Below are 72,089 nucleotides of genomic sequence, written 5' to 3'. Positions count from 1 at the left end.
CGATGAGAACAAGAGCTTCACTCCAAACTTCGCCATGAGCGACTTCCATAGGTAACTCATAAACTTGACGTCTCGATCCGACACAATGCTTGCCGGTATTCCATGTAGGCGAACTACTTCCCTGAAAAACAATGAAGCAATGTGTGAAGCATCGTCGCTCTTATGACATGGTATGAAATGAGCCATTTTAGAGAACCTATCCACTACCACAAATATTGAGTCATGACCATGTTTTGTGCGTGGTAAGCCAAGTACAAAGTCCATGCTTATGTCCGACCAAGGTGCATATGGAATGGGTAAAGGTATGTAAAGACCATAGGGATTGGAAGTAGACTTAACTTGTAAGCATGTTGTGCACCGGCGGCAAAGGCGTTCCACGTCGCGGTACATTCTTGGCCAATAGTAGTGGGTTGAGAGCATGGCATATGTCTTCTCTCGTCCAAAGTGACCCATGAGACCACCTCCATGTGACTCTTGCAAAAGCAACTTACGAAGAGAAGACTCGGGAATGCAAATCTTGTTAGCTTTAAACAAGTAGCCATCATGCAAATAGAAATCATCAAATCCGCGGTCAACGGAACACTTGGCAAAGATTGGTCCAAAGAAAGCGTCGGAAGGGTAAAGTTCTTTGATCTCCTCAAGACCCAAAATGTGAAACTCCAAGCGGGTGAGTAGAAGAGTAATCTTGCGGGAAAGTGCATCCGCAACCACATTTTCCTTGCCCTTTTTGTATTTGATTACATAAGGGAAGGACTCTATGAACTCAACCCACTTAGCATGTCTCTTGTTCAAATTGTGTTGACTTTTCAAATACTTCAAGGATTCATGATCCGAGTGGATAACAAACTCTTTTGGCCAAAGGTAATGTTGCCAAACTTCAAGAACACGAACCAAAGCATAAAGCTCCTTGTCATATATAGGATAGTTGAGGCATGCGCCATCCAACTTCTCGCTATAGTATGCCACGGGTTTTCCATTTTGCATGAGAACACCACCGATTCCAAGGCCACTCGCATCGCATTCTATCTCAAATGTTTTTGTAAAATCGGGAAGAGCAAGTAGTGGTGCCTCGGTGAGTCTCTTTTTCAATTCATCAAAAGCTTTTTGTTGTGCTTTGCCCCAAACGAACGGAACATTCTTTTTTGTAAGCTCGTTTAAAGGGCAAGCAATGGTGCTGAAATCTTTCACAAAGCGGCGGTAAAATCCGGCAAGTCCATGGAAGCTTCTAACTTGACCAACATTTGTGGGAGTGGGCCAATTGTGGATGGCCTCAACCTTGGAAGAATCAACTTCAATCCCGTTGGCGGAAACCACAAAACCAAGAAAAACCAATTTGTTTTGAGCGAAATGGCATTTTGGTAGGTTGGCAAAGAGCTTCTCGTGGCGCAAGATGCATAAGACTTCTCTCACATGTTGAACATGGTCCTCGAGATTTTTGCTATAGATGAGGATATCATCAAAGTAAACAACCACGCTCTTGCCAATGAGAGGTCGCAAAATGTGATTCATAAGACGCATGAAGGTCGAAGGAGCATTGGAAAGACCAAATGGCATGACGAGCCATTCATAGAGACCAAGCTTGGTCTTGAATGCCGTCTTCCATTCATCACCAATTGCCATGCGAATTTGGTGGTAGCCACTACGCAAATCAATCTTAGAGAAAATGGTGGCACCACTCAATTCATCAAGCATGTCATCTAAACGCGGAATGGGATGTCGATAAAGGACGGTAATGGCATTGATAGGGCGGCAATCCATACACATCCGTTGCGTCTCATCCGGTTTAGGCACAGGAATGACGGGAACGGCACAAGGGCTAAGGCTTTCTCGGACATACCCTTTAGCGAGGAGGTCTTGTATTTGTCGTTGTATCTCCTTGGTATCTTCGGGGTTGGTGCGGTAGGCGGCGCGGTTTGGTAGGGGAGTGCCGGGTATGAGGTCGATGCGATGCTCGATGCCCCGAAGCGGTGGTAGTCCATGAGGTAGCTCGTCGGGGAAGACGTCTTGGAACTCCTTAGAAAGAGACAACAAAGACGAAGGAATGTTGGTTAAGTCGTTAGTCTCCGACGAGAGGCCCTTGCAAATGAGCACGTAGTGTATGGTGGTGGATGGGTTCTCTTTCACTTCTCTCCACTCGCTTTTGGTGGTTAGGAGGACACTCTTTCTCTCACTCATATGTGGGTGGTGGCGCTCACTCTCTTTTTGGTGGGTAGCTCCCTCTCCTCTCAACTCACTATGGTGGATGTGGTGTTGTGCCCTCGCTAAAACCTTCGCATTGTCGGCGATGATTTGGCTAGGAGTCATTGGGCGAAGCTCGAACTTCTTGTCCTTGACCTTGAAGGTGTATGCATTGGAGAAACCATCATGTATGGCCTTCTTGTCAAATTGCCATGGGCGGCCAAGCAACATGTGGCACACGGTCATAGGCACCACGTCACACTCGACGGTGTCTTCATAGGGTCCTATCTTGAAGTTGACGGTGACGGTGTGTTGAATCTTGACATTGCCCTTGTCACTCAACCACTGGACATGGTATGGATGAGGATGTTTGCGAAGCGTGAGGTTGAGCTTCTCACATAGCTCGGTGCTTGCCAAGTTGTGGCAACTCCCACCATCGATGATGACCTTGATTGACTTGCCACCAATGCCGGCACGCGTTTGGAAGATGTTGCATCTTCGGTCTTCCATAGCTTGGGGTTGAGTGGTGAGCACTCGAGTGACCACAAGAGAAGGGCTTGGATCATGTGTGCATAAGAGAGGGTCTTCTCCACTTTCTTCATCATACTCTTCCTCATTAGCAACGGCGGCTTGCACTAGGGCTTCATATTCACCTTCACTTAGAGTCTCTATGTCACCATTCTCCATAGTGATCATGACCTTGGTGTTCTTGCACTCAAAGGACTTGTGGCCTTGGGTGCCACACTTGAAACAAGTGACATTGGAGGGTCCCGTAGAGGCCTTAGAGGAGGCGGTGGAGGATACCGTTTGCTTCATGCGACTTTGTATGGAAGGTTGCTTGGAAGGTGTAGAGGATGCGGTTGGCTTGACACTTGTTGTAGGAGTTGATGTGGCAAGCTTGGAAGCGAAGTATTGCTTGGACTTCGAGTACTTGATGTCCTCATTCACTTGACGCTCGGCCTTGGAAGCTTGGTGATGCAGCCCCACCCAAGGTCGACACTACATCAAGACCGACAAGCCCTCCTCGTGGTCCAATGACACGAGCTCGAGCCCAAGCACTACGCCAAGAGGTGAATTCGCTCCTCTCTACCTATGACTTTGACACCCCCTTGGATGGCTTGCTACTTCATGCGAATACCCTATGCTCAATCAGGTACATCGGCCAAGACACAAGCCATGGAGACCAAGACGTTGGAGAGAGAGCTGGAAACGATGAAGATGGAGCTACAGCGCCCAGGCCGGAACTTCCGCCCCCCAGGACCGGAACTTCCGGCCAGATTCCTCCAAGATGCTCCCAAGATGCCCTCCAGCGCGCAGGAAAAAGCATCAGACCGGAACTTCCGCCCCGAGGGACCGGAACTTCTGCCCGGTCGGAACTTCCGCCCAAGTTCCGCCCAAGTTCCGAAAGTCCGTCAAATCGCCCCTGGATGTTACTGCAAGGAAACGGGCTAATTTCGGAACTTGGCCGGAACTTGGCCGGAACTTCCGGCCAGGCCGGAACTTCCGGCCCCCAGGACCGGAACTTCGGCCCCTGACCGGAACTTCCGCCCAAGATGACCGGAACTTCCGCCACCGCGAACTTCAGCACAACATCACTTTTCAGCATGTAACTTAACTCTTCGCCCCCTACCTATAAATAGCCTAGTTGGCTCAGATCTGAGATTAGACTTGATTTGAAAGAAAACCTGAGCTTAGCTCACCCTTGTGGGAACCTTACCTAGATCTATGATCTTGTATCGCCACCCGGGCTCCTATCGACTCGTGAAGATCTCTTTGGTGACTTCTACCGTTTGTTTGATCTTTTGCTTGCACTTCTACCTATTTGGTCTTTTGCTTGCACTTCCATCAAACCTTCCGGTCTTTTCACCATTCTAGATCTCCCGAGCTTCGATTAGTCGATCTCTTTGCGGGACTTCTACCGGAAGGTCTTTTCCTGCAATCTCTATCGAGTTGGTGTTTCGAGCCAACGAGGGAAAACTCGAATTGTGTGCGTGTGTGTGTTGTATCCCCGCGTTTCCCCCACGTGTTCATCGCGTTCATCCACCATCCCCCACGAACCCCTTCAAATCCGTGAAGATCGGGCACATCCCTGGGCTTAGCCCTTATCATATGGTATCAAGAGCTCCTTGGTTGCCACGGATTTGACCCCCACACCCACCAATTCCACCAATTTCGCCCAAAAATTTTCCAAAAAAAATTTCCCAAAAAATAAATAGCCCCAAATTGGCCTTGGTTGGATCTCGCGATTTGTTGAGTTTTTGGTGGTTTTGGTCCAATAGAAACTTGTCTTTGGTGTTGATCTGCAATTCCCCCACCTTCCCACCGCTCTTAGTGCCAAATTTTCCACGAATTCGAAGATTTTCGGCCCGGATTTCCGCCCAAATCGAAGAACAGCCCGCAGATCTGATTGCGACCGGAAGTTCCGCCCCTCAGGACCGGAAGTTCCGCCTGGCCGAAATTTTGACAGCTTTCTTCGTTTTTCGTTTTGGCACTAACCCCTTGTGTTTGGACTTCGTTGTGTGTGCCATTTCAGCTACCACTAAGCTTCCGCAACATCAACTACGACGACGGCACCCCGAGGATCCAAGCGGTTCATTTGACACCTTCCACCATAGCAAGTTCAACATCGTCGGCCACCGTCATCAAGTGGTATAACTTGCCCCCTAACTTGTAACCTAAGCTTCCTTTGCGTACCTTTCCTATCGAGAGTGGCTTTCTAGTGTTGCGAAGCATTGCGCAAGCGTCCCGACCGTGAGGGTGTGCGTGTGTTGAGCAAAGCTACGAAGCAAGCTCGTGTGAAAAGATAGGCAAAAGAAGTGTGACATACTTACATAGATAGTGAGAAAAAGAAAGCTTCTAAGCATACAAAAAAAAAGGAGAAAAAGAAAAAGAAAAAGAGTGTGAGTGACACCTATACACAAAAGAGTCCAAAGCTTATAAGCAAAAGAGAGAAAAGAGAAGAGAGGCGTCTTGCGCAAATCTTGTTGCTTCTCAAATTTGCAACCAAGCCACGGTCTCTCTTGTGTTGGCGTGACACCGAGCTAATAGTCTTCGTTAGGACCAATTTTGTTCGTGCTCATTTTTCCCGTCGCGCAAACCCCATTTTGTCCCACGTGTGTGTTCCACCTTGTGTATGCCTTTTGCGATCACCACTTTTGACTTGTGACTTTTGGATCTTACCCACTTTTGACAATAGACTCTTCGTTTGGTTCTTCCATTTGGCTTTCCACATCCATACCTAACACCATATAGAGTTTTTGTTTTGTGTGTGTGCATACATATCGGTTGTTCCTCGACTTGAAACACTTTTTCGATTTTGGTTTGCAAGTTTTGACACTCTTGGTAGTCTTTCCTAACCACCCACCACATAGTTCTTGTTTTAGTTGTAACCATGTCTAGTGGAGAAGGGAACCAACTACCGATGACGCGGCACCAACATTGGATAGCTACTCAAGCCGTCCACGCCAAGCTCAATCAATTTGAAGCCATGCTCAAGGATACCAACGTCCGCTATGAAGAAAGAGCTCAAGTGCAAAGGATTGACCTCAACAATCAAGTTCAAGAACTCAATGAGAAGATTGAAACTCAAGGCAATGAGTTGAAGGCAACACTCGCCATGCAAGGTCAAGAAACAAGAGAAATGAAGACGGCGTTGGACAACATCCTCCACACACTCAACCGTCAAGAAGATAGAAGACACGATTCAAGGTCTTCGCGCTCTCATAGCTCAAGGTCACGAGCTCCTACATCGTCGCATCATGATTCCAATCAAGACCCACGCCACCATAATGTGGATGCTCAAGTGCTTCAACAACAAGCTCAAGAAGCGGAGCAAGCACGACTTCGACTTGTCCAAGAACGTCTACGCGTTGAAGAAGAACGCCTTCAACAAGAACATCTCCATGCTCAATTCCAAGAGGAACAACAACGTCTTCGTCATGATCAAGATCTCCTTCATGCACGTGAGCAAGAAAGGCTCCGCCAAGAGCAAGAGGCACATCATCATCAAGGGCAACCTCGCACATCTCAAGTGGCCAATGCTCAAAGGCAACACCATAATGCCGAACAAGAAGTGAACCAAGACCGCCGCATCATCAATGTTGATCAACCTCCTCGTGATAGGGCACCACGCCGTCAAGGTCAAGACAACCGTCGTCATCATGATGATCGCCCTCATGGTAGAAGACCACCTCATCAAGCACGAGATGTTGAGATGGAGGAAGAATCAAATCATCACCAAGCATCAAGTGAAGAAAGTGTGAGGCCTCCTCAACGCCACAACAATGATGATCAAGATGAAGGTCATGGAAGACCACCTCCTCCTCAACAACAAAGAAACAACAATGAAGATGCTCAAGGTCCACAACCTCAACCTCAACAACGTCAAGCTCATGGTGAAGAAAGACCACCTCCTAGACGCAATGATCGCAATGAGGAAGAAATCTTTGGGAAGCTAAAATTCACCATGCCCAAGTTCCAAGGAGAGGAAGATCCCGACGCATACTTGTCTTGGGTACTCAAGGTTGACAAGATATTCCGCATCCACAACTTCTCCGAAGCAAAGAAAGTTGCCATGGCATCACTTGAGTTTGAAGGATATGCAAATGTTTGGTGGGAAGAGGTAAACAAGAAGCGTGAGAAGGAAGACTTAGCACCCATTGACACATGGGAAGAGATGCAAGAAGTCATGCACACCCGCTTTGTACCAACTCACCACAAGCGTGACCTCTTCAACAAGCTCACTCAACTCAAGCAAATCTACAAGTCCGTTGAGGAATATTACAAGGAGATGCACATGACCATGATGAGTGCAAATGTGGATGAGCGAGAAGAGCAAACTATGGCAAGATTCTTGAATGGCTTGAACATCCCCGTCAAGAGAATAGTGGAATTCTTGCCTTACAAAAACAAGGTTGAATTACTCCACCAAGCAACAAGGGCCGAGCGCCAAGTGCGAGAAGACCTAGCAAGTGCAAAGACAAAGACCTTCTTCGCCGCAAGAAATGCTATGAATGCCTCCTCAAGCATCAAGAACACAAGTCCACTTGCCTCCAAGGATCCTCCAAAGCAAGCAAGAAGTGCCATCAAGACAACAAGCTTCAAGCCGGAGCAATCAACCATGTCCTCCAAAGCTTCCACCGGATCTAGTAACATCACTTGCTTCAAGTGTGGTGCTCAAGGACATAAATCCTTTGAATGCAAGAACACAAGAGTTATGATCACTCGAGATGATGGAGATGTGGAGTACTTGAGTGAAGGTGAATATGAAGCCTTGGTACAAGCCGCAACCTCTCATGAAGATGATGACTTGGAAGACCAAGAGCAAGTCCTATGTGTGCATGATGCAAGCCCTTCTCTTGTGGTGACCAAAGTGTTGACAACCCATACACTTCCCAATGAAGACCAAAGGTGCAATATCTTCCAAACAAGAGCCGGAATCAATGGCAAGTCAATAAAGGTTATCATCGATGGAGGGAGTTGCCACAATCTTGCAAGCACCGAACTATGCACCAAGCTCAACCTCCCGCTCCGGAAACACCCCCATCCCTACCATGTGCAATGGCTAAGCGACAATGGAAATGTGAAGATCCAACACACCGTCACGATATCCTTCAAGATTGGCGCTTATGAAGACACCATTGATTGTGACGTCGTGCCTATGACGGTGTGCCACATGTTACTTGGTCGCCCTTGGCAATATGACAAGAAAGCCAACCATGATGGCTACACAAATGCCTATAGCTTCAAGGTCAACGACAAGACCTACATCCTACGCCCAATGACTCCTAGCCAAGTAATTGCGGACAATGCAAAGGCTTTAGCGAGGGCTAAGGAAGCCACTATCACTAGTGAGTTGAGAGGTGAGAGAGTGATCCACCAAAAAGAGAGTGAGCGCCACAAACCATATGTGAGTGAGATGAAAAGTGTCCTCCTAGCTACCAAGAGTGAGATGAGAGAAGTGCACCACAACCCATCCACCACCCTACACTACGTGCTCATTTGCAAGGGCCGCTCGGAGGAGACTAATGACTTAACCAACATTCCTTCGTCTTTGTTGTCTCTTTTGAAGGAATTCCAAGACGTCTTCCCCGACGAGCTACCTCATGGACTACCACCGCTTCGGGGCATCGAGCACCGCATCGACCTCATACCCGGCGCTCCCCTTCCAAACCGAGCCGCCTACCGCACCAACCCCGAAGACACAAAGGAGATTCAACGACAAATACAAGACCTCCTCGCCAAAGGGTACGTTCGAGAAAGCCTTAGCCCTTGCGCCGTTCCCGTGATTCTTGTGCCTAAACCGGATGAGACGCAACGGATGTGTATGGATTGTCGCCCCATCAATGCCATTACCGTCCGTTATCGCCATCCCATTCCGTGTTTAGACAACATGCTTGATGAATTGAGTGGTGCCACCATTTTCTCTAAGATTGATTTGCGTAGTGGCTACCACCAAATTCGCATGGCAATTGGTGATGAATGGAAGACGGCATTCAAGACCAAGCTTGGTCTATATGAATGGCTTGTCATGCCATTTGGTCTTTCTAATGCTCCTTCGACTTTCATGCGTCTTATGAATCACATTTTGAGACCACTCATTGGCAAGAGCGTGGTTGTTTACTTTGATGACATTCTCGTCTATAGCAAAAATCTCGAGGACCATGTTCACCATGTGAGAGAAGTCTTATGCATACTACGCCACGAGAAGCTCTATGCCAACCTCCCAAAATGCACCTTTGCTCAAAACAAATTGGTTTTTCTTGGTTTTGTGGTTTCCGCCAACAGGATTGAAGTTGATTCTTCCAAAGTTGAGGCCATCCACAATTGGCCCACTCCCACAAATGTTGGTCAAGTTCGAAGCTTCCATGGACTCGCCGGATTTTACCGCCGCTTTGTGAAAGATTTTAGCACCATCGCTTGCCCTTTAAACGAGCTTACAAAAAAGAATGTTCCGTTTGTTTGGGGCAAAGCACAACAAAAAGCTTTTGATGAATTGAAAAAGAGACTCACCGAGGCACCACTACTTGTTCTTCCCGATTTTGCTAAGACATTTGAGATAGAATGTGACGCGAGTGGCCTTGGAATCGGTGGTGTCCTCATGCAAAATGGAAAACCCGTGGCATATTATAGTGAGAAGTTGGACGGCGCACGCCTCAACTATCCTATATATGACAAGGAACTTTACGCTTTGGTTCGTGTTCTTGAAGTTTGGCAACACTATCTTTGGCCAAGAGAGTTCATTATTCACTCCGACCATGAATCTTTGAAGTATTTGAAAAGTCAACACACTTTGAACAAAAGACATGCAAAATGGGTTGAGTTCATTGAGTCCTTTCCATATGTAATCAAATACAAGAAGGGCAAGGACAATGTCGTGGCGGATGCCCTTTCCCGCAAGCTCACCCTTTTACTCACTCGTTTGGATTTCCATGTGTTGGGTCTTGATGAAATCAAAGAACAATATGCCTCCGATACCTTCTTTGGCCCAATTTTTGCAAAGTGTTCCATTGAAAAGGGCATCGATGATTTCTATTTGCACCAAGGATTCTTGTTTAAGGGCAACAAACTTTGTGTTCCAATGTCCTCGCTTCGCCTTTTGCTCTTACAAGAATCGCATGGTGGTGGTCTCATGGGTCACTTTGGGCGTGACAAGACACTCTCTATGCTCTCCACCCATTACTATTGGCCACGAATGAAGCGTGATGTGGAGCGCCTATGCAACCGTTGCACGACATGTTTACAAGCTAAGTCCACCTCCAACTCTTATGGTCTTTATACACCGTTGCCTATTCCCTATGCTCCTTGGTCCGATATAAGCATGGACTTTGTACTAGGATTACCTCGAACTAAATATGGTCATGATTCCATCTTTGTGGTAGTGGATAGATTCTCAAAAATGGCTCATTTTATACCATGCTCCCGAACGGATGATGCTTCACACATTGCCTCCTTGTTTTTTAGGGAAATTGTGAGACTCCACGGTGTACCAAGAAGCATTGTCTCCGACCGAGATGTCAAGTTCACGAGCTATCTTTGGAAGACACTAATGGCCAAGTTCAACGTCAAGCTTTTGTTCTCATCATCCTCGCACCCCCAAACCGATGGGCAAACCGAAGTGGTGAACCGAAGCCTCTCCACGCTACTACGAGTCCTTGTCAAGAAGAATTTGAAAGCATGGGAAGATTGCATCCCACATGCGGAGTTTGCCTACAACCGCGCCAAGCACTCTACAACATCGAGAAGCCCATTCATGGTCGTCTATGGATTTGAACCACCTACGGCGATCGACCTTCTTCCTCTTCCGCTACATGAGCAAGTGAACATGGACATCGACAAGCGAGCACAATACATGAAGAAACTACATGAAGACACAAGGGCAACGATCGAGCAACAAGTTCTCCGTCAAGCCACAAGACTAAACTTGAAGAAAAAAGCACGGATCTTCAATGAAGGCGACCTAGTGTGGATACACCTTCGCAAGGACCGCTTCCCTCAAGAAAGAAACTCCAAGCTCAAGCCCCGAGGTGATGGTCCCTTCAAGGTCCTCAAGCGCATCAACGACAACGCCTACGTCGTCGACATACCAACATCCAAGTACTTGGTGAGCAACACATTCAATGTGTCCGACCTATCACCATACCATGGAGATGAGGAGAACATCGAGTCGAGGACGACTCTTTCCCAAGGGGGGGGAGATGATGCAGCCCCACCCAAGGTCGACACTACATCAAGACCGACAAGCCCTCCTCGTGGTCCAATGACACGAGCTCGAGCCCAAGCACTACGCCAAGAGGTGAATTCGCTCCTCTCTACCTATGACTTTGACACCCCCTTGGATGGCTTGCTACTTCATGCGAATACCCTGTGCTCAATCAGGTACATCGGCCAAGACACAAGCCATGGAGACCAAGACGTTGGAGAGAGAGCTGGAAACGATGAAGATGGAGCTACAGCGCCCAGGCCGGAACTTCCGCCCCCCAGGACCGGAACTTCCGGCCAGATTCCTCCAAGATGCTCCCAAGATGCCCTCCAGCGCGCAGGAAAAAGCATCAGACCGGAACTTCCGCCCCGAGGGACCGGAACTTCCGCCCAAGTTCCGCCACAGTTCCGAAAGTCCGTCAAATCGCCCCTGGATGTTACTGCAAGGAAACGGGCTAATTTCGGAACTTGGCCGGAACTTCCGGCCAGGCCGGAACTTCCGGCCCCCAGGACCGGAACTTCCGCCCCTGACCGGAACTTCCGCCCAAGATGACCGGAACTTCCGCCACCGCGAACTTCAAGACAACAAAGACTTTTCAGCATGTAACTTAACTCTTCGCCCCTACCTATAAATAGCCTAGTTGGCTCAGATCTGAGATTAGACTTGATTTGAAAGAAAACCTGAGCTTAGCTCACCCTTGTGGGAACCTTACCTAGATCTATGATCTTGTATCGCCACCCGGGCTCCTATCGACTCGTGAAGATCTCTTTGGTGACTTCTACCGTTTGTTTGATCTTTTGCTTGCACTTCTACCTATTTGGTCTTTTGCTTGCACTTCCATCAAACCTTCCGGTCTTTTCACCCTTCTAGATCTCCCGAGCTTCGATTAGTCGATCTCTTTGCGGGACTTCTACCGGAAGGTCTTTTCCTGCAATCTCTATCGAGTTGGTGTTTCGAGCCAACGAGGGAAAACTCGAATTGTGTGTGTGTGTGTGTTGTATCCCCGCGTTTCCCCCACGTGTTCATCGCGTTCATCCACCATCCCCCACGAACCCCTTCAAATCCGTGAAGATCGGGCACATCCCTGGGCTTAGCCCTTATCACTTAGTGAACCAACTCAACCATGTTGGAGTATTGTTGGAACTCCACAATTCTCTTGATGGGGTAGTTGAGGCCATTGAAGAACCTAGCGATGGTTTGGTTCTCGGACTCTTGGATGTTTGCTCGCATCATAGTCAACTCCATCTCCTTGAAGAATTCCTCAACGGTCTTGGTGCCTTGCTTCAACTTTTGTAGCTTGTTGAAGAGATCGGTCTTTTAGTGTTTAGGGACAAAGCGAGCTTCCATCTCCTCCTTCATGTCTTCCCAAGTATCAATTGGAGGATCACCCTTTTCTTCCCTAAGAGTGACAACTTGTTCCCACCAAGTGTTGGCATAATCTTCAAACTCGAGGGAGGCCATGGCTACTTTCTTGGCACCGGAGTAGTTGTGTATGCGGAAGATCTTGTCAACCTTGAGTGCCCATGAGAGGTAGGCCTCGGCGTCGTCTTCACCCTTGAACTTGGGCATGTTGAACTTGAGTTTCCCATACATGTTCTCTTCATCTTCCATGTTCCTTCGGCGAGGACGGATGCCTTCATCTCTTGCGACTTGGGGTGGTAGAGGAGGTCTTCCACGACCAACCATAGCATTGGGTTGGCGTTGGAGGTGAACACTAGCTTCACTTGGCTCATGTTGAGGATGTTGTGGCGGATCTTGACGAGGTTGTTGACGTTGTCCAATGTTGGCTCTCTCATCTTGATCATGTTGAGGTTGTCCTCGGCCCCTTTGGTCATGGCGAGGATGGTTCCGGAGGTCACGCCTTGGTGGATCTTGATGACCTTGGTCTTGAGCATCCACATGGCTTGACGATGAGGTGCCGGGTCCATGTTGTGGAGGACGTTGTCTTGGGGTTGGTCGTCATGCCCGTGGTGGGCATGGCGAGCCGCTTGATGACGATCTTGGTGAAGAGCTTGGTCTTGTTGAGGACGCTCATGAGGACGAGCATGGCGGTGGAACTCTCCGCGCCTTGAGTTTGAGCGAGAATCATCATGACGAGCGTGCGGTCGACGAGAGCGGTGATGATCTCCATGCCTTGAGTCGGAGCTTGAGGACGAATGGTGATCACGGGAGTAGTCATCATGTGAGGAGGTCGATGACGATGATGAAGTAGAGCGATGTCGATGTCGACGTCCCAAGTTGTTGATGGCGCGCTCGAGGCTATCCATGCGCCGCTCCATGTTTGCATCATTGGCCGTCACTTGGTCATGCAAGTTGTCCGTAGCTTCGCGAAGAAGGATCATATCTTGGTTCACTTGGCCGAAGTTGTGGGCCACTTCTTCATATTGTTCATCGATGCGTGTCTCGAACAAGTTGAGTTGGTCCTTGAACTCTTGGCGTTGCACCCATAGGTTGTGTTGGGTGGCCAACCTCTCGGAGGGGTGTAGGACCTCATCCTCCTTTGCTTGGTCTCCGTGCCTATCCATGATCACAAGACAAGAACTATGTTGTGGATGTTAGTGGAAGGAGACTACCTCTCACTCTTACCGTGGTAAGATAGTATTGAGGCAATCAACCAAGCCGAAAGTAAGACCAATTGTATCGGGACACACACAAAGGCACACGCAAAAGCTAGCAAATATGGTGTTAGGAGTGGATGGTGGAAAGCCAAAAGACGAAATCCAAAATCGAGTATGTTGTTAAGAGTGGGTAAGGTCCAAAAATCCAAGTGTCAAAGTGGCGATCACTATAAACACGGAAAAATGTGGAACTCACACACGGGATGAACGGGGTTAGTGCAACCAAGGAACGAGCGGAAAAAGGAAAAACCCAAAACAAGGGTGCTCAATGTCACACTAACGCAAGAAGAGATCGAAGCTAGGTTGCATAGAGTAGAAACACCAAGATTCGCACGAGGTCTCTCTTCTCTATCTCTCTTGTTTGCTTATAAGCTTTTCACTCTTTTTGTATCGGTGGCACTTTGCACTTTGCTTTTCTCTCTTCTTTTTTTTTTCACTAGCACACTATGCTCTTACTCTTTTGCGTGCCACTCACGAGCTCCACTTATGAGCTTTACTCACACAACGCACACCCTCACGGTCGGGACCTCGTGCGATGTTTCTCAACACTCGAAAAGCTTCGCTCGTGGGATAGATCGCAAAAAGAAGAGGGCTACAAGGGTTACTGCAAGTTATACCTGCGATGGTGGAGATGATGGTGGTGGTGGTGGTCGGCGGTGGTGTTAGTCGATGTCGAAGACGTGTGCCCGGTCGGTGGTCCGGTCGGACCGGGTGTGGCGCCGGCTGCACTCGGTCTCATGGGCAGTTGACTGACCCGGCTGCTCCGGTTTGCGGCCGGTTGACCGGGTTCTGCGCCGGACGGTCCGGTCTGGGGGCCGGTTGACCGGGTTCGAAACCGGGTTCGTCGATTTGGAGCTTTCTCTCTCCTGTTCTTCCCCAAACCAAAACCAAATCGGCCAAAACGAAGGGAAACGATGGAATTGGAGGCTAGAAGTTGGGGAAATAGTAGATCAAGCACAACAACACCAGATCCACGGAGCAAAACCACTCAAAACTCAACCAAATCACAGATCCGTCCAAAGGCAATTTAGGGCTATTTTTTGGAAAATTTTCTAGAAACGAAATTGGGTGGGTGGAGGGTCAAATCCGCGGAAACCAAAGGTTGCTGATACCATATGATGTGGTCTGAGACCCCGATTGTGGCCCGATCTCGCGAATGACCCAAGGAATCAAGGGGGAAAGAGGGGGAGAGGCGGAAGAACATGAAGAACGCGAAGAACACACGAAGAACAACGCACACCAACCCGATACAATCGATGCTTACCCTCACGGCTCGATGGACCGTGCCAATAGAATCCGCCCGGAAGAGACTCGAGGTAGAATTCCGAGAGGAGAGACCGGTGGGGAGGACGAATCAAGGAGTGGGAGAGAGAGTGTAAACACTAGAATCTCTCACTACCAAATCCATACATCCACAAGGGTTGCCTTGATTACAGAGGGATGATACCCAAGGGAGACTAAGCTCAAAGTTAGGTTTGAGTTCTAAACAAGTCTGAAAAGTAAAGGAGGGGGTCCAGCTACTTAAATAGGCAAGCACTGACAAGGGCGAACAGGTACGCGAATGGATAAGTCAAGGCAGTTTGGTGGGGTATTCCCGTCGGATCCGGTTGGGCGTTCGGTCAGACCGGGCCTGTGACCGGGCTGTCCGGTCAGGGGTCCGGTCAGACCGGGCCTGTGACCGGGCTGTCCGGTCATGGGTCCGGTCGACCGGCCGCCAACCGGGATTCTGCGAAGAGTCCGGTCCTAGGTCCGGTCGTCGTCCGGTACGAGGGAGTTGGCCCGGTTTGCGCCCGGTTGACCGGGCCTGTGGCCGGGGAGTCCGGTCGTGGGTCCGGTCTGACCGGGTTCTGGACCGGCCAGCGTCCTTCTCTTCCTTGGCGCTCTTCGGGCGACGTCGGCTTCATGTTCATCTCCAGGTTCTGCTGCTCCTCTCCTTCCCTTGGCCATGGCGTCTCATCCTCTCCGGGGTCTTGGTGCGCCTTGTACCTAATGACACATAGCACGTCGGCATGAGGTAGCAATCCATCCAAAGGGGTACCAAGGTCAAGGGTGGTGAGGAGCGAGTTCACCTTGTCATGTATCGCTTTAGCCCGAGCCCGTGTCATTGGTCCACTTGGGGGACTTGTTGGTCTTGGTGAGGAGGTGTCCGAAGGCCACCCCGCATCACTAGGGCTTCATATTCGCCCTCACTTAGCGTCTCTATGTCACCATTCTCCATAGTGATCATAACCTTGGTGTTCTTGCACTCAAAGGATTTGTGGCCTTGAGTACCACACTTGAAGCAAGTGACATTGGAGGGTCCCGTAGAGGCTTTGGAGGAGGCGGTGGACGACACCGTTTGCTTCATGCGACTTTGGATAGAAGGTTGCTTGGAAGGTGTAGAGGATGCGGTTGGCTTGGCACTTGTTGTAGGAGTTGATGTGGCAAGCTTGGAGGCGAAGTATTGCTTGGACTTCGAGTACTTGATGTCCTCATTCACTTGACTCTCGGCCTTGGAAGCTTGGTGAACCAACTCAACCATGTTGGAGTATTGTTGGAACTCCACAATCCTCTTGATGGGGTAGTTGAGGCCATTGAAGAACCTAGCAATGGTTTGGTTCTCGGACTCTTGGATGTTTGCTCGCATCATGGTTAACTCCATTTCCTTGAAGAATTCCTCAACGGTCTTGGTGCCTTGCTTCAACTTTTGTAGCTTGTTGAAGAGATCGGTCTTGTAGTGTTTAGGGACAAAACGAGCTTGCATTTCCTCCTTCATATCTTCCCATGTGTCAATTGGAGGTTCACCCTTTTCTTCCCTAAGAGTGACAACTTGTTCCCACCAAGTGTTGGCATATTCTTCAAACTCAAGGGAGGCCATGGCTACTTTCTTGGCACCGGAGTAGTTGTGGATGCGGAAGATCTTGTCCACCTTGAGTGCCCATGAGAGGTAGGCCTCGGCGTCGTCTTCACCCTTGAACTTGGGCATGTTGAACTTGAGTTTCCCATACATGTTTTCTTCATCTTCCAAGTTTCGGCGGCGAGGACGGATGCCTTCATCTCGCGCGACTTGAGGTGGTAGAGGAGGTCTTCCACGACCAACCATAGCATTGGGTTGGCGGTTGAGGTGAACACTAGCTTCACTTGGCTCATGTTGAGGATGTTGTTGCGGATCTTGGCGAGGTTGTTGGCGTCGCCCAATGATGGCCCTCTCATCTTGATCATGTTGTGGTTGTCCTCGGCCCCTTTGGTCATGGCGAGGATGATTCCGGAGATCACGCCTTGGTGGATCTTGATGACCTTGGTCTTGAGCATCCACATGGGCTTGACGATGAGGTGCCGGGTCCATGTTGTGGAGGACGTTGTCTTGGGGTTGGTCGTCATGCCCATGCTGGGCATGGCGAGCCGCTTGATGACGATCTTGGTGAAGAGCTTGTTCTTGTTGAGGACGCTCATGAGGACGAGCATGGCGATGGAACTCTCCGCGCCTTGAGTTTGAGCGAGAATCATCATGACGAGCGTGCGGTCGACGAGAGCGATGATGATCTCCATGCCTTGAGTCGGAGCTTGAGGACGAATGGTGATCATGGGAGTAGTCATCATGTGAGGAGGTCGATGACGATGAGGAATTAGAGCGATGTCGATGTCGGCATCCCAAGTTGGTGATGGCGCGCTCGAGGCTATCCATGCGCCGCTCCATGTTTGCATCATTGGCCGTCACTTGGTCATGCAAGTTGTCCGTAGCTTCTCGAAGAAGATTCATATCTTGGTTCACTTGGCCAAAGTTGTGAGCCACTTCTTCATATTGTTGGTCGATGCGTGTCTCGAACAAGTTGAGTTGGTCCTTGAACTCTTGGCGTTGCACCCATAGGTTGTGTTGGGTGGCCAACCTCTCGGAGGGGTGTAGGACCTCGTCCTCCTCTGCTTGGTCTCCGTGCCTATCCATGATCACAAGACAAGAACTATGTTGTGGATGTTAGTGGAAGTGATGCGGGGTGGCCTTCGGACACCTCCTCACCAAGACCAACAAGTCCCCCAAGTGGACCAATGACACGGGCTCGCGCTAAAGCGATACATGACAAGGTGAACTCGCTCCTCACCACCCTTGACCTTGGTACCCCTTTGGATGGATTACTACCTCATGCCGACGTGCTATGTGTCATTAGGTACAAGGCGCACCAAGACCCCGGAGAGGATGAGACGCCATGGCCAAGGGAAGGAGAGGAGCAGCAGAACCTGGAGATGAACATGAAGCCGAAGCCGAAGTCGCCCGAAGAGCGCAAGGAAGAGAAGAGGGACGGCCGGTCCAGAACCCGGTCAGACCGGCTTCCTGACCGGGCCACCCGGTCTCCAGCCCGGTCTGATCGGCCTCCTGACCGGGCCGCCCGGTCCAAACCGGGATTTGCGCTTGTGCCATCCGGGCAACATCCCGGGGCCTCGGAACCTCGTCCGGTTGGCGCCCGGTCACAGGCCCGGTCAGGACCGGCCCGCCCGGTCACAGAGCTCCGGTACGGCCAGGCTACCTGACCGGCCTGCACGACTTAAGTTATATTTTCGGCCCGAACTTACCTTTTCGGCCTGTGACGCCTTGTAAGACTATATAAGCACCCCAAGCACCCCTTTAGCTCTTTAGACTTGTTTAGAACTCAAACCTAACTTTGAGCTTAGTCTCCCTTGGGTATCATCCCTCTGTAATCAAGGCACTCTTGTTGTTGATTTGTGAATTGCTAAGTGAGATTCTAGTGCAAGGCACTCTCTCTCCCTTATCAATCCCCTTCTCTCCAACACCAATCTCTCTCCGGGAATTCTGCCGCGTGCCTCTTCCTTGGAGATTCTATTGGCGTGATCTACCGAGTCACGGGGGTAAGTATCGGGTGTATCGGGTTGGTGTGCGTGCGTGAGTACCGTGCTCCTCGTGTTCTTCGTGTTCCTCACGTTCTCCCACCTTTTCCCTTTGGTCTTTGGGTTGAATCGCGAGATCGGGCCACATCCTCGATCTTAGATCGCATCATATGGTATCAGCAGCCTTTGGTTACCGCGATTTTGACCCTCCACCCACCCGATTTTGTTTCTAGAAAATTTTCCAAAAAAATAGCCCAAATTGCCTTTGGACCGATCTGTGATTTGGTTGAGTTTTGAGTGGTTTTGGTCCGTTGATCTGGTGTTGTTGTGCTTGATCTACTATTTCCCCAACTTTTAGCCTCCAATTCCATCGTTTCCTTTCGATTTGGTCGATTTGGCTTGGTTTTCGTGAAGAACAGGAGAGAGAAAGCTCAATCCCGCGAAATCCGGTTGAGCAGCCGGTCGACCGGGCTACAGACCGGCCGGGCCGGTCCAGAATCAAGTCAACCGGCCACGCAACCGGCCAGGCCGGTCCAAAACCCGGTCCAACCGGGCCTACGACCGGGCGACGCAACGCCCTCCTTCGACCTCGACATCCGGCGATCTCCACCACCACCACCACCACCACCACCACCATCGCAGGTATAACTTGCAGTAACCCTTGTAGCCCTCTTCTTTTTGCGATCTACCCCACGAGCGAAGCTTTCGAGTGTTGCGAAACATCGCACGAGGTCCCGACCGTGAGGGTGTGCGTTGTGTGAGTAAAGCTCATAAGTGGAGCTCGTGAGTGGCCAGCAAAAGCGTAAGAGCATAGTGTGCTAGTGAAAAAAAAAAGCAAAGTGCAAAGTGCCACCGATACAAAAAGAGTGAAAAGCTTTTAAGCAAGCAAGAGAGATAGAGAAGAGAGACCTCGTGCGAATCTTGGTGTTTCTCCTCTATGCAACCTAGCTTCGATCTCTTCTTGCGTTAGTGTGACATTGAGCACCCTTGCTTAGGGGTTTTTCATTTTTCCGCTCGTTCCTTGGTTGCACTAACCCCGCTCATCCCGTGTGTGAGTTCCACATTTTTCCATGTTTATAGTGATCGCCACTTTGACACTTGATTTTTGGACCTTACCCACTCTTAACAACATACTCGATTTTGGATTTCGTCTTTTGGCTTTCCACCATCCACTCCTAACACCATATTTGCTAGCTTTTGCGTGTGCCTTTGTGTGTGTCCCGATACACTTGATCCTACCTTGGGTTTGGTTGATTGCCTCAATACTATCTTACCAAGGTAAGAGTACGAGGTAGTCTCCTTCCACTAACATCCACAACATAGTTCTTGTCTTGTGATCATGGATAGGCACGGAGACCAAGCAAAGGAGGATGAGGTCCTACACCCCTCCGAGAGGTTGGCCACCCAACACAACCTATGGGTGCAACGCCAAGAGTTCAAGGACCAACTCAACTTGTTCGAGACACGCATCGATGAACAATATGAAGAAGTGGCCCACAACTTCGGCCAAGTGAACCAAGATATGATCCTTCTTCGCAAAGCTACGGACAACTTGCATGACCAAGTGACGGCCAATGATGCAAACATGGAGCGGCGCATGGATAGTGATGTGGTCTGAGACCCCGATTGTGGCCCGATTTCGCGAATGACCCAAGGAATCAAGGGGGAAAGAGGGGGAGAGGCGGAAGAACACGAAGAACGCGAAGAACACACGAAGATCCACGCACACCAACCCGATACAATCGATGCTTACCCTCACGGCTCGATGGACCGTGCCAATAGAATCCGCCCGGAAGAGACTCGAGGTAGAATTCCGAGAGGAGAGACCGGTGGGGAGGACGAATCAAGGAGTGGGAGAGAGAGTGTAAACACTAGAATCTCTCACTACCAAATCCATACATCCACAAGGGTTGCCTTGATTACAGAGGGATGATACCCAAGGGAGACTAAGCTCAAAGTTAGGTTTGAGTTCTAAACAAGTCTGAAAAGTAAAGGAGGGGTCCCAGCTACTTAAATAGGCAAGCACAGCCAGCAAGGGCGAACAGGTACGCGAATGGATAAGTCAAGGCAGTTTGGTGGGGTATTCCCGTCGGATCCGGTTTGGGGTCCGGTCAGACCGGCCCTGGGACCGGGCTGTCCGGTCATGGGTCCGGTCTGACCGGGCCTGTGACCGGGCTGTCCGGTCCTGGGTCCGGTCGACCGGTCGCCAACCGGGATTCTGCGAAGAACTGGTCCCGGGTCCTGGGCTGCCGTGCCCGCACGAGGGAGCTGGTCCGGTCTGCGCCCGGTTGACCGGGCCTGTGGCCGGGGCGTCCGGTCGTGGGTCCGGTCTGAGCGGGTCCTGGACCGGCCAGCGTCCTTCTCTTCCTTGGCGCTCTTCGGGCGACGTCGGCTTCGGCTTCATGTTCATCTCCAGGTTCCGCTGCTCCTCTCCTTCCCTTGACCATGGCGTCTCATCCTCTTCGGGGTCTTGATGCTCCACGTACCTAATCACACAAAGTGTTTCGGCATGAGGTAGCATTCCATCCAATGGTGTACCGAGGTCGAGGGTAGTGAGGAGCGAGTTCACCTTGTCATGTATTGCTTTAGCTCTAGCCCGTGTCATTGGTCCACTTGGGGGACTTGTTGGCCTTGATGTAGTGTCGTTGGCGAGCGGGGCTACATCATCTCCCCCCCTTGGGAGAGAGTCGTCCTCGACTCTTGTTCCTCCTCATCACCATGATGTGGGGATAGATCCGAGATGTTGAAAGTGTTGCTCACCAAGTACTTGGATGTCGGTATGTCGATGACGTAGGCGTTGTTGTTGATGCGCTTGAGTACCTTGAAAGGCCCATCTCCTCTTGGCTTTAGCTTGGAGTTGCGTTCTTGAGGGAACCTTTCTTTCCTTAGGTGTACCCAAACGAGGTCTCCTTCTTCAAACACTCGTTCTTTCTTCTTGGCGTTGAGGCGGTTAGCTTGGCGAAGGACATGGTCTTGTATGGTTGCTCTTGTTTCTTCATGTAGTTTCTTCATGGCGGTTGTGCGCTCGTCGAAGTCCATGTTGGTCCTTTGATGAAGAGGGAGTGGGAGGATGTCGAGTGCCGTTGGAGGTTCGAATCCATAGACGATCATGAAGGGACTCCGTAATGTTGTGGAGTGCTTGGCTCTATTGTAGGCGAATTCCGCGTGGGGGAGGCAATCTTCCCATGACTTCAAGTTTTTCTTCACAAGTGTGCGAAGGAGTGTGGAGAGGCTTCGATTGACCACTTCGGTTTGTCCATCGGTTTGAGGGTGCGAGGACGATGAGAACAAGAGCTTGACTCCAAACTTTGCCATAAGCGACTTCCATAGATAACTCATGAACTTGACGTCTCGATCCGACACAATGCTTGCCGGTATCCCATGTAGGCGAACCACTTCCCTGAAAAACAATGAAGCAATGTGTGAAGCATCATCGCTCTTATGACATGGTATAAAATGTGCCATTTTTGAGAACCTATCCACTACCACAAAGATTGAATCATGCCCATGCTTTGTTCTTGGTAAGCCTAACACAAAGTCCATGCTTATATCCGACCAAGGTGCATATGGAATGGGTAAAGGTATGTAAAGACCATGGTGGTTGGATGTTGACTTAGCTTGTAAGCACGTTGTGCAACGGTTGCAAAGGCGCTCCACGTCTCGCTTCATGCGTGGCCAATAATAGTGTGTGGATAGCATCGAAAGAGTCTTGTCGCGTCCAAAATGACCCATGAGGCCACCTCCATGTGACTCTTGCAAAAGAAACTTACGAAGAGAAGACTCGGGTATGCAAACTTTGTTAGCTTTAAACAAGTAGCCATCATGCAAGTAGAAATCATCAAAACCTCGGTCAATGGAACACTTTTCAAAGATTGGTCCAAAGAAAGAATCGGAAGGGTAAAGTTCTTTGATCTCCTCAAGACCCACAATGTGAAACTCCAAGCGGGTGAGTAGAAGAGTAATCTTGCGGGAAAGTGCATCCGCAACCACATTTTCCTTGCCCTTTTTGTATTTGATTACATAAGGGAAGGACTCTATGAACTCAACCCACTTAGCATGTCTCTTGTTCAAATTGTGTTGACTTTTCAAATACTTCAAGGACTCATGATCCGAGTGGATAACAAACTCTTTTGGCCAAAGGTAATGTTGCCAAACTTCAAGAACACGAACCAAGGCATAAAGCTCCTTGTCATATATAGGATAGTTGAGGCGTGCGCCATCCAACTTCTCGCTATAGTATGCCACGGGTTTTCCATTTTGCATGAGAACACCACCGATTCCAAGGCCACTCGCATCGCATTCTATCTCAAATGTTTTGGCAAAATCGGGAAGAGCAAGTAGTGGTGCCTCGGTGAGTCTCTTTTTCAATTCATCAAAAGCTTTTTGTTGTGCTTTGCCCCAAACAAACGGAACATTCTTTTTTGTAAGCTCGTTTAAAGGGCAAGCAATGGTGCTGAAATCTTTCACAAAGCGGCGGTAAAATCCGGCAAGTCCATGGAAGCTTCGAACTTGGCCAACATTTGTGGGAGTGGGCCAATTGTGGATGGCCTCAACTTTGGAAGAATCAACTTCAATCCCGTTGGCGGAAACCACAAAACCAAGAAAAACCAATTTGTTTTGAGCGAAATGGCACTTTGGTAGGTTGGCAAAGAGCTTCTCGTGGCGCAAGATGCATAAGACTTCTCTCACATGTTGAACATGGTCCTCGAGATTTTTGCTATAGATGAGGATATCATCAAAGTAAACAACCACGCTCTTGCCAATGAGAGGTCGCAAAATGTGATTCATAAGACGCATGAAAGTGGAAGGAGCATTGGAAAGACTGATGAGGACATCCCTACTTCACCACTACCTCCGTCATTGACAAATAAAGATGAACCTGCTGTGAAGCTCAAGTCCAATGAAGTTCGGATTGGACCAATTACAAGGGCTCGTGCGAAGCTACTTAAACAACAGGTGAACTTGTTTCTAAACGATACTTTGATTGATGAGAACTTTATACTGCCTAAGTCCTATTATTTGTGTATCATCAGGTATCAAGAAGAGACGAGCATCGCACGAGGAGGAGAGGAGCAGCTGGACATGAAGACGGACGTCAAGATGGACGTGAAGCTGGACATGGAGCTGGACATGAAGATATCTCTTGGACGCGCGAGGGAGGAGCGGGAGGCATGCGCGAGAGGAGAAGAGGAAGTCCAGGCCGGTCCAGAACCCGGTCAGACCGGCCCCCGGACCGGCCAGCCCGGTCCCTGGCCCGGTCAACCGGCCGCCAACCGGACGCCAACCGGAGGAAGCCCCTCGTACCGGACGGAAACCGGAAACCTCGCAGTTTTCCGGTCCACAGCCCGGTTGACCGAACCACTGACCGGACAGCCCGGTCCACAGCCCGGTTGACCGGACCACCAACCGGACCGGCCGGTCCCCAGCCCGGTCGACCGGATCCCAGACCGGACCAGTCCGAGTCTGTCTCGACCAGATCTATTCTGGGTCGGTTATTCTTGTATCTTTTCGACCAGAACTCGTCCCGGACGCCTATATAAGTGCCTTGGACGACCCCCTAGCTGCTTTAGACCACGTTTAAGATAAACCCTAGTTCATAGTTGTTTGCTAAGCAAAACTATTGTTCCCCAACTCTCCAATTCGTTGCGATCTGGAGTTTTATGCTACTGAAAGTTTGTGTGATCTACTGTTCCATTGGGATTAGAAGATTGCAATCTACCGCTTCGTGGTCGGCGGCTACGTGCGCAAGTGTGTGGAGTTGCGAATATCTTGCAGGGTTGAGAGCTGTTGCATTGGCATCAGGAATCAATCGAGAGACTTCGTCGGCGTCATACAAGTTATCCTCCTCATCATCATCGATTTCATCCGCTGCTACCATCACGTGTTCATCACCACCCGTCGCCATCGAGAAGATCGGGCAACCCCTTATCATCTTGGTATCAGATTTCCAGTTTTCCTCGGTAAGCCATCCACAATCCACCCCATAGTTGAGTTGTGAGTGTTTTCCTATACAGAAAAAGCCAAAAAAATATTAGGGTTAGGGTTTGCCATAGCCATAGCTTGCACTAATTTCGAGTTTTAGTTGCTTTTCGTAGTTGTTTTTGCGTAACTTTATCTTTCATCTAGTATTTTAGGGTTTGAGTTTACTCTATCATCTTGTGTTAGCTTATCATAGTGTGTCAGTTTTTGTTACTCCGATTCCACATAGCGTACAGTGTGCTTGTTCCCAACCATAGACACAGCCTATCGATATAAAGTGACTAGGAACTTCCCCAGAAGAGACTAGTTTTACCGCTCGGCAGGCTGCTCATTAGGGTTTTGGTGCTTTGCATATCTTGTTGGCCGTGTTATCAAGGAGTTGAGTCAGAAAATCAAAAAAAAAAGAGAAAATAGAAAAGAAGCAAAAAGAGCTACATAGCTGCGTGTGTTATAAAAAGAAAAATCCAAAAAAAAAAGTGTCGTGCTAGTTGAATTCAAGTGAAGGCCTAAGTTTTCTTTACTGCACCTGTAGTTGAGCAATCTTGTGCCTGTCTCGTTGAGCTTTGCTAGCGTCTCTCTTGTGCATTGCAACCTTTTCCAACATATAGTTGCATTGCCCCATTTTATCGCCTTGTGTGAGTATCTTGTGGTTGTCTACGGTCAGCGCTAGAGCTTGTTATTGGTGCAAATAGGTAGCCTACCTACAGCCCCACATACATCCTGCTTAGTCGTGTGATTGTTCTTATACCCTTGATATTCGCTTCGCTACATCCGTGTACTAGTCCGTCAATCCAAGTTGGTAAGCAATACTAATTCACTTTGGAGCGGTAAGATTCACCTTTCTTATCAGTTTTGAGTGAGTTGTGAGAGTACCACCAAATATTTTTGTTTAGTGCACTAACCTACTAATCATGTCTTCTTCTGAGTTTGATGTGATGCAGAAAAAGCCCGACGATACACCAGTTACTTGGCGTGAATATGAGGCTCTGCGTGATCACCTCACACGTCAACTTCGTGTTAATACGGAGACATTTGATACTGAAATTCAGGGTGTCAACTTGAAGGTCGATGAGGCTACTACGGCTATTAACACCGTTCAAACATCGATGACGACTCTTCAAGCATCTATGAATACTTTGACTCAAGCTGTCCAGGATATCCGTACTATGGTACAACAACAACCACAACAACCGCTTGATGAAGATGGCAGTGTCAATGGTGACAATGCGGATGCTGCTGCTGCTCAAGGCATGGGACGTGGTGTTGGTCGTGGTCTTCCACGTGGAGTCAATCGCGGTTTTGTTGACATTGGAGCCCGCCGTGTTCCTCAACAACAAGACGATGGTTTGGGTAAGCCCAAGTTCTCAATTCCCAGATTTGAAGGAGGTACTGATGTTGAAGAATATCTTACATGGGAGCTGAATATTGAGAGATTATGGCGTTTACATCCTGATTATACTGAAGATAGGAAGATCAAACTTGCTTCCTCTGAATTTGATGGCTACGCATTGCGTTGGTGGGATGCTCTTGTTCAGGATCGAGAAGAAGATGGTGAGCTGCCTATTATCACTTGGCGTACTATGAAGGCGGCGATGAGAGCTCGTTTTGTTCCTACCAATTACTTGCGTTCTGTGTTTGATAAGTTGACCCAATTGAAGCAAGGTGTTATGACAGTTGATGCTTATTATATGGAGATGGAGATGCTTATGCAGCGTGCCCGTGTCCGTGAGTCTTTGGAGATGACACTGCAGCGTTTTCTCAATGGGCTCAAGTTTAATATCAAAGGCATTGTGCGTCATCACAAATATGCTACAATGAATGAGTTGCTACATCATGCAAGAGAAGCTGAGTCCCAGTTGGCTGAAGAAGCGCAACAGAGGGGCCGTGCTACAGGCGCAGGGCGCTACACGCCTAGACCGCCACCCTCCACGGCGCCATCTACGCGTCCCACAGATGTTCCTTCTTCGTCTAGCAAGCCGGTCTCCAATGTGTCTCACACAAAGAAGCCCGTCCCTGTGCTAGCGTGGAACTGGTTCTAGTATGTCTACAGCGCGCAACCGTGATATGCTTTGTCATACATGTGGTGGCAAGGGTCACTTCAAGAAGGATTGTCCTAACCGCAAAGTTATGATCATTAATGATGACAATGAATATGAAACTGGAGACGATGCTGATCCGGATGCTCCGGAAGATGATGATTATGACAGCGATAGTTTTGATGCTTATCCTTCAGAGGCTCAAACTATAGTTGTTTCACAGCGTGTTCTCAATGTGCAGCCTAGTGCATCTACGCAGCGCTGCAATTTGTTCCAAACAAAGGCACTTGTTGGTCCTGATAAAGCTTGCAAGGTTATTATTGATGGCGGAAGTTGTCGCAATTTAGCAAGCAAAGAGTTATGTGCCAAGTTGAAACTGAAGTATCTACCGCACCCGCATCCATATTATATTCAGTGGTTGAGCAATAATGGTGAGATGAAGGTGAGCCACATGGTGCGTGTTGATTTTGAGATTGGACCGTATAAGGATTCCATTGACTTTGATGTGGTTCCTATGACGGTTTGTCATCTCTTGTTGGGCCGGCCATGGCTCTATGACCGTTCTGTGCAACACAATGGCCGCGCCAATACATATCACTTGGAGTTCAAGGGCAAGAAAATTAACTTACAGCCTATGTCACCACAGCAAATTGTCAATGAGTCTCGTCAGAAGATTGAAGTAAACTTGGAGGATGCATCCATAGATAGGCGAGAGAATTGTAATGCCGTGAGTGATATAACGAAAAGTGAGAGAGTGAATTCCTTAGTCTCATTAGCCACCAAACAAGACATGAGAGAATTTTGTGAGGATCCTACAGCCATGCCTATTGTGCTCATGTACAAGGGTACGGTTTTGGTTTCTAACGACATGACCCCTCTTCCTCTTGGTATTTCTAATGTTTTGCAGGAATTCAGTGACGTGTTCCCTGAAGAGGTACCCGCAGGACTTCCACCATTGCGAGGTATTGAGCATCAAATTGACTTGATCCCCGGAGCATCGCTGCCCAATAGGGCGCCATATAGAACGAATCCCGAAGAGACAAAGGAGATACAGAAGCAAGTACAAGCGCTACTCGACAAAGGTTATATCCGCATAAGCCTTAGTCCTTGTGCTGTTCCTGTTATTCTTGTTCCTAAGAAAGATGGTACATGGCGTATGTGCGTAGATTGTAGAGCGATAAACAACATTACTATTCGATATCGTCATCCTATTCCCGTTTAGAGGATATGCTAGATGAATTGAGTGGTGCTGCTGTTTTCACTAAAATTGATTTGCGTAGTGGTTATCATCAAATTAGGATGAAAGAAGGGGATGAGTGGAAAACCGCCTTTAAAACAAAATTTGGTTTATATGAGTGGTTAGTAATGCCTTTTGGTTTGACTAATGCACCTAGCACTTTCATGAGACTGATGAACCATGTTTTGCGTGATTTTATTGGCAAGTTTGTGGTTGTGTATTTTGATGACATATTAATCTACAGCCGCAATGAATCTGATCATATTATACATATTCGACATGTTTTGCAAGTGTTGCGTGATAGTAAACTCTATGGTAATCTTGAGAAGTGCACATTTTGCAAAGATAAGGTCATATTTCTGGGTTATGTTGTCTCTAAGCATGGAGTAGAAGTAGATGTGTCTAAAATTGAAGCTATTCAAAATTGGCCTACTCCCATGAATGTGAGTCAAGTTAGAAGTTTTCATGGTCTAGCTGGGTTTTATCGCCGTTTTGTGCCCAATTTTTCTACTATTGCTGCACCTTTGAATGAATTGACTAAAAAGGGTGTTGTTTTTGAGTGGGGCGTTGCCCAAGATCATGCTTTTGATGAACTGAAACGATTGTTAACTTCTGCACCGTTGCTTGCACTTCCTGATTTCAATAAGCAATTTGAGATTGAATGTGATGCTAGTGGTATTGGAATTGGTGGTGTGTTGATGCAAGAGGGTCGCCCAATTGCATATTTTTCTGAGAAATTATCTGGTGCTAAGTTGAACTATCCAATATATGATAAAGAATTGTATGCTTTAATTCGAGTTCTTGAGGTTTGGCAACATTACTTGTGGCCAAAAGAATTTATCATACATTCTGATCATGAAGCTTTGAAATATCTGAAAGCGCAATCTACTTTGCATAGGCGTCTTGCTAAGTGGGTTGAGTTCATTGAGTCTTTTCCGTACATTATTAAGCATAAGAAGGGAAAAGATAATATTGTTGCTGATGCTCTATCTAGGAAAACTATGTTGTTAACTCATCTTGATGTTAAAATTCCTGGATTAGAAGTGTTATGTGATTTATATGCGACTGATCATGTTTTTGCTGAACCGTACCGCTTGTGTGTTATTGGTAAAGCATGGGAAAAATATCACATACACGATGGGTTCTTGTTTAGAGCTAACAAACTATGTGTTCCAGGAGATAAATCGTGCGTTTGCTCTTATTGCAGGAATCTCATGCTGGAGGTTTAATGGGTCACTTTGGGCGTGAGAAGACGCTACTCATGCTCGCTGATCACTTCTATTGGCCAGAGATGAGGCGGGACGTGGACAGGTATATGAAGAGGTGCATTACTTGCAACAAGTCCAAGTCCAAGCTGAAGCCTCACGGTTTGTATACTCCTTTACCGGCACCTACTACACCTTGGGAAGATATTAGTATGGATTTTGTGTTGGGTTTGCCGCGTACTAAAAGAGGCCATGATTCTATATTTGTGGTAGTGGACAGATTTTCTAAAATGTCACACTTTATTGCCTGCCACAAAAGCGACGATGCGTCGCATATTGCTAACCTGTTTTTCAGGGAGATTGTTCGACTACATGGAGTCTCGAAGACCAGTGTTTACGATCGTGGATGTAAAGTTCATGAGCTACTCGGAAGACGCTTTGGAGAAAGTGGGGGACAAAGCTACTATTCAAGTACTACTTGTCATCCCCAAACTGATGGTCAAACTGAGGTGGTGAATCGAACCTTGTCACAACTGTTGAGATCCATGATCAAGAAGAACCTGAAGGAGTGGGAAGAGTGTTTGCCGCATGTGGAGTTTGCTTACAACAGGGCGGTACACTCTACCACGGAGCTGTGTCCTTTTGAGGTGGTGTATGGTTTCAAACCCATTACTCCACTTGACTTGTTGCCTTTGCCCATACATGAGAGAGTCAATATGGAGGCATCCAAGAGGGCAGATTTTGTGAAGAAAATCCATGTGAAGACTAAAGAGTTGATCGAGAAGAAAGGCAAGAGCAATGCTGCACGGAAGAACAAGAAGCGCAAGGAGATGTTGTTCAAGCCTGGTGATTTGGTCTGGGTACATTTTCGCAAGGATAGGTTCCCAACGTTGAGGAAGTCTAAGTTGAAGCCACGGGGTGCTGGTCCTTACAAAGTGCTTGCCAAGATCAATGACAATGCATACTCGATAGATCTTCCAGAGGATGAGTTTGGTGTCAGTAATTCTTTCAATGTTGCTGATTTGACACCATATGACGGAGAAGACCTTGGAGCGTCGAGGTCGACGCCTTTTGAAGGGGGGGGGGGAGATGATGAGGACATCCCTACTTCACCACTACCTCCGTCATTGACAAATGAAGATGAACCTGCTGTGAAGCTCAAGTCCAATGAAGTTTGGATTGGACCAATTACAAGGGCTCGTGCGAAGCTACTTAAACAACAGGTGAACTTGTTTCTAAACGATACTTTGATTGATGAGAACTTTATACTGCCTAAGTCCTATTATTTGTGTATCATCAGGTATCAAGAAGAGACGAGCATCGCACGAGGAGGAGAGGAGCAGCTGGACATGAAGACGGACGTCAAGATGGACGTGAAGCTGGACATGGAGCTGGACATGAAGATATCTCATGGACGCGCGAGGGAGGAGCGGGAGGCATGCGCGAGAGGAGAAGAGGAAGTCCAGGCCGGTCCAGAACCCGGTCAGACCGGCTCGGACCGGCCAGCCGGTCTCGGCCCTGGTCAACCGGCCGCCAACCGGACGCCAACCGGACGAAGCCCCTCGTACCGGACGGAAACCGGAAACCTCGCAGTTTTCCGGTCCACAGCCCGGTTGACCGAACCACTGACCGGACAGCCCGGTCCACAGCCCGGTTGACCGGACCACCAACCGGACCGGCCGGTCCCCAGCCCGGTCGACCGGATCCCAGACCGGACCAGTCCGAGTCTGTCTCGACCAGATCTATTCTGGGTCGGTTATTCTTGTATCTTTTCGACCAGAACTCGTCCCGGACGCCTATCTAAGTGCCTTTTACGACCCCCTAGCTGCTTTAGACCACGTTTAAGATAAACCCTAGTTCATAGTTGTTTGCTAAGCAAAACTATTGTTCCCCAACTCTCCAATTCGTTGCGATCTGGAGTTTTATGCTACTGAAAGTTTGTGTGATCTGCTGTTCCATTGGGATTAGAAGATTGCAATCTACCGCTTCGTGGTCGGCGGCTACGTGCGCAAGTGTGTGGAGTTGCGAATATCTTGCAGGGTTGAGAGCTGTTGCATTGGCATCAGGAATCAATCGAGAGACTTCGTCGGCGTCATACAAGTTATCCTCCTCATCATCATCGATTTCATCCGCTGCTACCATCACGTGTTCATCACCACCCGTCGCTTACTGAGAAGATCGGGCAACCCCTTATCAAAGACCAAATGGCATGACGAGCCATTCATAGAGACCAAGCTTGGTCTTGAATGCCGTCTTCCATTCATCACCAATTGCCATGCGAATTTGGTGGTAGCCACTACGCAAATCAATCTTAGAGAAAATGGTGGCACCACTCAATTCATCAAGCATGTCATCTAAACGCGGAATGGGATGTCGATAACGGACGGTAATGGCATTGATAGGGCGGCAATCCATACACATCCGTTGCGTCTCATCCGGTTTAGGCACAAGAATGACGGGAACGGCACAAGGGCTAAGGCTTTCTCGGACATACCCTTTAGCGAGGAGGTCTTGTATTTGTCGTTGTATCTCCTTGGTATCTTCGGGGTTGGTGCGGTAGGCGGCGCGGTTTGGTAGAGGAGCGCCGGGTATTAGGTCGATGCGATGCTCGATGCCCCGAAGCGGTGGTAGTCCATGAGGTAGCTCGTCGGGGAAGACGTCTTGGAACTCCTTCAAAAGAGACAACAAAGACGAAGGAATGTTGGTTAAGTCGTTAGTCTCCGACGAGAGGCCCTTGCAAATGAGCACGTAGTGTATGGTGGTGGATGGGTTTTCTTTCACTTCTCTCCACTCGCTTTTGGTGGCTAGGAGGACACTCTTTCTCTCACTCATATGTGGGTGGTGGCGCTCACTCTCTTTTTGGTGGGTAGCTCCCTCTCCTCTCAACTCACTATGGTGGATGTGGTGTTGTGCCCTCGCTAAAGCCTTCGCATTGTCGGCGATGATTTGGCTAGGAGTCATTGGGCGAAGTTCGAACTTCTTGTCCTTGACCTTGAAGGTGTATGCATTGGAGTAACCATCATGTATGGCCTTCTTGTCAAATTGCCATGGGCGGCCAAGCAACATGTGGCACACGGTCATAGGCACCACGTCACACTCGACGGTGTCTTCATAGGGTCCTATCTTGAAGTTGACGGTGACGGTGTGTTGAATCTTGACATTGCCCTTGTCACTCAACCATTGGACATGGTATGGATGCGGATGCTTGCGAAGCGTGAGGTTGAGCTTCTCACATAGCTCGGTGCTTGCCAAGTTGTGGCAACTCCCACCATCGATGATGACCTTGATTGACTTGCCACCAATGCCGGCACCCGTTTGGAAGATGTTGCATCTTTGGTCTTCCATAGCTTGGGGTTGAGTGGTGAGCACTCGAGTGACCACAAGAGAAGGGCTTGGATCATGTGTGCATAAGAGAGGGTCTTCTCCACTTTCTTCATCATAGTCTTCCTCATTAGCAACGGCGGCTTGCACTAGGGCTTCATATTCACCTTCACTTAGATTCTCTATGTCACCATTCTCCATAGTGATCATGACCTTGGTGTTCTTGCACTCAAAGGACTTGTGGCCTTGGGTGCCACACTTGAAACAAGTGAAATTGGAGGGTCCCGTAGAGGCCTTAGAGGAGGCGGTGGAGGATACCGTTTGCTTCATGCGACTTTGTATGGAAGGTTGCTTGGAAGGTGTAGAGGATGCGGTTGGCTTGACACTTGTTGTAGGAGTTGATGTGGCAAGCTTGGAAGCGAAGTATTGCTTGGACTTCGAGTACTTGATGTCCTCATTCACTTGACGCTCGGCCTTAGAAGCTTGGTGAACCAACTCAACCATGTTGGAGTATTGTTGGAACTCCACAATCCTCTTGATGGGGTAGTTGAGGCGATTGAAAAACCTAGCGATGGTTTGGTTCTTGGACTCTTGGATGTTTGCTCGCATCATGGTTAACTCCATTTCCTTGAAGAACTCCTCAACGGTCTTGGTGCCTTGCTTCAACTTTTGGAGCTTGTTGAAGAGATCGGTCTTGTAGTGTGTAGGGACAAAGCGAGCTTGCATTTCCTCCTTCATATCTTCCCATGTGTCAATTGGAGGTTCACCCTTTTCTTCCCTAAGAGTGACAACTTGTTCCCACCAAGTGTTGGCATAATCTTCAAACTCGAGGGAGGCCATGGCTACTTTCTTGGCACCGGAGTAGTTATGGATGCGGAAGATCTTGTCAACCTTGAGTGCCCATGAGAGGTAGGCCTCGGCGTCGTCTTCACCCTTGAACTTGGGCATGTTGAACTTGAGTTTCCCATACATGTTTTCTTCATCTTCCAAGTTTCGGCGGCGAGGACGAATGCCTTCATCCCTTGCGGCTTGAGGTGGTAGAGGAGGTCTTCCACGACCAACCATAGCATTGGGTTGGCGGTTGAGGTGAACACTAGCTTCACTTGGCTCATGTTGAGGATGTTGTTGCGGGTCTTGGCGAGGTTCTTGGCGTTGCCCAATTATGGCCCTCTCATCTTGATCATGTTGTGGTTGCCCTCGGCCCCTTTGGTCATGGCGAGGATGATTCCGGAGATCACGCCTTGGTGGATCTTGATGACCTTGGTCTTGAGCATCCACATGGGCTTGACGATGAGGTGCCGGGTCCATGTTGTGGAGGACGTTGTCTTGAGGTTGGTCGTCATGCCCATGGTGGGCATGGCGAGCCGCTTGATGACGATCTTGGTGAAGAGCTTGTTCTTGTTGAGGATGTTCATGAGGACGAGCATGGCGATGGAACTCTCCGCGCCTTGAGTTGGAGCGAGAATCATCATGACGAGCGTGCGGTTGACGAGAGCGATGATGATCTCCATGCCTTGAGTCGGAGCTTGAGGACGAATGGTGATCATGGGAGTAGTCATCATGTGACGAGGTCGATGACGATGAGGAAGTAGAGCGATGTCGATGTTGGCGTCCCAAGTTGTTGATGGCGCGCTCGAGGCTATCCATGCGCCGCTCCATGTTTGCATCATTGGCCGTCACTTGGTCATGCAAGTTGTCCGTAGCTTCACGAAGAAGATTCATATCTTGGTTCACTTGGCCGAAGTTGTGAGCCACTTCTTCGTATTGTTGGTCGATGCGTGTCTCGAACAAGTTGAGTTGGTCCTTGAACTCTTGGCGTTGCACCCATAGGTTGTGTTGGGTGGCCAACCTCTCGGAGGGGTGTAGGACCTCATCCTCCTTTGCTTGGTCTCCGTGCCTATCCATGATCACAAGACAAGAACTATGTTGTGGATGTTAGTGGAAGGAGACTACCTCGCACTCTTACCGTGGCAAGATAGTATTGAGGCAATCAACCAAGCCGAAAGTAAGACCAATTGTATCGGGACACACACAAAGGCACACGCAAAAGCTAGCAAATATGGTGTTAGGAGTGGATGGTGGAAAGCCAAAAGACGAAATCCAAAATCGAGTATGTTGTTAAGAGTGGGTAAGGTCCAAAAATCCAAGTGTCAAAGTGGCGATCACTATAAACACGGAAAAATGTGGAACTCACACACGGGATGAACGGGGTTAGTGCAACCAAGGAACGAGCGGAAAAAGGAAAAACCCAAAACGAGGGTGCTCAATGTCACACTAACGCAAGAAGAGATCGAAGCTAGGTTGCATAGAGTAGAAACACCAAGATTCGCACGAGGTCTCTCTTCTCTATCTCTCTTGCTTGCTTAAAAGCTTTTCACTCTTTTTGTATCGGTGGCACTTTGCACTTTGCTTTTTTTTTTTACTAGCACACTATGCTCTTACTCTTTTGCTGGCCACTCACGAGCTCCACTTATGAGCTTTACTCACACAACGCACACCCTCACGGTCGGGACCTCGTGCGATGTTTCGCAACACTCGAAAGCTTCGCTCGTGGGATAGATCGCAAAAAGAAGAGGGCTACAGGGGTTACTGCAAGTTATACCTGCGATGGTGGAGATGATGGTGGTGGTGGTGGTCGGCGGTGGTGTTAGACGATGTCGAAGACGTGTGCCCGGTCGGTGGTCCGGTCGGACCGGGTGTGGCGCCGGCTGCTCCGGTCTGTGGGCCGGTCGACCGGCTTCTGGACCGGCTGCTCCGGTTTTGCGGCCGGTTGACCGGGTTCTGCGCCGGACGGTCCGGTCTGGGGGCCGGTTGACCGGGTTCGAAACCGGGTTCGTCGATTTGGAGCTTTCTCTCTCCTGTTCTTCCCCAAACCAAAACCAAATCGGCCAAAACGAAGGGAAACGATGGAATTGGAGGCTAAAAGTTGGGGAAATAGTAGATCAAGCACAACAACACCAGATCCACGGAGCAAAACCACTCAAAACTCAACCAAATCACAGATCCGTCCAAAGGCAATTTAGGGCTATTTTTTGGAAAATTTTCTAGAAACGAAATTGGGTGGGTGGAGGGTCAAATCCGCGGAAACCAAAGGCTGCTGATACCATATGATGTGGTCTGAGACCCCGATTGTGGCCCGATCTCGCGAATGACTGATACGTCTCCAACGTATCGATAATTTCTTATGTTCCATGCTACTTTATTGATGATACCTACATGTTTTATGCACATTATATGTCATATTTATGCATTTTCTGGAACTAACCTATTAACAAGATGCCGAAGAGCCGATTCTTTGTTTTGCTGTTTTTGGTTTCAGAAATCCTAGTAAAGAAATATTCTCGGAATTGGACGAAACTTTCGCCCAGGGTCCTATTTTTGCACGAAGCTTCCAGAAGACCGAAGACCTAACGAAGTGTGGCCACGAGGAGGCCAGGAGGGAGGCCGGCGCGGCCCAGGCCCTGGCCGCGCCGACCTGCCCCCTGGGCCCCTCGTGTGGCCCCCCGCGTTGACCCTCCGCCTACTAAAAGCTTCCGTCGCGAAACCCCCAGTATCGAGAGCCACGATACGAAAAACCTTACAGAGACGCCGCCGCCGCGAATCCCATCTCGGGGGATTCTGGAGATCGCCTCCGGCACCCTGCCGGAGAGGGGATTCATCTCCCGGAGGACTCTACACCGCCATGGTCGCCTCCGGAGTGATGAGTGAGTAGTCCACCCCTGGACCATGGGTCCATAGCAGTAGCTAGATGGTCGTCTTCTCCTTGTTGTGCTTCATTGTTGGATCTTGTGAGCTGCCTAACATGATCAAGATCATCTATATGTAATTCTATATGTTGTGTTTGTCGGGATCCGATGGATAGAGAGTACTATGATTATGGTGATTATCAATCTATTGTTCATGTGTTGTTTATGATCTTGCATGCTCTCCGTTACTAGTAGAGGCTCTGGCCAAGTTTTTACTCTTAACTCCAAGAGGGAGTATTTATGCTCGATAGTGGGTTCATGCCTCCATTGAATGCGGGACAAGTGATGAAAGTTCTAAGGTTGTGGATGTGCTGTTGCCACTAGGGATAAATGATTGATGCTATGTCCAAGGATGTAGTTGTTGATTACATTACGCACCATACTTAATGCAATTGTCTGTTGCTTTGCAACTTAATGTTTCGGAGGGGTTCGGATGATAACACGAAGGTGGACTTTTAGGCATAGATGCAGTTGGATGGCGGTCTATGTACTTTGTCGTAATGCCCAATTAAATCTCACTATATTTATCATATCATGTATATGCATTGTTATGCCTTTCTCTATTTGTCAATTGCCCGACTGTAATTTGTTCACCCAACATGCTTTTATCTTATGGGAGAGACACCTCTAGTGAACTGTGGACCCCGGTCCTATTCTTTACATAGCATACAATCTACTGCAATTGTGTTTACTGTTTTCTTTGCAAACATCTTCCACTCGATACGTTTAATCCTTTGTTACAGCAAGCCGGTGAGATTGACAACCTCACTGTTTCGTTGGGACAAAGTACTTGGGTTGTGTTGTGCAGGTTCCGCGTTGGCGCCGAAATCCCTGGTGTTGCGCCGCATCACATTTCGCGACCATCAACCTTCAACGTGCTTCTTGGCTCCTACTGGTTCGATTAAACCTTGGTTTCATACTGAGGGAAACTTGCTTCTATACGCATCATACCTTCCACTTGGGGTTCCCAACGGACGTGTGCATCTACGCGTATCAAGCTAAATTTACAGCGCCGTTGCCGGGGAGATCAAGACACGCTGCAAGGGGAGTCTCCACTTCTCAATCTCTTTACTTTGTTTTTGTCTTGCTTTATTTTATTTACTACTTTGTTTGCTGCACCTAAACAAAACACACAAAAAATTAGTTGCTAGTTTTACTTTATTTACTGTCTTGCTCTCTATATCAAAAACACAAAAAAAATTAGTTACTTGCATTTACTTTATCTAGTTTGTTTTATTTACCGTTGCTAAAATGAATACTCCTGAAAATACTAAGTTGTGTGACTTCACAAATGCAAATAATAATGATTTCCTATGCACACCTATTGATCCACCTGCTACTACAGCAGAATTCTTTGAAATTAAACCTGCTTTACTAAATCTTGTCATGAGAGATCAATTTTCTGGTGCTAGTTCTGATGATGCTGCTGCCCATCTCAATAATTTTGTTGAACTTTGTGAAATGCAAAAGTATAAAGATGTACATGGTGATATTATTAAATTGAAAGTGTTTCCTTTCTCATTAAGAGGAAGAGCTAAAGATTGGTTGCTATCTTTGCCTAAGAATAGTATTGATTCATGGACTAAATGCAAGGATGCTTTTATTGGTAGATATTATCCTCCCGCTAAAATTATATCTTTGAGAAGTAGCATAATGAATTTTAAACAATTAGATACTGAACATGTTGCTCAAGCTTGGGAGAGAATGAAAACTTTGGTAAAGAATTGCCCAACCCATGGACTGACTAATTGGATGATTATCCAAACCTTCTATGCAGGACTAAATTTTTCTTCGCGGAATTTATTGGATTCAGCTGCTGGAGGTACCTTTATGTCCATCACATTGGGGGCGGCTACAAAACTTCTTGATGATATGATGATAAATTACTCTGAATGGCACACGGAAAGAGCTCCACAAGGTAAGAAGGTAAATTCTGTTGAGGAAACCTCTTCCTTGAGTGATAAGATTGATGTGATTATGTCTATGCTTGTGAATGGTAGATCTAATGTAGATCCAAATAATGTTCCTTTAGCTTCATTGGTTGCTCAAGAAGAAAATGTTGATGTGAATTTCATTAAAAATAATAATTTCAACAACAATGCTTATAGGAACAACTCTGGTAATAACTATAGGCCATATCCTTCTGCTAATGGTAATGGTTATGGTAATTCTTATGGGAATTCTTACAACAATAATAGGAATGTACCCTCTGGTCTTGAAGCTATGCTTAAAGAATTTATTAGTACACAAACTGCTTTTAACAAATCTGTTGAGGAAAAGCTTGATAGAATTGATACTATTGCTTCTAGAGTTGATAGACTTGCCTCTGATGTAAATCTTTTAAAATTGAAAGTTATGCCTAATAATGATATTGATAATAAGATTACTACTACAGCAAATGCCATCCAAGTTAGAATTAATGAGAATATAAGATTAATGGCTGAACTGCGTGCTAGGTGGGATAGAGAAGAAAATGAAAAACTAGCTAAAGAGAATAATGTAGCTAAAGTTTGGACTATTACCACCACTAGTAATGCTAATTCTCCACATGTTGCTGCACCTCCTACTATCAATGGTAAAATAATTGGTGTTGACAATGTTTCTACTCCTAGTGCGAAGCGTACAAAACTGCCTGAAATTGCTAAAACTGCTGAAACTGCTTGTGATAAAACTGCTGAAATTTTTTCCAACCTTGGGAACAATGATCCCATTGCTGTAGCTCATAATGATTTAGATTTTGAGGATTGCCACATCTCTGAAGTTATAAAGTTCTTACAAAAACTTGCTAAAAGTCCCAATGCTAGTGCTATAAATTTAGCCTTTACAAAACATATTACAAATGCTCTCATAAAAGCCAGAGAAGAGAAACTAAAACTTGAAACTTCTATTCCTAGAAAGTTAGAAGATGGTTGGGAGCCCATCATTAAAATGAAATTCAATGACTTTGAATGTAATGCTTTATGTGATCTTGGTGCAAGTATTTCTGTTATGCCTAAAAAGATTTATGATATGCTTGACTTGCCACCATTGAAGAATTGTTATTTGGATGTTAATCTTGCTGATAATGTTAAAAAGAAACCTTTGGGGAGGATTGATAATGTGCACATTACGGTTAACAATAACCTTGTCCCCGTTGATTTTGTTGTCTTGGATATCGAATGCAATGCATCTTGTCCAATTGTGTTGGGAAGACCTTTTCTTCGAACTGTTGGTGCTGTTATTGATATGAGGGAAGGTAATATTAAATATCAATTTCCTCTCAAGAAAGGTATGGAACACTTCCCTAGAAAGAGAATGAAGTTGCCTTTTGATTCTATTATTAGAACAAGCTATGATGTTGATGCTTCTACTCGATGTTACTTGATTTGCACTTTCGCGCCTAGCTGAAAGGCGTTAAAGAAAAGCGCTTATGGGAGACAACCCATGTTTTTACCTACAGCAATTTTTTGTTTTGTTGAGTCTTGGAAGTTGTTTACTACTGTAGCAACCTCTCCTTATCATGTTTTTGTGCCAAGTAAAGTTTCTATATCAAAGTTGATGTTATATTTGGGATTGCTGCGCAGAAACAGCATTGCTGTCTGTCACGAATCTGGGCACAATTCTCTGTAGAAAATTCGAAAAAATCTGCCAATTTACGAGCGTGATCCTCAGATATGTACGCAACTTTAATTAGTTTTGAGTTTTTCCATTTGAGCAAGTCTGGTGCCATTTCTAAATTCGTCTTTACGGACTGTTCTGTTTTTGACAGATTCTGCCTTTTATTTCGCATTGCCTCTTTTGCTATGTTGGATTTATTTCTTTGATCCACTAATGTCCAGTAGCATTATGCAATGTCCAGAAGTGAAAATAATGATTGTGTCACCTCTGAATGAGTGAATTATTAATTGTGCACTAACCCTCTAATGAGTTTGCTTGAAGTTTGGTGTGAAGGAAGTTTTCAAGGGTCAAGAGAGGAGAATGATATACTATGATCAAGAGGAGTGAAAGCTCTAAGCTTGGGGATGCCCCCGTGGTTCACCCCTGCATATTTTAAGAAGACTCAAGCGTCTAAGCTTGGGGATGCCCAAGGCATCCCCTTCTTCATCGACAACATCATCAGGTTCCTCCCCTGAAACTATATTTTTATTCAATCACATCTTGTGTTCTTTACTTGGAGCGTCGGTTTGTTTTCGTTTTTGTTTTTGTTTGAATAAGATGGATCCTAGCATTCACTTTGTGGGAGAGAGACACGCTCCGCTGTTGCATATGGACACATGTGTCCTTAGGCTTTACTCATAATGTTCAAGGCGAAGTTTCTTCTTCGTTAAATTGTTATATGGTTGGAATTGGAAAATGCTACATGTAGTAATTCTAAAATGTCTTGGATAATGTGATACTTGGCAATTGTTGTGCTCATGTTTAAGCTCTTGCATCATATACTTTGCACCCATTAATGAAGAAATACATAGAGCTTGCTAAAATTTGATTTGCATATTTGGTTTCTCTAAGGTCTAGATAATATCTAGTATTGAGTTTTGAACAACAAGGAAGACAGTGTAGAGTCTTATAATGTTTACAATATGTCTTTTATGTGAGTTTTGCTGCACTTGTTCATCCTTGAGTTTGCTTCAAATAACCTTGCTAGCCTAAACCTTGTATCGAGAGGGAATACTTCTCATGCATCCAAAATCCTTGAGCCAACTACTATGTCATTTGTGTCCACCATACCTACCTACTACATGGTATTTCTCCGCCATTCCAAAGTAAATGGCTTGAGTGCTACCTTTAAAATTCCATCATTCACCTTTGCAATATATAGCTCATGGGACAAAATAGCCTTAAAAACTATCGTAGTATTGAATATGTACTTATGCACTTTATATTTTATTAAGTTGCCTGTTGTGCGATAACCATGCTTCTGGGGAACGCCATCAACTATTGTTGAATATCATGTGAGTTGCTATGCATGTCCGTCTTGTCTGAAGGTCTATCATTTTAGTGGTTGGAGCATGCAAAATTGTTAGAGAAGAACATTGGGCCGCTAACTAAAGCCATGAATCATGGTTGAAGTTTCAGTTTTGGACATATATCCTCAATCTCATATGAGAACAATAATCATTGCTACATGCTTATGCATTTAAGAGGAGTCCATTATCTGTTGTCCATGTTGTCCCGGTATGGATGTCTAAGTTGAGAATAATCAAAAGCGAGAAATCCGAAATGCGAGCATTCTCCTTAGACCTTTGTACAAAGCGGCATGGAGGTACCCTTTGTGACACTTGGTTGAAACATGGCATGCGAAGACCCGGTAGTCCAAGTTAAGTAGGACGAGGTGCGGGCACTATTAGTATACTATGCGTGAGGCTTGCAACTTGTAAGATATAATTTTCATAACTCATATGCTTTATTACTACCGTTGACAAAATTGTTTCATGTTTTCAAAATAAAAGCTCTAGCACAAATACAGCAATCGATGCTTTCCTCTTTGAAGGACCTTTCTTTTACTTTTATTGTTGAGTCAGTTTACCTATCTCCTTCCACCTTAAGAAGCAAACACTTGTGTGAACTGTGCATTGATTCCTACATACTTGCATATTGCACTTGTTATATTACTTTATGTTGACAATATCCATGAGATATACATGTTATAAGTTGAAAGCAACCGCTGAAACTTAATCTTCTTATGTGTTGCTTCAACACCTTTACTTTGATTTATTGCTTTATGAGTTAACTCTTATGCAAGACTTATTGATGCTTGTCTTGAAGTACTATTCATGAAAAGTCTTTGCTTTATGATTCAGTTGTTTACTCATGTCATTACCTTTGCTTTGATCGCTGCATTCATTACATATGTTTACAAATAGTATGATCAAGATTATGATGGCATGTCACTTCAGAAATTATCTTTGTTATCGTTTTACCTGCTCGGGACGAGCAGAACTAAGCTTGGGGATGCTGATACGTCTCCAACGTATCGATAATTTCTTATGTTCGATGCTACTTTATTGATGATACCTACATGTTTTATGCACATTATATGTCATATTTATGCATTTTCTGGAACTAACCTATTAACAAGATGCCGAAGAGCCGATTCTTGTTTCTGCTGTTTTTGGTTTCAGAAATCCTAGTAAAGAAATATTCTCGGAATTGGACGAAACTTTCGCCCAGGGTCCTATTTTTGCACGAAGCTTCCAGAAGACCGAAGACCTAACGAAGTGGGGCCACGAGGAGGCCAGGAGGGAGGCCGGCGCGGCCCAGGCCCTGGCCGCGCCGACCTGCCCCCTGGGCCCCTCGTGTGGCCCCCCGCGTTGACCCTCCGCCTACTAAAAGCTTCCGTCGCGAAACCCCCAGTACCGAGAGCCACGATACGAAAAACCTTACAGAGACGCCGCCGCCGCGAATCCCATCTCGGGGGATTCTGGAGATCGCCTCCGGCACCCTGCCGGAGAGGGGATTCATCTCCCGGAGGACTCTACACCGCCATGGTCGCCTCCGGAGTGATGAGTGAGTAGTCCACCCCTGGACCATGGGTCCATAGCAGTAGCTAGATGGTCGTCTTCTCCTTGTTGTGCTTCATTGTTGGATCTTGTGAGCTGCCTAACATGATCAAGATCATCTATATGTAATTCTATATGTTGTGTTTGTCGGGATCCGATGGATAGAGAGTACTATGATTATGGTGATTATCAATCTATTGTTCATGTGTTGTTTATGATCTTGCATGCTCTTCGTTACTAGTAGAGGCTCTGGCCAAGTTTTTACTCTTAACTCCAAGAGGGAGTATTTATGCTCGATAGTGGGTTCATGCCTCCATTGAATCTGGGACAGTGACAGAAAGTTCTAAGGTTGTGGATGTGCTGTTGCCACTAGGGATAAAACATTGATGCTATGTCTAAGGATGTAGTTGTTGATTACATTACGCACCATACTTAATGCAATTGTCTGTTGCTTTGCAACTTAATACTGGAGGGGGTTCGGATGATAACCTGAAGGTGGACTTTTTAGGCATAGATGCAGTTGGATGGCGGTCTATGTACTTTGTCGTAATGCCCAATTAAATCTCACTATATTTATCATATCATGTATATGCATTGTTATGCCTTTCTCTATTTGTCAATTGCCCGACTGTAATTTGTTCACCCAACATGCTTTTATCTTATGGGAGAGACACCTCTAGTGAACTGTGGACCCCGGTCCTATTCTTTACATAGCATACAATCTACTGCAATTGTGTTTACTGTTTTCTTTGCAAACATCTTCCACTCGATACGTTTAATCCTTTGTTACAGCAAGCCGGTGAGATTGACAACCTCACTGTTTCGTTGGGACAAAGTACTTGGGTTGTGTTGTGCAGGTTCCGCGTTGGCGCCGGAATCCCTGGTGTTGCGCCGCATCACATTTCGCGACCATCAACCTTCAACGTGCTTCTTGACTCCTACTGGTTCGATTAAACCTTGGTTTCATACTGAGGGAAACTTGCTTCTATACGCATCATACCTTCCACTTGGGGTTCCCAACGGACGTGTGCATCTACGCGTATCAATGACCCAAGGAATCAAGGGGGAAAGAGGGGGAGAGGCGGAAGAACACGAAGAACGCGAAGAACACACGAAGATCCACGCACACCAACCCGATACAATCGATGCTTACCCTCACGGCTCGATGGACCGTGCCAATAGAATCCGCCCGGAAGAGACTCGAGGTAGAATTCCGAGAGGAGAGACCGGTGGGGAGGACGAATCAAGGAGTGGGAGAGAGAGTGTAAACACTAGAATCTCTCACTACCAAATCCATACATCCACAAGGGTTGCCTTGATTACAGAGGGATGATACCCAAGGGAGACTAAGCTCAAAGTTAGGTTTGAGTTCTAAACAAGTCTGAAAAGTAAAGGAGGGGTCCCAGCTACTTAAATAGGCAAGCACAGCCAGCAAGGGCGAACATGTACGCGAATGGATAAGTCAAGGCAGTTTGGTGGGGTATTCCCGTCGGATCCGGTTTGGGGTCCGGTCAGACCGGCCCTGGGACCGGGCTGTCCGGTCATGGGTCCGATCTGACCGGGCCTGTGACCGGGCTGTCCGGTCCTGGGTCCGGTCGACCGGTCGCCAACCGGGATTCTGCGAAGAATCCGGTCCTGGGTCCAGTCGTCGTCCGGTACGAGGGAGCTGGTCCGGTCTACGCCCGGTTGACCGGGCCTGTGGCCGGGGCGTCCGGTCGTGGGTCCGGTCTGACCGGGTCCTGGACCGGCCAGCGTCCTTCTCTTCCTTGGCGCTCTTCGGGCGACGTCGGCTTCGGCTTCATGTTCATCTCTAGGTTCCGCTGCTCCTCTCCTTCCCTTGAACATGGCGTCTCATCCTCTCCGGGGTCTTGATGCTCCACGTACCTAATCACACAAAGTGTTTCGGCATGAGGTAGCATTCCATCCAATGGTGTACCGAGGTCGAGGGTAGTGAGGAGCGAGTTCACCTTGTCATGTATTGCTTTAGCTCTAGCCCGTGTCATTGGTCCACTTGGGGGACTTGTTGGCCTTGATGTAGTGTCGTTGGCGAGCGGGGCTACATCAGATAGCCTCGAGCGCGCCCTCAACAACTTGGGACGCCGACATCGACATCGCTCTACTTCCTCATCGTCATCGACCTCCTCACATGATGACTACTCCCATGATCGCCATTCGTCCTCAAGCTCCGACTCAAGGCATGGAGATCATCATCGCTCTCGTCGACCGCACGCTCGTCATGATGATTCTCGCTCCAACTCAAGGCGCGGAGAGTTCCATCGCCATGCTCGTCCTCATGAACGTCCGCAACAAGAACAAGCTCTTCACCAAGATCGTCATCAAGCGGCTCGCCATGCCCACCATGGGCATGACGACCAACCCCAAGACAACGTCCTCCACAACATGGACCCGGCACCTCATCGTCAAGCCCATGTGGATGCTCAAGACCAAGGTCATCAAGATCCACCAAGGCGTGACCTCCGGAACCATCCTCGCCATGACCAAAGGGGCCGAGGACAACCTCAACATGATCAAGATGAGAGAGCCAACATTGGACAACGTCAACAACCTCGTCAAGATCCGCAACAACATCCTCAACATGAGCCAAGTGAAGCTAGTGTTCACCTCCAACGCCAACCCAATGCTATGGTTGGTCGTGGAAGACCTCTTCTACCACCTCAAGTCGCAAGAGATGAAGGCATCCGTCCTCGCCGAAGGAACATGGAAGATGAAGAGAATATGTATGGAAAGCTCAAGTTCAACATGCCCAAGTTCAAGGGTGAAGACGATGCCGAGGCCTACCTCTCATGGGCACTCAAGGTTGACAAGATCTTCCGCATACACAACTACTCCGGTGCCAAGAAAGTAGCCATGGCCTCCCTCGAGTTTGAAGATTATGCCAACACTTGGTGGGAACAAGTTGTCACTCTTAGGGAAGAAAAAGGTGATCCTCCAATTGATACTTGGGAAGACATGAAGGAGGAGATGGAAGCTCGCTTTGTCCCTAAACACTACAAGACCGATCTCTTCAACAAGCTCCAAAAGTTGAAACAAGGCACCAAGACCGTGGAGGAATTCTTCAAGGAGATGGAGTTAACCATGATGCGAGCAAACATCCAAGAGTCCGAGAACCAAACCATCGCTAGGTTCTTCAATGGCCTCAACTACCCCATCAAGAGGATTGTCGAGTTCCAACAATACTCCAACATGGTTGAGTTGGTTCACCAAGCTTCTAAGGCCGAGCGTCAAGTGAATGAGGACATCAAGTACTCGAAGTCCAAGCAATACTTCGCCTCCAAGCTTGCCACATCAACTCCTACAACAAGTGTCAAGCCAACCGCATCCTCTACACCTTCCAAGCAACCTTCCATACAAAGTCGCATGAAGCAAACGGTATCCTCCACCGCCTCCTCTAAGGCCTCTACGGGACCCTCCAATGTCACTTGCTTCAAGTGTGGCACCCAAGGCCACAAGTCCTTTGAGTGCAAGAACACCAAGGTCATGATCACTATGGAGAATGGTGACATAGAGACTCTAAGTGAAGGTGAATATGAAGCCCTAGTGCAAGCCGCCGTTGCTAATGAGGAAGAGTATGATGAAGAAAGTGGAGAAGACCCTCTCTTATGCACACATGATCCAAGCCCTTCTCTTGTGGTCACTCGAGTGCTCACCACTCAACCCCAAGCTATGGAAGACCAAAGATGCAACATCTTCCAAACGCGTGCCGGCATTGGTGGCAAGTCAATCAAGGTCATCATCGATGGTGGGAGTTGCCACAACTTGGCAAGCACCGAGCTATGTGAGAAGCTCAACCTCACGCTTCGCAAACATCCTCATCCATACCATGTCCAATGGTTGAGTGACAAGGGCAATGTCAAGATTCAACACACCGTCACCGTCAACTTCAAGATAGGACCCTATGAAGACACCGTCGAGTGTGACGTGGTGCCTATGACCGTGTGACACATGTTGCTTGGCCGCCCATGGCAATTTGACAAGAAGGCCATACATGATGGTTTCTCCAATGCATACACCTTCAAGGTCAAGGACAAGAAGTTCGAGCTTCGCCCAATGACTCCTAGCCAAATCATCGCCGACAATGCGAAGGCTTTAGCGAGGGCACAACACCAAATCCACCATAGTGAGTTGAGAGGAGAGGGAGCTACCCACCAAAAAGAGAGTGAGCGCCACCACCCACATATGAGTGAGAGAAAGAGTGTCCTCCTAGCCACCAAAAGCGAGTGGAGAGAAGTGAAAGACAACCCATCCACCACCATACACTACGTGCTCATTTGCAAGGGCCTCTCGGCGGAGACTAACGACTTAACCAACATTCCTTCGTCTTTGTTGTCTCTTTTGAAGGAGTTCCAAGACGTCTTCCCCGACGAGCTACCTCATGGACTACCACCGCTTCGGGGCATCAAGCATCGCATCGACCTCATACCCGGCGCTCCCCTACCAAACCGCACCGCTTACCGCACCAACCCCGAAGATACCAAGGAGATACAACGACAAATACAAGACCTCCTCGCTAAAGGGTATGTCCGAGAAAGCCTTAGCCCTTGTGCCGTTCCCGTCATTCTTGTGCCTAAACCGGATGAGACGCAACGGATGTGTATGGATTGCCGCCCTATCAATGCCATTACCGTCCGTTATCGACATCCCATTCCGCGTTTAGATGACATGCTTGATGAATTGAGTGGTGCCACCATTTTCTCTAAGATTGATTTGCGTAGTGGCTACCACCAAATTCGCATGGCAATTGGTGATGAATGGAAGACGGCATTCAAGACCAAGCTTGGTCTCTATGAATGGCTCGTCATGCCGTTTGGTCTTTCCAATGCTCCTTCCACTTTCATGCGTCTTATGAATCACATTTTGCGACCTCTCATTGGCAAGAGCGTGGTTGTCTACTTTGATGATATTCTCATCTATAGCAAAAATCTCGAGGACCATGTTCAACATGTGAGAGAAGTCTTATGCATCTTGCGCCACGAGAAGCTCTTTGCCAACCTTCCAAAATGCCATTTCGCTCAAAACAAATTGGTTTTTCTTGGTTTTGTGGTTTCCGCCAACGGGATTGAAGTTGATTCTTCCAAGGTTGAGGCCATCCACAATTGGCCCACTCCCACAAATGTTGGTCAAGTTCGGAGCTTCCATGGTCTTGCCGGATTTTACCGCCGCTTTGTGAAAGATTTCAGCACCATTGCTTGCCCTTTAAACGAGCTTACAAAAAAGAATGTTCCGTTTGTTTGGGGCAAAGCACAACAAAAAGCTTTTGATGAATTGAAAAAGAGACTCACCGAGGCACCACTCCTTGCTCTTCCCGATTTTGCTAAAACATTTGAGATAGAATGTGACGCGAGTGGCCTTGGAATCGGTGGTGTTCTCATGCAAAATGGAAAACCCGTGGCATACTATAGCGAGAAGTTGGATGGCGCACGCCTCAACTATCCTATATATGACAAGGAGCTTTATGCTTTGGTTCGTGTTCTTGAAGTTTGGCAACATTACCTTTGGCCAAAAGAGTTTGTCATCCACTCGGATCATGAGTCCTTGAAGTATTTGAAAAGTCAACACAATTTAAACAAGAGACATGCTAAGTGGGTTGAGTTCATAGAGTCCTTCCCTTATGTAATCAAATAAAAAAGGGCAAGGAAAATGTGGTTGCGGATGCACTTTCCCGCAAGATTACTCTTCTACTCACCCGCTTGGAGTTTCACATTTTGGGTCTTGAGGAGATCAAAGAACTTTACCCTTCCGACGCTTTCTTTGGTCCAATCTTTGCCAAGTGTTCCGTTGACTGCGGATTTGATGATTTCTATTTGCATGATGGCTACTTGTTTAAAGCTAACAAGATTTGCATTCCCGAGTCTTCTCTTCGTAAGTTGCTTTTGCAAGAGTCACATGGAGGTGGTCTCATGGGTCACTTTGGACGAGAGAAGACATATGCCATGCTCTCAACCCACTACTATTGGCCAAGAATGTACCGCGACGTGGAACGCCTTTGCCGCCGGTGTACAACATGCTTACAAGCTAAGTCTACTTCCAATCCCTATGGTCTTTACATGCCTTTACCCATTCCATATGCACCTTGGTCGGACATAAGCATGGACTTTGTACTTGGCTTACCACGCACCAAACATGGTCATGACTCAATATTTGTGGTAGTGGATAGGTTCTCTAAAATGGCTCATTTCATACCATGTCATAAGAGTGATGATGCTTCACACATTGCTTCATTGTTTTTCAGGGAAGTGGTTCGCCTACATGGGATACCGGCAAGCATTGTGTCGGATCGAGACGTCAAGTTTATGAGTTACCTATGGAAGTCGCTCATGGCGAAGTTTGGAGTGAAGCTCTTGTTCTCATCGTCCTCGCACCCTCAAACCGATGGACAAACCGAAGTGGTCAATCGAAGCCTCTCCACACTCCTCCGCACACTTGTGAAGACAAATTGGAATTCATGGGAAGATTGCCTACCCCACGCGGAGTTCGCCTACAATCGAGCCAAGCACTCCACAACTTCACGGAGTCCCTTCATGATCGTCTATGGATTCGAACCTCCAACGGCACTCGACATCCTCCCACTACCTCTTCATGAACGGACGAACATGGACTTCGACAAACGCACCACCGCCATGAAGAAACTACATGAAGAGACAAGAGCAACCATACAAGAGCATGTACTTCGCCAAGCTACCCGCCTCAACGCCAAGAAAAAGGAACGCGTGTTTGAAGAAGGAGACCTCGTTTGGATCGACCTAAGGAAAGAAAGGTTCCCGCAAGAACGCAACTCCAAGCTCAAGCCAAGAGGAGATGGGCCTTTCAAGGTCCTCAAGCGCATCAACAACAACGCCTACGTCATCGACATACCAACATCAAAGTACTTGGTGAGCAACACTTTCAACGTCTCGGATCTTTCACCCTATCATAGAGATGAGGAGGAACAAGAGTCGAGGACGACTCTCTCCCAAGGGGGGGGAGATGATGCGGGGTGGCCTTCGGACACCTCCTCACCAAGACCAACAAGTCCCCCAAGTGGACCAATGACACGGGCTCGGGCTAAAGCGATACATGACAAGGTGAACTCGCTCCTCACCACCCTTGACCTTGGTACCCCTTTGGATGGATTACTACCTCATGCCGACGTGCTATGTGTCATTAGGTACAAGGCGCACCAAGACCCCGGAGAGGATGAGACGCCATGGCCAAGGGAAGGAGAGGAGCAGCAGAACCTGGAGATGAACATGAAGCCGAAGTCGCCCGAAGAGCGCAAGGAAGAGAAGAGGGACGGCCGGTCCAGAACCCGGTCAGACCGGCTTCCTGACCGGGCCACCCGGTCTCCAGCCCGGTCTGACCGGCCTCCTGACCGGGCCGCCCGGTCCAAACCGGGATTTGCGCTTGTGCCATCCGGGCAACATCCCGGGGCCTCGGAACCTCGTCCGGTTGGCGCCCGGTCACAGGCCCGGTCAGGACCGGCCCGCCCGGTCACAGGCCCGGTCTGACCGGCTACCTGACCGGCCTGCACGACTTAAGTTATATTTTCGGCCCGAACTTACCTTTCCGGCCTGTGACGCCTTGTAAGACTATATAAGCACCCCAAGCACCCCTTTAGCTCTTTAGACTTGTTTAGAACTCAAACCTAACTTTGAGCTTAGTCTCCCTTGGGTATCATCCCTCTGTAATCAAGGCACTCTTGTTGTTGATTTGTGAATTGCTAAGTGAGATTCTAGTGCAAGGCACTCTCTCTCCCTTATCAATCCCCTTCTCTCCAACACCAATCTCTCTCCGGGAATTCTGCCGCGTGCCTCTTCCTTGGAGATTCTATTGGCGTGATCTACCGAGTCACGGGGGTAAGTATCGGGTGTATCGGGTTGGTGTGCGTGCGTGAGTACCGTGTTCCTCGTGTTCTTCGTGTTCCTCACGTTCTCCCACCTTTTCCCTTTGGTCTTTGGGTTGAATCGCGAGATCGGGCCACATCCTCGATCTTAGATCGCATCAGGAAGGAGACTACCTCTCACTCTTACCGTGGTAAGATAGTATTGAGGCAATCAACCAAGCCGAAAGTAAGACCAATTGTATCGGGACACACACAAAGGCACACGCAAAAGCTAGCAAATATGGTGTTAGGAGTGGATGGTGGAAAGCCAAAAGACGAAATCCAAAATCGAGTATGTTGTTAAGAGTGGGTAAGGTCCAAAAATCGAGTGTCAAAGTGGAGATCACTATAAACACGGAAAAATGTGGAACTCACACACGAGATGAACGGGGTTAGTGCAACCAAGGAACGAGCGGAAAAAAAGAAAAATCCCTAAACAAGGGTGCTCAATGTCACACTAACGCAAGAAGAGATCGAAGCTAGGTTGCATAGAGGAGAAACACCAAGATTCGCACGAGGTCTCTCTTCTCTATCTCTCTTGCTTGCTTAAAAGCTTTTCACTCTTTTTGTATCGGTGGCACTTTGCACTTTGCTTTTCTCTTTTTTTTTTCACTAGCACACTATGCTCTTACTCTTTTGCTGGCCACTCACGAGCTCCACTTATGAGCTTTACTCGCACAACGCACACCCTCACGGTCGGGACCTCGTGCGATGTTTCGCAACACTCGAAAGCTTCGCTCGTGGGATAGATCGCAAAAAGAAGAGGGCTACAAGGGTTACTGCAAGTTATACCTGCGATGGTGGAGATGATGGTGGTGGTGGTGGTCGGAGGTGGTGTTAGTCGATGTCGAAGACGAGGAGCCGATCGGTGGTCCGGTTGAACCGGAGCTGGCGCCGGCGTGTCCGGTCTGGCGGCCGGTCGGACCGGTCTCTGGGCCGGCTGTCCGGTTTATGTGGTTGGCTGGGTTCTGCGCCGGACGGTCCGGTCTGGGGCAGTTGACCGGGTTCGAAACCGGGTTGCACGATTTGGAGCTTTCTCTCTCCTGTTCTTCCCCAAACCAAAACCAAATCGACCAAAACGAAGGGAAACGGTGGAATTGGAGGCTAAAAGTTGGGGAAATAGTAGATCAAGCACAACAACACCAGATCCACGGAGCAAAACCACTCAAAACTCAACCAAATCACAGATCCGTCCAAAGGCAATTTAGGGCTATTTTTTGGAAAATTTTCTAGAAACGAAATTGGGTGGGTGGAGGGTCAAATCCGCGGAAACCAAAGGCTGCTGATACCATATGATGTGGTCTAAGACCCCGATTGTGGCCCGATCTCGCGAATGACCCAAGGAATCAAGGGGTAAAGAGGGGGAGAGGTGGAAGAACACGAAGAACGCGAAGAACACACGAAGAACCACGCACACCAACCCGATACAATCGATGCTTACCCTCACGGCTCGATGGACCGTGCCAATAGAATCCGCCCGGAAGAGACTCGAGGTAGAATTCCGAGAGGAGAGACCGGTGGGGAGGACGAATCAAGGAGTGGGAGAGAGAGTGTAAACACTAGAATCTCTCACTACCAAATCCATACATCCACAAGGGTTGCCTTGATTACAGAGGGATGATACCCAAGGGAGACTAAGCTCAAAGTTAGGTTTGAGTTCTAAACAAGTCTAAGGGGTAAAAGGGGTGTCCAGGGTGCTTATATAGCGGTACAAGGCGACACGGGCCGAAAAGGTACAAAGGAAAACGTTTCGGGCCAAAAAGGCGTCTTTAGTCGTGCAGGCCGGTCAGGAGGCCGGTTGGACCGGACCTGGGACCGGGCAGTCCGGTCGGTGACCGGATCCTAGACCGGGCAGTAACCGGGCGAGGTTCTGGAGCCCCGGGATGGCGTCCGGATGGCACCGGTTGGTGGCCCGGTTGTGTACCGGGTGGCCTTGGCCAGGCGGCTCTGCCGACCGGATTCTGGGCCGGGTGGCCCGGTCAGGAGGCCGGTCAGACCGGATTCTGGACTGGCCGCTCATCGTCTCTTCCTTGCGTTCTTGGGGCGACTTCGGGTCCAGCTCCGTGTACATCTTCTCGATCAGCTGTTCTTCTCCTTCCCTTGACCATGGCGTATCATCCTCTCCATGGTCTTGATGCTCCACGTACCTAATGACACAAAGGGTTTCGGCATGAGGTAGCATTCCATCCAATGGGGTATCTAGGTCGAGGGAAGTGAGGAGCGAGTTCACCTTGTCGTGTAGAGCTTTAACTCGAGCCCTTGTCATTGGTCCGCTTGGGGGGCTTGTTGGTCTTAGTGAGGAGCTGTCCGAAGGCCACCCCGCATCAATTCCTCAACGGACTTGTAGCTTTGCTTGAGTTGAGTGAGCTTGTTGAAGAGGTCACGCTTGTGGTGAGTTGGTACAAAGCGGGTGTGCATGACTTCTTGCATCTCTTCCCATGTGTCAATGGGTGCTAAGTCTTCCTTCTCACGCTTCTTGTTTACCTCTTCCCACCAAACATTTGCATATCCTTCAAACTCAAGTGATGCCATGGCAACTTTCTTTGCTTCGGAGAAGTTGTGGATTCGGAATATCTTATCAACCTTGAGGACCCAAGACAAGTATGCGTCGGGATCTTCCTCTCCTTGGAACTTGGGCATGGTGAATTTGAGCTTCCCAAAGATTTCTTCCTCATTGCGGTCATTGCGTCTAGGAGGTGGTCTTTCTTCACCATGAGCTTGACGTTGTTGAGGTTGAGGTTGTGGACCTTGAGCATCTTCATTGTTGTTTCTTCGTTGTTGAGGAGGAGGTGGTCTTCCATGACCTTCATCTTGATCATCATTGTTGTGGCGTTGATGAGGCCTCACACTTTCTTCACTTGATGCTTGGTGATGATTTGAGTCTTCCTCCATCTCAACATCTCGTGCTTGATGAGGTGGTCTTCTACCATGAGGGCGATCATCATGATGACGACGGTTGTCTTGACCTTGACAGCGTGGTGCCCTATCACGAGGAGGTTGATGAACATTGATGATGCGGCGGTCTTGGTTCACTTCTTGTTCGGCATTATGGTGGTGCCTTTGAGCATTGGCCACTTGAGATGGGCGAGGTTGCCCTTGATGATGACGTGCCTCTTGCTCTTGGCGGAGCCTTTCTTGCTCACGTGCATGAAGGAGATCTTGATCATGACGAAGACGTTGTTGTTCCTCTTGGAATTGAGCATGGAGATGTTCTTGTTGAAGGCGTTCTTCTTCAAGGCGTAGACGTTCTTGGACAAGTCGAAGTCGTGCTTGCTCCGCTTCTTGAGCTTGTTGTTGAAGCACTTGAGCATCCACATTATGGTGGCGTGGGTCTTGATTGGAATCATGATGCGACGATGTAGGAGCTCGTGACCTTGAGCTATGAGAGCGCGAAGACCTTGAATGGTGTCTTCTATCTTCTTGACGGTTGAGTGTATGGAGGATGTTGTCCAACGCCGTCTTCATTTCTCTTGTCTCTTGACCTTGCATGGCGAGTGTTGCCTTCAACTCATTGCCTTGAGTTTCAATCTTCTCATTGAGTTCTTGAACTTGATTGTTGAGGTCAATCCTTTGCACTTGAGCTCTTTCTTCATAGCGGACGTTTGTATCCTTGAGCATGGCTTCAAATTGATTGAGCTTGGCGTGGACGGCTTGAGTAGCTATCCAATGTTGGTGCCGCGTCATCGGTAGTTGGTTCCCTTCTCCACTAGACATGGTTACAACTAAAACAAGAACTATGTGGTGGGTGGTTAGGAAAGACTACCAAAAGTGTCAAAACTTGCAAACCAAAATCGAAAAGGTCTTTCAAGTCGAGGAACAACCGATATGTATGCACACACACAAAACAAAACTCTATATGGTGTTAGGTATGGATGTGGAAAGCCAAATGGAAAAACCAAATGAAAAGTCTATTGTCAAAAGTGGGTAAGATCCAAAAGTCACAAGTCAAAGGCGGTGATCACAAAAGGCATACACAAGGTGGAACACACACGTGGGACAAAATGGGGTTAGCGCGACGGAAAATGAGCACGAACAAAAATGGTCCTAACAAAGACTACTAGCTCGGTGTCACGCTAACGCAAGAGAGACCGTGGCTTGGTTGCAAAATTGAGAAGCAACAAGATTTGCGCAAGACGCCTCTCTTCTCTTTTCTCTCTTTTGCTTATAAGCTTTGGACTCTTTTGTGTATCGGTGTCACTCACACTCTTTTTCTTTTTCTTTTTCTCCCTTTTTTTTGTATGCTTAGAAGCTTTCTTTTTCTCACTATCTATGTAAGTATGTCACACTTCTTTTGCCTATCTCTTCACACGAGCTTGCTTCGTAGCTTTGCTCAACACACGCACACCCTCACGGTCGGGACGCTTGCGCAATGCTTCGCAACACTAGAAAGCCACTCTCGATAGGAAAGGTACGCAAAGGAAGCTAAGGCTACAAGTTAGGGGGCAAGTTATACCACTTGATGACGGTGGCCGACGATGTTGAACTTGCTATGGTGGAAGGTGTCAAACGAACCGCTTGGATCCTCGGGGTGCCGTCGTCGTAGTTGATGTTGCGGAAGCTTGTGGTAGCTGAAATGGCACACACAACGAAGTCCAAACACAAGGGGTTAGTGCCAAAACGAAAAACGAAGAATGTTGTCAAAATTTCGGCTGGCCGGAACTTCCGGTCCTGAGGGGCGGAACTTCCGGTCCCGGGCGGAACTTCTGGTTCGGCCGGGCGGAACTTCCGGTCGCAATCAGATCTGCGGGCTGTTTTCGATTTGGGCGGAAATCCGGGCCAAAACTCTTCGAATTCGTGGAAAATTTGGCACTAAGAGCGGTGGGAAGGTGAGGGAATTGCAGATCAACACCAAAGGCAACTTTCTATTGGACCAAAACCACCAAAAACTCAACAAATCGCGAGATCCAACCAAGGCTAATTTGGGGCTATTTTTTGGGAAATTTTTTTTTTGGAAAATTTTTTGGGCGAAATTGGTGGAATTGGTGGGTGTGGGGGTCAAATCCGTGGCAACCAAGGAGCTCTTGATACCATATGATAAGGGCTAAGCCCGGGGATGTGCCCGATCTTCACGGATTTGAAGGGATACGTGGGGGTAGGTGGATGAACGCGATGAACACGTGGGGGAAACGCGGGGATACAACACACACACGCACACAATTCGAGTTTTCCCTCGTTGGCTCGAAACACCAACTCGATAGAGATTGCAGGAAAAGACCTTCCGGTAGAAGTCCCGCAAAGAGATCGACAAATCAAAGCTCGGGAGATCTAGAAGGGCGAAAAGACCGGAAGGCTTGATAGAAGTGCAAGCAAAAGACCAAATAAGGTAGAAGTGCAAGCAAAAGATCAAACAATCGGTAGAAGTCGCCAAAGAGATCTTCACGAGTTGATAAGGAGCCCGGGTGGGGATACAAGATCATAGATCTAGGTAGGGTTCCCACAAGGGTGAGCTAAGCTCAGGTTTTCTTTCAAATCAAGTCCAATCTCAGATCTGAGCCAACTAGGCTATTTATAGGTGGGGGCGAAGAGTTAAGTTACATGCTGAAAAGTGCTGTTGTGCTGACGTTCGCGGTGGCGGAAGTTCCGGCCATCTTGGGTGGAAGTTCCGGTCAGGGGCGGAAGTTCCGGTCCTGGGGGCCGGAAGTTCCGGCCAGGCCGGAAGTTCCGGCCAAGTTCCGAAAGTCATCCATTTCCTCGCAGTAACATCCAGGGGCATTTTCGTGGACTTTCGGAGCTTGGGCGGAACTTGGGCGGAAGTTCCGACCGGGCGGAAGCTCCGGTCCCTCGGGGCGGAAGTTCCGGTCCGATGCTTTTTCCTGCGCGCTGGTGGGCATCTTGGGGGCATCTTGGAGGAATCTGGCCGGAAGTTCCGGTCCTGGGGGGCGGAAGTTCCGGCCTGTGCGCTGTAGCTCCATCTTCATCGTTTCCAGCTCTCTCTCCAACGTCTTGGTCTCCATGGCTTGTGTCTTGGTCGATGTACCTGATTGAACATAGTGTATTTGCATGAAGCAGCAAGCCATCCAAGGGGGTGTCAAAGTCATAGGTAGAGAGGAGCGAATTCACCTCTTGGCGTAGTGCTTGGGCTCGAGCTCGTGTCATTGGACCACGAGGAGGGCTTGTCGGTTTTGAGGCGGCGGTGTCCATAGGCCACCCCGTATCAATGTGGGTGGTGGCGCTCACTCTCTTTTTGGTGGGTAGCTCCCTCTCCTCTCAACTCACTATGGTAGGTGTGGTGTTGTGCCCTCGCTAAAGCCTTCGCATTGTCGGCGATGATTTGGCTAGGAGTCATTGGGCGAAGCTCGAACTTCTTGTCCTTGACCTTGAAGGTGTATGCATTGGAGTAACCATCATGTATGGCCTTCTTGTCAAATTGCCATGGGCGGCCAAGCAACATGTGGCACACGGTCATGGGTACCACGTCACACTCAACGGTGTCTTCATAGGGTCCTATCTTGAAGTTGACGGTGACGGTGTGTTGAATCTTGACATTGCCCTTGTCGCTCAACCATTGGACATGGTATGGATGAGGATGTTTGCGAAGCGTGAGGTTGAGCTTCTCACATAGCTCGGTGCTTGCCAAGTTGTGGCAACTCCCACCATCGATGATGACCTTGATTGACTTGCCACCAATGCCGGCACGCGTTTGGAAGATGTTGCATCTTTGGTCTTCCATAGCTTGGGGTTGAGTTGTGAGCACTCGAGTGACCACAAGTGAAGGGCTTGGATCGTGTGTGCATAAGAGAGGGTCTTCTCCACTTTCTTCATCATAGTCTTCCTCATTAGCAACGGCGGCTTGCACTAGGGCTTCATATTCGCCCTCACTTAGCGTTTCTATGTCACCATTCTCCATAGTGATCATAACCTTGGTGTTCTTGCACTCGAAGGACTTGTGACCTTGAGTGCCACACTTGAAGCAAGTGACATTGGAGGGTCCCGTAGAGGCTTTGGAGGAGGCGGTGGAGGACACCGTTTGCTTCATGCGACTTTGTATAGAAGGTTGCTTGGAAGGTGTAGAGGATGCGGTTGGCTTGACACTTGTTGTGGGAGTTGATGTAGCAAGTTTGGAGGCGAAGTATTGCTTGGACTTCGAGTACTTGATGTCCTCATTCACTTGACGCTCGGCCTTGGAAGCTTGGTGAACCAACTCAACCATGTTGGAGTATTGTTGGAACTCCACAATCCTCTTGATGGGGTAGTTAAGGCCATTGAAGAACCTAGCAATGGTTTGGTTCTCGGACTCTTGGATGTTTGCTCGCATCATAGTTAGCTCCATCTCCTTGAAGAATTCCTCAACGGTCTTGGTGCCTTGCTTCAACTTTTGTAGCTTGTTGAAGAGATCGGTCTTGTAGTGTGTAGGGACAAAGCGAGCTTGCATCTCCTCCTTCATGTCTTCCCAAGTATCAATTGGAGGATCACCCTTTTCTTCCCTAAGAGTGACAACTTGTTCCCACCAAGTGTTGGCATAATCTTCAAACTCGAGGGAGGCCATGGCTACTTTCTTGGCACCGGAGTAGTTGTGGATGCGGAAGATCTTGTCAACCTTGAGTGCCCATGAGAGGTAGGCCTCGGCGTCGTCTTCACCCTTGAACTTGGGCATGTTGAACTTGAGTTTCCCATACATGTTTTCTTCATCTTCCAAGTTTCGGCGGCGAGGACGGATGCCTTCATCCCTTGCGGCTTGAGGTGGTAGAGGAGGTCTCCCACGGCCAACCATAGCATTGGGTTGGCGGTGGAGGTGAACACTAGCTTCACTTGGCTCACGTTGATGAAGTTGTTGCGGATCTTGACGAGGTTGTTGACGTTGACCAATGTTGGCCCTCTCATCTTGATCATGTTGTGGTTGTCCTCGGCCCCTTTGGTCATGGCGAGGATGGTTCCGGAGGTCACGCCTTGGTGGATCTTGATGACCTTGGTCTTGAGCATCCACATGGGCTTGACGATGAGGTGCCGGGTCCATGTTGTGGAGGACGTTGTCTTGGGGTTGGTCGTCATGCCCATGGTGGGCATGGCGAGCCGCTTGATGACGATCTTGGTGAATAGCTTGGTCTTGTTGAGGACGCTCATGAGGACGAGCATGGCGATGGAACTCTCCGTGCCTTGAGTTTGAGCGAGAATCATCATGACGAGCGTGCGGTCGACGAGAGCGATGATGATCTCCATGCCTTGATTCGGAGCTTGAGGACGAATGGTGATCATGGGAGTAGTCATCATGATGAGGTCTAAGACCCCGTGTGTGGCCCGATCTTGCGGATTGACTTCGAAACCAAGCGGGAGAGATGGGAAAACGCGAGGGGAACGAAGAACACGATGAACTCCGAGACTCACGCACGCACACCAACCCGATACACCCGATGCTTACCTCCGTGGCTCGATGGACCACGCCAATAGAATCTCCGTGGAAGAGGCACGAGGCAGAATTCCCGGAGAGAGATTGGGATTGGAGAGGATGAGCTTGGTGAGGGAGAGAGAGTAACAAGTACTAGAATCTCACTCGACAAGATCAAAGTCAACAACCAAGGTGCCTTGATTACAGAGGGATGATACCCAAGGGAGACTAAGCTCAAAGGTAGGTTTGAGTTCTAAACAAGTCTAACCCTAATCTGGGGGAAGGGGTGAGGTACTTATAGGTCCAGATTCGTACAGGGGTAAAATCGGCACTACATAAATTATCCTGGTCCATAGATGCGAAATCAACGGTTGAGATTAAGTCAACAGGGGCGGGGCCGGCAGTGCCGGTGAGGATTGGCCGGCAGTGCCGGTGTGGCCGGCAATGCCGCTGAGCCTGGGCCGGCAGTGCCGGTCGTAGTCTTCTCCGCGTCTTCATTCGGTGGGGCCGGCCGTGCAGGGCGCTGGGGGCCGGCAGTGCCGGGGTGTACAGGCCGGCAGTGCCGGCCCTGGGGGCGTCCTTCGGCGGCCACTCTTCTCCTTCTTCCTTGTCCATCTTCGGGTCTGCTGCGACGTCCTTCTCTCGAGGTTCATATCTGATAACACAAAGCATATCGGCCTGAGGTAGCAGTCCATCCAATGGGGTATCAAGGTCGAGGGTAGTGAGGAGCGAGTTCACCTTGTCATGTAGAGCTTTAGCTCGAGCCCGTGTCATTGGTCCACTTGGGGGACTTGTTGGCCTTGATGTAGTGTCGTTGGTGAGCGGGGCTACATCACATCATGTGAGGAGGTCGATGACGATGAGGAAGTAGAGCGATGTCGATGTCGGCGTCCCAAGATGTTGATGGCGCGCTCGAGGCTATCCATGCGCCGCTCCATGTTTGCATCATTAGCCGTCACTTGGTCATGCAAGTTGTCCGTAGCTTCACGAAGAAGATTCATATCTCGGTTCACTTGGCCGAAGTTGTGAGCCACTTCTTCATATTGCTCGTCGATGCGTGTCTCGAACAAGTTGAGTTGGTCCTTGAACTCTTGGCGTTGCACCCATAGGTTGTGTTGGGTGGCCAACCTTTCGGAGGGGTGTAGGACCTCATCCTCTTTTGCTTGGTCTCCGTGCCTATCCATGATCACAAGACAAGAACTATGTTGTGGATATTAGTGGAAGGAGACTACCTCGCACTCTTACCGTGGTAAGATAGTATCGAGGCAATCAACCAAGCCGAAAGTAAGACCAATTGTATCGGGACACACACAAAAGCACACGCAAAAGCTAGCAAATATGGTGTTAGGAGTGGATGGTGGAAAGCCAAAAGACAAAATCCAAAATCGAGTATGTTGTTAAGAGTGGGTAAGGTCCAAAAATCAAGTGTCAAAGTGGAGATCACTATAAACACGGAAAAATGTGGAACTCACACACGGGATGAACGGGGTTAGTGCAACCAAGGAACGAGCGGAAAAAGGAAAAACCCCAAAGCAAGGGTGCTCAATGTCACACTAACGCAAGAAGAGGTCGAAGCTAGGTTGCATAGAGTAGAAACACCAAGATTCGCACGAGGTCTCTCTTCTCTATCTCTCTTGCTTGCTTAAAAGCTTTTCACTCTTTTTGTATCGGTGGCACTTTGCACTTTGCTTTCTCTTTTTTTTTTCACTAGCACACTATGCTCTTACTCTTTTGCGTGCCACTCACGAGCTCCACTTATGAGCTTTACTCACACAACGCACACCCTCACGGTCGGGACCTCGTGCGATGTTTCGCAACACTCGAAAAGCTTCGCTCGTGGGATAGATCGCAAAAAGAAGAGGGCTACAAGGGTTACTGCAAATTATACCTGCGATGGTGGAGATGATGGTGGTGGTGGTGGTCGGCGGTGGTGTTCGTCGATGTCGAAGACGGGAGCTCGGTCGGTGGTCCGGTTGGACCGGAACTGGCGCCGGCGTGTCCGGTCTGGCGGCCGGTCGGACCGGTCTCTGGGCCGGCTGTCCGGTTGGCGGCCGGTTGGCCGGGTGCTGCGCCGGACGGTCCGGTCTGGGGGCCGGTTGACCGGGTTGGAAACCGGGTTTCACGATTTGGAGCTTTCTCTCTCCTGTTCTTCCCCAAACCAAAACCAAATCGACCAAAACGAAGGGAAACGATGGAATTGGAGGCTAAAAGTTGGGGAAATAGTAGATCAAGCACAACAACACCAGATCCACGGAACAAAACCACTCAAAACTCAACCAAATCACAGATCCGTCCAAAGGCAATTTGGGGCTATTTTTTGGAAAATTTTCTAGAAACGAAATTGGGTGGGTGGAGGGTCAAATCCGCGGAAACCAAAGGCTGCTGATACCATATGATGAGGTCTAAGACCCCGAGTGTGGCCCGATCTCGCGAATGACCCAAGAATCAAAGGGGGAAAGAGGGGGTGAGGCGGAAGAACACGAAGAACACGAAGAACACACGAAGATCCACGCACACCAACCCGATACAATCGATGCTTACCCTCACGGCTCGATGGACCGTGCCAATAGAATCCGCCCGGAAGAGACTCGAGGTAGAATTCCGAGAGGAGAGACCGGTGGGGAGGACGAATCAAGGAGTGGGAGAGAGAGTGGATACACTAGAATCTCTCACTACCAAATTCATACATCCACAAGGGTGGCCTTGATTACAGAGGGATGATACCCAAGGGAGACTAAGCTCAAAGTTAGGTTTGAGTTCTAAACAAGTCTAAACAGTAAAGGAGGGGTTCCAGCTACTTATATAGGGCCACACAGCCAGCAAGGGCGAACAGGTACGCGAATGGATAAGTCAAGGCAGTTTGGTGGGGTATTCCCGTCGGATCCGGTTGTGCGTCCGGTCAGACCGGACCTGTGACCGGGCTGTCCGGCCAGGGGTCCGGTCTGACCGGGCCTGGGACCGGGCAGCCCGGTCATGGGTCTGGTCGACCGGTCGCCAACCGGGAATCTGCGAAGAGTCCGGTCTTGGGCCCGGTCGTCGTCCGGTACGAGGGAGCTGGCCCGGTTTGCGCCCGGTTGACCGGGCCTGTGGCCGGGGCGTCTGGTCGTGGGTCCGGTCTGACCGGGTCCTGGACCGGCCAGCGTCCGTCTCTTCCTTTGAGCTCCTCGGGCGACGTCGGCTTCGGCTTCAAGATCATCTCCATGTCCAGCTGCTTCTCTCCTTCCCTCGACATTGGCTTGTCCTCCTCTCCGGGGTCTTGATGTGCCTTGTACCTAATGACACATAGCATTTCGGCATGAGGTAGCATTCCATCCAATGGGGTACCGAGGTCGAGGGTAGTGAGGAGCGAGTTCACCTTGTCATGTATCGCTTTAGCTCGAGCCCTTGTCATTGGTCCACTCGGGGGACTTGTTGGTCTTGGTGAGGAGGTGTCCGAAGGCCACCCCGCATCACTTGGTCTTACTTTGGTCTTGGTTGATTGCCTCAATACTATCTTACCAAGGTAAGAGTGCGAGGTAGTCTCCTTCCACTAACATCCACAACATAGTTCTTGTCTTGTTATCATGGATAGGCACGGAGACCAAGCAAAGGAGGATGAGGTCCTACACCCCTCCGAAAGGTTGGCCACCCAACAGAACCTATGGGTGCAACGCCAAGAGTTCAAGGACCAACTCAACTTGTTCGAGACACGCATCGACGAGCAATATGAAGAAGTGGCTCACAACTTCGGCCAAGTGAACCAAGATATGAATCTTCTTCGTGAAGCTACGGACAACTTGCATGACCAAGTGACGGCCAATGATGCAAACATGGAGCGGCGCATGGATAGCCTTGAGCGCGCCATCAACAACTTGGGACGTCGACATCGCCATCGCTCTACTTCCTCATCGTAATCAACCCCGTCACACGGTGACTACTCCCATGATCGCCATTCCTCCTCAAGCTCCGACTCAAGGCATGGAGATCATCATCGACCTCGTCGCCCACATGTTCGTCAAGATGACTCTCGCTCGAACTCAAGGCGCGGAGAGTTCCATCGCCATGCTCGTCCTCATGAACATCCTCAACAAGAACTGATGAGGCCTAAGGCCACGTGTGTTGCCCGATCTCATGAATTGACCGAGGGAAAGGCGGGGGAGAGGAAGAACACGAAGAACACGGCGAAGAACACGATGAACACACGCGAACGCACGCAACACAACCCGATACAATTTGGTTTACTCCCGATAGCCCGAACCACTATCCCGATAGAATCCCTCAAGGAGAGACACGAGGTAGAATCCCCGAGAGAAAGACCGATATACGATCTATGGAGTCACACGAGTGAGAGACCGCGGTAGAATCACAAGTGCGAAAGATAAATCATATAAGGAGTGCCTTGATACAACTCATAGATTTGTGTCTAAGAGAGGAGGGGGTTTCCCTAATCCCAAAGGGATGGTGGAGGCATAAGCCAAGTTCTCACTCAAGTTATGTCCAACCTAATGAAGGTGGGGGTGGGTGCCTATTTATAGGGAACCACTAAGGAGGGGTATTTTGGGGGAAACAAAGATACAAGCACATAGCCATACATGTGGCAGCTAGGGTTCATATTGTAAGTGGCCGCGGCCTCGTCGGTAGTGCCGGTGAGGGGAGGCCGGCAGTGCCGGGGTGCGTAGGGCGGCAGTGCCGGAGGGGGCGGCAGTGCCGGACATGGTGCAGCGGCAGTGCCGGCCAGGAGCGTCCAACCCTTCCTCTTCCTTCTTCTCTTCCATGCCTCCGTGACATCGGCCTTGCGTCCTCGGGTCTACGTGCCATCCTTCATTCCCTCCGTACTTGTCGTGAAGTTCCTATCATCAAGATGTGACGGAGTATGAAGTAGTATATCATTCCACATAGGCGATTGTAGGCACGCATAAAGGAGAAGATTCACCTTTGCGTGCCATCTTGGCGAAGAAGCACATGATGCGGTGAAGACCGAAGGTCGCCCCGTATCATCTCCCCCACTTGAAAAAGAGTCGTCCTCGACGACAGCTCTTCATGAACGTGTATAGGAGGTAGATGACAACCACGCTTGAATGTCGCTTCACTTGTCAAGAGCCCTATCAATAGCACAAGAAAAGCCAAGCAACACTCAAAGCATAGCCAATGTTCCACGGGTTTAGCAAAAGAGCGCAAGTAGAAGGAGGTCACCTGATGCGATCTAAGATCGAGGATGTGGCCCGATCTCGCGATTCAACCCAAAGACCAAGGGGAAAAGGCGGGAGAACGTGAGGAACACGAAGAACACGAGGAACACGGTACTCACGCACGCACACCAACCCGATACACCCGATACTTACCCCCGTGACTCGGTAGATCACGCCAATAGAATCTCCAAGGAAGAGGCACGCGGCAGAATTCCCGGAGAGAGATTGGTGTTGGAGAGAAGGGGATTGATAAGGGAGAGAGAGTGCCTTGCACTAGAATCTCACTTAGCAATTCACAAATCAACAACAAGAGTGCCTTGATTACAGAGGGATGATACCCAAGGGAGACTAAGCTCAAAGTTAGGTTTGAGTTCTAAACAAGTCTAATCTCAGATCTGAGCCAACTAGGCTATTTATAGTCGGGTAGGCGGATGGGTAAGTGACACGCTGAAAAATAGTGCTGTGCTGAAGTTCGCGGTGGCGGAAGTTCCGGCCGACTTGGGCGGAAGTTCCGGTCTGGGGCGGAAGTTCCGGTCCTGGAAGGCGGAAGTTCCGGCCCGGCCGGAAGTTCCGGCCAAGTTCCGGTCAAGTTCCGAAATTAGCCCATTTCCTTGCAGTAACATCCAGGGGCGTTTTGACGGACTTTCGGAGCTTGGGCGGAACTTGGGCGGAAGTTCCGGGTGGGCGGAAGTTCCGGTCCCTGGGGGCGGAAGTTCCGGCTGGGTCCACTTCTCTAGGCGCTGGACGACATCTTGGCAGCATCTGGGAGGAATCTGGCCGGAAGTTCCGGTCCTGGAGGGCGGAAGTTCCGGCCTGTGCGCTGGAGCTCCACCTTCATCATTTCCAGCTCTCTCTCCATTGGCTTGGACTCCATGGCTTGTGTCTTGACCGATGTACCTGATTGAACATAGTGTATTTGCATGAAGTAGCAAGCCATCCAAAGGGGTGTCAAAGGTAGAGGTAGAGAGGAGCGAATTCACCTTATCATGTAGAGCTTTAACTCGAGCCCTTGTCATTGGTCCACTTGGGGGACTTGTCGGTCTTGGTGAGGAGGTGTCCGAAGGCCACCCCGCATCATCTCCCCCCCCCCTTGGGAGAGAGTCGTCCTCGACTCTTGTTCCTCCTCATCTCCATGATAGGGTGAGAGATCCGAGATGTTGAAAGTGTTGCTCACCAAGTACTTTGATGTTGGTATGTCGATGACGTAGGCGTTGTTGTTGATGCGCTTGAGGACCTTGAAAGGTCCATCTCCTCTTGGCTTGAGCTTGGAATTGCGTTCTTGCGGGAACCTTTCTTTCCGTAGGTGGATCCAAACGAGGTCTCCTTCTTCAAACACGCGTTCCTTTTTCTTGGCGTTGAGGCGGTTAGCTTGGCGAAGTACATGCTCTTGTATGGTTGCTCTTGTCTCTTCATGTAGTTTCTTCATGGCGGTGGTGCGCTCATCGAAGTCCATGTTCGTCCTTTGATGAAGAGGTAGTGGGAGGATGTCGAGTGCCGTTGGAGGTTCGCATCCATAGACGATCATGAAGGGACTTCTTGAGGTTGTGGAGTGCTTGGCTCGATTGTAGGCGAACTCCGCATGGGGTAGGCAATCTTCCCATGACTTCAAATTTGTCTTCACAAGTGTGCGGAGGAGTGTGGAGAGGCTTCGATTGACCACTTCGGTTTGTCCATTGGTTTGAGGGTGCGAGGACGATGAGAACAAGAGCTTCACTCCAAACTTCGCCATGAGTGACTTCCATAGGTAACTCATAAACTTGACGTCTCGATCCGACACAATGCTTGCCGGTATTCCATGTAGGCGAACCACTTCCCTGAAAAACAATGAAGCAATGTGTGAAGCATCATCGCTCTTATGACATGGTATGAAATGAGCCATTTTAGAGAACCTATCCACTACCACAAATATTGAGTCATGACCATGTTTTGTGCGTGGTAAGCCAAGTACAAAGTCCATGCTTATGTCCGACCAAGGTGCATATGGAATGGGTAAAGGCATGTAAAGACCATAAGGATTGGAAGTAGACTTAGCTTGTAAGCATGTTGTACACCGTCGGCAAAGACGTTCCACGTCGCGGTACATTCTTGGCCAATAGTAGTGGGTTGAGAGCATGGCATATGTCTTCTCTCGTCCAAAGTGACCCATGAGACCACCTTCATGTGACTCTTGCAAAAGAAACTTACGAAGAGAAGACTCGGGAATGCAAATCTTGTTAGCTTTAAACAAGTAGCCATCATGCAAATAGAAATCATCAAATCCGCGGTCAACGGAACACTTGGCAAAGATTGGACCAAAGAAAGCGTCGGAAGGGTAAAGTTCTTTGATCTCCTCAAGACCCAAAATGTGAAACTCCAAGCGGGTGAGTAGAAGAGTACTCTTGCGGGAAAGTGCATCCGCAACCACATTTTCCTTGCCCTTTTTGTATTTGATTACATAAGGAAAGGACTCGATGAACTCAACCCACTTAGCATGTCTCTTGTTCAAATTGTGTTGACTTTTCAAATACTTCAAGGACTCATGATCCGAATGGATAACAAACTCTTTTGGCCAAAGGTAATGTTGCCAAACTTCAAGAACACGAACCAAAGCATAAAGCTCCTTGTCATATATAGGATAGTTGAGGCGTGCGCCGTCCAACTTCTCGCTATAGTATGCCACGGGTTTTCCATTTTGCATGAGAACACCACCGATTCCAAGGCCACTCGCGTCACATTCTATCTCAAATGTTTTAGTAAAATCGGGAAGAGCGAGTAGTGGTGCCTCGGTAAGTCTCTTTTTCAATTCATCAAAAGCTTTTTGTTGTGCTTTGCCCCAAACAAACGGAACATTCTTTTTTGTAAGCTCGTTTAAAGGGCAAGCAATGGTGCTGAAATCTTTCACAAAGCGGCGGTAAAATCCGGCAAGTCCATGGAAGCTTCGAACTTGGCCAACATTTGTGGGAGTGGGCCAATTGTGGATGGCCTCAACTTTGGAAGAATCAACTTCAATCCCGTTGGCGGAAACCACAAAACCAAGAAAAACCAATTTGTTTTGAGCGAAATGGCATTTTGGTAGGTTGGCAAAGAGCTTCTCGTGGCGCAAGATGCATAAAACTTCTCTCACATGTTGAACATGGTCCTCGAGATTTTTGCTATAGATGAGGATATCATCAAAGTAAACAACCACGCTCTTGCCAATGAGAGGTCGCAAAATGTGATTCATAAGACGCATGAAAGTGGAAGGAGCATTGGAAAGACCAAATGGCATGACGAGCCATTCATAGAGACCAAGCTTGGTCTTGAATGCCGTCTTCCATTCATCACCAATTGCCATGCGAATTTGGTGGTAGCCACTACGCAAATCAATCTTTGAGAAAATGGTGGCACCATTCAATTCATCAAGCATGTCATCTAAACGCGGAATGGGATGTCGATAACGGACGGTAATGGCATTGATAGGGCGGCAATCCATACACATCCGTTGCGTCTCATCCGGTTTAGGCACAAGAATGACGGGAACGGCACAAGGGCTAAGGCTTTCTCGGACATACCCTTTAGCGAGGAGGTCTTGTATTTGTCGTTGTATCTCCTTGGTATCTTCGGGGTTGGTGCGGTAGGCGGCGCGGTTTGGTAGTGGAGCGCCGGGTATGAGGTCGATGCGATGCTCGATGCCCCGAAGCAGTGGTAGTCCATGAGGTAGCTCGTCGGGGAAGACGTCTTGGAACTCCTTCAAAAGAGACAACAAAGACGAAGGAATGTTGGTTAAGTCGTTAGTCTCCGACGAGAGGCCCTTGCAAATGAGCACGTAGTGTATGGTGGTGGATGGGTTGTCTTTCACTTCTCTCCACTCGCTTTTTGTGGCTAGGAGGACACTCTTTCTCTCACTCATATGTGCGTGGTGGCGCTCACTCTCTTTTTGGTGGGTAGCTCCCTCTCCTCTCAACTCACTATGGTGGGTGTTGTGTTGTGCCCTCGCTAAAGCCTTCGCATTGTCGGCGATGATTTGGCAAGGATTCATTGGGCGAAGCTCGAACTTCTTGTCCTTGACCTTGAAGGTGTATGCATTGGAGAAACCATCATGTATGGCCTTCTTGTCAAATTGCCATGGGCGGCCAAGCAACATGTGGCACACGGTCATAGGCACCACGTCACACTCGACGGTGTCTTCATAGGGTCGTATCTTGAAGTTGACGGTAACGGTGTGTTGAATCTTGACATTGCCCTTGTCACTCAACCATTGGACATGGTATGGATGAGGATGTTTGCGAAGCGTGAGGTTGAGCTTCTCACATTGCTCGGTGCTTGCCAAGTTGTGGCAACTCCCACCATCGATGATGACCTTGATTGACTTGCCACCAATGCCGGCACGCGTTTGGAAGATGTTGCATCTTTGGTCTTCCATAGCTTGGGGTTGAGTGGTGAGCACTCGAGTGACCACAAGAGAAGGGCTTGGATCATGTGTGCATAAGAGAGGGTCTTCTCCACTTTCTTCATCATACTCTTCCTCATTAGCAACGGCGGCTTGCACTAGGGCTTCATATTCACCTTCACTTAGAGTCTCTATGTCACCATTCTCCATAGTGATCATGACCTTGGTGTTCTTGCACTCAAAGGACTTGTGGCCTTGGGTGCCACACTTGAAGCAAGTGACATTGGAGGGTCCCGTAGAGGCCTTAGAGGAGGCGGTGGAGGATACCGTTTGCTTCATGCGACTTTGTATGGGAGGTTGCTTGGAAGGTGTAGAGGATGCGGTTGGCTTGACACTTGTTGTAGGAGTTGATGTGGCAAGCTTGGAGGCGAAGTATTGCTTGGACTTCGAGTACTTGATGTCCTCATTCACTTGACGCTCGGCCTTAGAAGCTTGGTGAACCAACTCAACCATGTTGGAGTATTGTTGGAACTCCACAATCCTCTTGATGGGGTAGTTGAGGCCATTGAAGAACCTAGCGATGGTTTGGTTCTCGGACTCTTGGATGTTTGCTCGCATCATGGTTAACTCCATCTCCTTCAAGAATTCTTCCACGGTCTTGGTGCCTTGTTTCAACTTTTGGAGCTTGTTGAAGAGACCGGTCTTGTAGTGTTTAGGGACAAAGCGAGCTTCCATCTCCTCCTTCATGTCTTCCCAAGTATCAATTGGAGGATCACCCTTTTCTTCCCTAAGAGTGACAACTTGTTCCCACCAAGTGTTGGCATAATCTTCAAACTCAAGGGAGGCCATGGCTACTTTCTTGGCACCGGAGTAGTTGTGTATGCGGAAGATCTTGTCAACCTTGAGTGCCCATGAGAGGTAGGCCTCGGCATCGTCTTCACCCTTGAACTTGGGCATGTTGAACTTGAGCTTTCCATACATATTCTCTTCATCTTCCATGTTCCTTCGGCGAGGACGGATGCCTTCATCTCTTGCGATTTGAGGTGGTAGAGGAGGTCTTCCACGACCAACCATAGCATTGGTTGGCGTTGGAGGTGAACACTAGCTTCACTTGGCTCATGTTGGGGATGTTGTTGCGGATCTTGACGAGGTTGTTGACGTTGTCCAATGTTGGCTCTCTCATCTTGATCATGTTGAGGTTGTCCTCGGCCCCTTTGGTCATGGCGAGGATGGTTCCGGAGGTCACGCCTTGGTGGATCTTGATGACCTTGGTCTTGAGCATCCACATGGGCTTGACGATGAGGTGCCGGGTCCATGTTGTGGAGGACGTTGTCTTGGGGTTGGTCGTCATGTCCGTGGTGGGCATGGCGAGCCGCTTGATGACGATCTTGGTGAAGAGCTTGGTCTTGTTGAGGACGCTCATGAGGACGAGCATGGCGGTGGAACTCTCCGCGCCTTGAGTTTGAGCGAGAATCATCATGACGAGCGTGCGGTCGACGAGAGTGGTGATGATCTCCATGCCTTGAGTCGGAGCTTGAGGACGAATGGTGATCACGAGAGTAGTCATCATGTGAGGAGGTCGATGACGATGATGAAGTAGAGCGATGTCGATGTCGACGTCCCAAGTTGTTGATAGCGCGCTCGAGGCTATCCATGCGCCGCTCCATGTTTGCATCATTGGCCGTCACTTGGTCATGCAAGTTGTCCGTAGCTTCACGAAGAAGGATCATATCTTGGTTCACTTGGCCGAAGTTGTGGGCCACTTCTTCATATTGTTCATCGATGCGAGTCTCGAACAAGGTAAGTTGCTCCTTGAACTCTTGGCGTTGCACCCATAGATTGTGTTGGGTGGCCAACCTCTCGGTGTTGCGGAGGACTTCTCCATCCCTTGGCTCCTCTCCATTCCTATCCATGATGGAAAGACAAGAACTATGTTGTGGATGTTAGTGGAAGGAGACTACCTCGCACTCTTACCAAGACCAAAGTAAGATAGTATTGAGGCAATCAACCAAGACCAAAGTAAGACCAAGTGTATTGGGACACACACAAAGGCACACGCAAAAGCTAGCAAATATGGTGTTAGGTGTGGATGGTGGAAAGCCAAAAGACGAAATCCAAAATCGAGTATGTTGTTAAGAGTGGGTAAGATTCAAAAGTCACAAGTCAAAAGCGGTGATCACAAAAGGCATACACAATGTGGAACACACACGTGGGACAAAATGGGGTTAGCGCGACGGAAAATGAGCACGAACAAAATTGGTCCTAACGAAGACTACTAGCTCGGTGTCACGCTAACGCAAGAGAGACCGTGGCTTCGTTGCAAAAATGAGAAGCAACAAGATTTGCGCAAGACGCCTCTCTTCTCTTTTCTCTCTTTTGCTTAGAAGCTTTGGACTCTTTTGTGTATAGGTGTCACTCACACTCTTTTTCTTTTTCTTTTTCTCTTTTTTTTATATGCTTAGAAGCTTTCTTTTTCTCACTATGGAAGACTACTACTATCTATGTAATTATGTCACACTTCTTTTGCTTATCTTTTCACAACGAGCTTGCTTCGTAGCTTTGCTCAACACACGCACACCCTCACGGTCGGGACGCTTGCGCAATGCTTCGCAACACTAGAAAGCCACTCTCGATAGGAAAGGTACGCAAAGGAAGCTAAGGCTACAAGTTAGGGGCAAGTTATACCACGTGATGACGGTGGCCGACGAACTTGAACTTGCTATGGTGGAAGGTGTCAAATGAACCGCTTGGATCCTCGGGGTGCCGTCGTCGTAGATGATGTTGCGGAAGCTTTATGGTAGCTGAAATGGCACACACTACGAAGTCCAAACACAAGGGGTTAGTGCCAAAACGAAAAACGAAGTTAGCTGTGAAAATTTCGGCCAGGCGGAAGTTCCGGTCCTGGGGGGCGGAACTTCCGGTCCGGGGGCGGAACTTCCGGTTCTGCCGGCCGGAACTTCCGGTCGCAATCAGATCTGCGGGCTGTTCTTCGATTTGGGCGGAAATCCGGGCCGAAAATCTTCGAATTCGTGGGAAAAATGGCACTAGAAGCTGTGGGAAGGTGGGGAATTGTAGATGAACACCAAAGACAAGTTTCTATTGGATCAAAACCACTCAAAACTCAACCAAATCACAGATCGGTCCAAAGGCAATTTGGGCTATTTTTTGGAAAATTTTGTAGAAACGAAATCGGGTGCGTGGAGGGTCAAAATCGCGGTAACCAAAGGCTGCTGATACCATATGATGCGATCTAAGATCGAGGATGTGGCCCGATCTCGCTATTCAACCCAAAGACCAAGGGGAAAAGGCGGGAGAACGTGAGGAACACGAAGAACACGAGGAACACGGTACTCACGCACGCACACCAACCCGATACACCCGATACTTACCCCCGTGACTCGGTAGATCACGCCAATAGAATCTCCAAGGAAGAGGCACGCGGCAGAATTCCCGGAGAGAGATTGGTGTTGGAGAGAAGGGGATTGATAAGGGAGAGAGAGTGTCTTGCACTAGAATCTCACTTAGCAATTCACAAATCAACAACAAGAGTGCCTTGATTACAGAGGAATGATACCCAAGGGAGACTAAGCTCAAAGTTAGGTTTGAGTTCTAAACAAGTCTAATCTCAGATCTGAGCCAACTAGGCTATTTATAGTCGGGTAGGCGGATGGGTAAGTTACACGCTGAAAAATAGTGCTGTGCTGAAGTTCGCGGTGGCGGAAGTTCCGGCCGACTTGGGCGGAAGTTCCGGTCTGGGGCGGAAGTTCCGGTCCTGGAAGGCGGAAGTTCCGGCCAAGTTCCGGTCAAGTTCCGAAATTAGCCCATTTCCTTGCAGTAACATCCAGGGGCGTTTTGACGGACTTTCGGAGCTTGGGCGGAACTTGGGCGGAAGTTCCGGGTGGGCGGAAGTTCCGGTCCCTGGGGGCGGAAGTTCCGGCTGGGTCCACTTCTCTGGGCGCTGGACGACATCTTGGCAGCATCTGGGAGGAATCTGGCCGGAAGTTCCGGTCCTGGAGGGCGGAAGTTCCGGCCTGTGCGCTGGAGCTCCACCTT

The sequence above is a fragment of the Lolium perenne genome, chromosome 5 (assembly GCF_019359855.2).
Source record: "Lolium perenne isolate Kyuss_39 chromosome 5, Kyuss_2.0, whole genome shotgun sequence".
NCBI lineage: Eukaryota > Viridiplantae > Streptophyta > Magnoliopsida > Poales > Poaceae > Lolium > Lolium perenne.
The sequence above is the reverse complement of the archived record's forward strand: the minus strand, read 5'-3'. Positions refer to the sequence as shown.